Source organism: Ursus arctos, unplaced genomic scaffold (assembly GCF_023065955.2).
Source record: "Ursus arctos isolate Adak ecotype North America unplaced genomic scaffold, UrsArc2.0 scaffold_23, whole genome shotgun sequence".
In the NCBI taxonomy this organism is placed as follows: domain Eukaryota; kingdom Metazoa; phylum Chordata; class Mammalia; order Carnivora; family Ursidae; genus Ursus; species Ursus arctos.
This window is the reverse complement of record NW_026622908.1, coordinates 35,404,962-35,467,830: the sequence shown is the minus strand read 5'-3', so window position 1 is coordinate 35,467,830 and position 62,869 is coordinate 35,404,962. Positions and strand designations below refer to the sequence as shown.

The following is a 62,869-nucleotide window of genomic DNA, read 5'->3' as shown; positions in this document are numbered from 1 at the left end:
TTACCCAGATGAGGGAAGTGAGGCCCAGAGAAGTTAAGTAACATGCCTGAAGTCCTACGGTGAGGAGGGATTTGAGCAGAGTCTGAAGTCAGACAAAGCGGTGACAAGGCCCGCACATTTAGCTACTGCACGTAGTCCAGACATGATCCAATCAATGCCCTAATTTGCTTAGGCCAGTTTGCATTGGGTTTTGGTTCCATGTAATGACTCCTTCTCTCTACTGTTGGTCTCACCCTTTCCTGTGTCTAAGTTCTTACCAACAGACAGCTCAGCCTCAGGACTTCACTCAGACCCGCCCCTTGGGGTCTACAGCAGCTTCTACAATCACTTCTTCCTCCTCCTTCCCCCTCCTTCCTGCCCATCAATACTGTGCGCGTCAGCTGCAAGCTCGCAGCTGGATTAGAAGGAAGCCAAGGGACTGAATCGATACAGAGTGAGGTGTGATTTATAGATTGTAATTTTCCTAGGGGCTTTTAGCTTTTAGATGCAAGTGGTTAACCCGTTGACTATCTGTCTGCAAGTACAGATTTTAAGATAAGGAGATGGAGGGTTCAGGCCAAAGGAGAACTTTAGGGGCGGATGCTATCTTTATTCCTTTAACAATTCCAAACAGACAGCATGTGTGGGAGTTTAGGGTGAGGGTCCTCTTGTTGGGGTATAGTTATTGATCTCTTCTGGACAGTGGGGATCTTAATGTACCTTCAGAGTTTTGTACAGACGAAAATTGTTGCTTTAGTCAATTCAAGATTTTGTCTTTTCTGGGGGCGCCTAGGTGGCTCAGTCGTTAAGCGTCTGCCTTCGGCTCAGGACGTGATCCCGGCGTTCTGGGATCGAGCCCCACATCGGGCTCCTCCGCTGGTAGCCTGCTTCTTCCTCTCCGACGCCCCCTACTTGTCTTCCCTCTCTCGCTGGCTGTCTCTCTCCCTGTCAAATAAATAAATAAAATCTTAAAAAAAAAAGATTTTGTCTTTTCTCAGGTAAAATCTCTTTCTCTTGGAATTCCCTTTGTCTCTTATCAGTCTTTTAAACCTTACTTAAAATTCAAATATAATTCAAATGCCTTATACAATAGAGGATAAATTTTTCCCTAACTAACACCCATGATTACAGTGATCATCATTAAACAAGCAAACAAAAAAAGTCAGATTCAGATGTTTTCCTGTTGAAAATCTCAGCTCCTGGGAACAAGGGGTGAGTCTGAATCTTACCCCCTCTTAACTTGTTAATCTTCTTAACTGGAGCTGGTCTGACACACTGGTTAAGGACACATAGAGTCAGAGGGACTTGGATTGGAATTTCTGCTGTGATGTTTATTTGTCTGGGGCCTTAGCAGATGAGCTCACTCTGCTCCCAGTCATAATGTGGACGTGTTTCAGAGTTGCTATAAGGATTAAAAGATATACTGATTATAAAGCTCTTAAGTCAACACATAATAAGCTTCAAAAATGGTATTATTTTCTTATTTTATCTTTGCACCCATCTCTCAACAGAATAGAGTACCTGGCATATAATTTAGTGCTCAGCAAATGTGGAAATTCTACTGATTTGAATACAAAATTCCCAGGCCAACCAGGACACTGAATTTTTTAGATAATTGTGCCCTGAAGGGGAGGGCTATATCAACTTCAATGTTCATGAATGGGTCTTGATTTCCCAGTGGCCCCGTGAACCGATATAAGGCATGGTCTTCTCTGTGGCTATAACACTTACCTTATGTTAAGAGAGGGAGGAGAAAATGCAAAGAACAATGTTCTTGACTAGGCAAAAACAGATGGGATTTGGTGGGCAAATAGAGGGGTTAGCTTTAAATAGGAGCGTGAGCGTGGAACGGATGGTAGGAGATAAGGACAGAGAATCAGGCAGGCAGGTAAGATTTGCTGGAGGAAAATTGTGGAAGTGCTTCTTAATTTTTTTTGTGCAATAACCAATTCTCCAGCTGTGAGTAAGGATGAGGCAGCAGTGTTAGAGGTTGGAGGAGAGAAGAGATGGGATGAAATAGCTGGCTAAGGGAGTGGATGGACTGCAGAACATAGTGTGGTTGCCAGATATCAACTGGGGCTTTGGGATGGTGAGAGGACAAAGTGAGCCCAGCCAACATGGTAGCCTGTTTTTCTGTTAGTTGAATGGGTAACACTGCAGAGAGGCCAATGGGTTGGATTGAATTAGAGCTACACTTTAACCAAGAGACTATGACAAAGCAAGAGAGGGACAAAGGAGTCAAGGTGTGTGTTCCCAGAGGATTGCTATGATGATTAAGTTAAGCTAAGGAAGGAAGGAAATGAGACATGAGAGGCAGTGAAAAGGTGGTAGTATAAATAGGATAAATAGTTTGACTTAGAATAATTCACAGTTAATATCTATTTTGGCGATTATTCTTTCATTGCCTATGTGCTCCATAAGACTGTATGCTTCATGAGGACAATTACTGTGCTGTTTTTTGCTGAACATTGTACCCTGGGGTTGGATCAGTGATTGACTCAAAAAAGCACTCAGTAATATTATTTGATACATGAATGAATAGCAGTTTCTATTTATCGAAGAGTTACTACGTGATAGGCATTTTTTGTTAAGCACTTTGTAAACATTTATGCTTCATAATAACCCTATGATGCGGATATCATTACATCCCCTTTTGCAAATAAGGAAATAAGATTAGAAGAATGGTTAATGGACTTTCCAAATCCCCTCTAGCTGGCTGGAGTCCAGATCAGTTTGTCTGCAGAGTCTATGACCCTACTACTGATGCCTCATTGCCTGCCATGTCCTCCTACAGTTAAAAATGCTTTCTCCCCTGACAAGGAAATTGGCCATCACCTCCCTACCTTAAGATTTGAACCCTCTCATCCCTCCCCTTGTGATGTCCCTTCATCCTCTTCCAGCACTACTAATGATTTTAATACCAATTCTAAAAGATTATTGTGAAGATCCCATTAACATATGCATATAAATGGATGTAAAATTTTGAATTTTTAATTCTTTTTTTTTAAAGATTTTATTTATTTATTTGACACAGAGAGACAGCCAGCGAGAGAGGGAACACAAGCAGGGGGAGTGGGAGAGGAAGAAGCAGGCTCCCAGCGGAGAAGCCTGATGTGGGGCTCGATCCCAGAACGCTGGGATCACGCCCTGAGCCAAAGGCAGACGCTTAACGACTGAGCCACCCAGGTGCCCCCTGAATTTTTAATTCTTTATACCAAGTAAAGATGTGATTGTGATTTTTTTCTTTACCACTTCAGGTTGCTTGTTCCTTTAATTCCTCCATATCCCATTCTCTATTACTCTCTCTTCTTCCTTTGCCACATGGTAACATCCCGCCATTCATCAAAGTTTGGAACACAGGCATAACTTCTCCATAAAGATCCTAGGCCAGGGAAAGAAAGGCAGTGTTTGGGCTAAATCGTCTTGGCCGGTGGGAAGATAATGTGAAGTTAAAGATTTGTGTGCCGACGTGAGCACTCCTAGAGCAGCACCGTAGACATTCCATTTGAAGATGATGGCATGTCATCTCATTTTGCAAGAGACGGTCTTCCCCAAGCCCAGGAAATGCACTGATGTGGGAGGCTGAGTTTGGCCACTTCCTGCTCTGAGGCTCAGCGCTCCTGGACTTGCCCGGGGAGAGTCCTCGCACCACCTACACCCTTGCATCCTCATTTTGTGCAGGTTGTGCACTTGTATCCTGCACAACGATGCTAAGGGCATTTGTGGTGCCAAAATCCAGCTGGTGCTCTGCTTGCTGGCCCTGTGACTACCAGGTTTGTCCAGGGGAAGGGGTACCTGCTTTCTAACTGCAGAAGAGATGCAGGCAGGCTAGTGCAGGCCTGATTCACCTCTTTCCTGTGGGCTCAGGTGGGTCTGTGTGCCTCTGCATTTAAACTCCTGAGTGTGTCTGCATGCGTACACAGCTTGTAACATTACTTCTGAGAATTTGGATCAATAATCTGATGCCTTCTTTTACCAATAGTGATCTGACCCTTCCGGAATTTCAGATGCAATACATCGCCAGCAAAATTTCCCCATGTTTTGTTTGGTCCTTCTTCCCTCCGTCCCACCCCTGGCTGATGATACATTATCTCCGTTGGGTGTTCATGATCTTGCTTTCTCTCTCTTTACATTTTATTCATGCTTTCAGATTTTGTCTCTCCACTCCCATTCAGTGTATTTCATGAGCACTTTCAATTTTTTTGTATGTCTTTTTGCAAAATGTAGTTTGTCATTTTGTATGTGAGTCTTTATATTACAGAAATTGTGTAGTGTTACAAAGTCTTATTTTTTTTCACTAGGCAGGACGTGTCTAAGATATGGCTGTTTTTAATTCTTCAACTGCTTTGCCCCCTCGACGATTCTCTTTGGCCTTCTTTTTTACATCGCTTATCAAAGTAAGGTACAGTTAACATGTTCTGTTCTTCGGGAAGACGTCCCTCCCTCTTCCAATGTTAGGCGCCCTCTTCTGGGCCCCCATGGTATTTCAATTCCTTTTTGCTGTAATTATGATTTCATTTAGTAATTAAAATCTAGGGGCTCCTGGGTGGCTCAGTCAGTTGAGTGTCTACTTGGGCTCAGGTCATGATCCCAGGGTCCTGTGATGGAGTCCTGCATCGGGCTCCCTGCTCAGCGGGGAGTCAGCTTCTCCCTCTCCCTCTGGCCCTCCTCCCTCCCCCACGCTGCTTGTGCTCTCTCTCTCTCTCTCCCTATCAAATAAGTAAATGAAATCTTTAAAAAGAATCTGTTTATCTGTTTGTGTTGAGATCCTCCATAGAGCAGACTGACATATACATTTACACAATTCTGACGCCTAACATGGCTTTTGGAACCTTTATTGTCAACAAATGTGGGTTGAATGAATGAATAATAATGATAATCACAGGGGTGCATCTACCTTCGGCTCAGGGCGTGATCCTGGCATTCTGGGATTGAGCCCTGCATCAGGCTCCTCTGTTGGGAGACTGCTTCTTCCTCTCCCACTCCCCCTGCTTGTGTTCCCTCTCTCCCTGGCTGTCTCTCTCTCTGTCAAATAAATAAATAAAATCTTTAAAAAAAAATAATGATAATCACTAATGTTTATTGAGTGTGAACTACTTGTCAGACACGGTTCTGGTGTTTCACGTCTCTTGAATATCATTGAATTCTCACAACAACCTTATGAATGAGGGACTACTGTAATCACCATTATCTTACAGAGAGAAACACTAAGATATGGCATGTTCAAGTAACTTTGAAGTTCATGTCACTTATAAAATTCAGGTGCCCCCCACAGTTCGTAAATGATGGAGCTGGGATTCTAACCAAAGCGGTCTGGCTCCAGAGTCCAGGGTCCTAACAGTTGTCCACAGCAGCCCACAGACCACATGGGACTTGCGGCTCCCAGTCCAATGTGCGTTCCATGCCACAGTGCAGGCTCAATCCTTGTTATTTCTGTTCATTATTAGGTGTCTGTAGGATGTTGCCATGAGTGCTGTTGTCCCACTTGTAGGTGGGTGTCATTATCCCTGTTTTCATAGATGGGGAGATCTGGGCTCCAAAGAATCGGGTACCTCATCTGTGATATCACAGTTAGTGGCAGAGCCAGGATTTGAACCCCGGTCTGACTGACTTTCCATGATCTTCCCATGATATCACTTGATTATCAGAGAGATAATCTCAGAGGGTCTGAGATCCCTACTACTCTGATTCCTTAGATTTGTGGAAAACTGATGGGCACTTGGTGGAAAGGTAGGGGGTCTTCCAGCTTTGATGTGGTCTGTGGAATATTCTCCTATGATCTGTGACTTTCTCCATGGTCTTGCCATTGAGGATTTCGACTCTTTTTTCCAGATCCCAAGTCTCTGTTCCACATGAGCCTCTAAAATGTGGGCTCTGTGAGGGCGGGGACTCATCTCTGTTGCAACTTCAGTGCGTAGAACAACATTTCACACAGTAGGGTTCAGTAAGTATTTGCTGAAGAAATACCAGATCTAACAATTCTTTCTTGCCTCCTTAAGCCAATTTATGTGGTATTTTCTGTTGCTTACAGAGACGTCTTAACTGATAAATACCCATGGTAGGTATTATCAATCAATTATGACACTTTTTGTAGCTGAATCTAGATGCAGATTTTGAATACTTTTCTTTTTAAAAAAATATTTATTTATTTATTTTAGCGAGAGAGAGCGAGCGAGTGGGGAGAAGGGCAAAGGAAGAGGAAGAGAGAGAATTTCAAACAGACTCCCCACTTTTTTTTTTTTTTAAAGATTTTATTTATTTGACAGAGAGAGAGAGAGAGAGCACAAGTAGGCAGAGCAGAAGGCAGAGGGAGAGGGAGAAGCAGGCTCTCCACTGAGCAGGGAGCGTGACGCGGGACTCGATCCCAGGATGCTGAGATCATGACCTGAGCTGAAGGCAGCTGCTTAACTGACTGAGCTACCCAGGTGCCCCCAGACTCCCCACAGTTGACTGCAGAGCCCAATGTGGGGCTCAATCCCAGGACCCCGAGATCATGACCTGAGCTGAAACTAAGAGTCCGCCGCCTAACCGACTAAGCCACTCAGGTGCCCCAGAACACTTTTCAATATGGTGCTTCAGGCAGACATTATGAATTATTAGAATTAGCAGGTGAGATGAAACTCATTTAGAATCTGTACTTGTTTTCCATTTACTGTGCAACAAATTACTGCAAAGTTGGCAGCTTATAACCACATATATTTATTATCTCACAGTTTCTGTGAGTCAGAAGTCTGGGCTTGGCTTATCTGGGCCCTCTGTTCAGGGTCCCACAAAGTTGCAATCCAAGTGTTGGCTGGGCTAAGTTCTTTCCTGGAGCTCAGAGGCTCTTTTGTGCTCATTTAGTTGTTGGCCAAATTCATTTCTTTGCAGTGTTGCCACTGAAGTCCCTGTTTGGTTTTCTTTTCTTGTTTTGTTTTGCCATCTGTCAGCTCTAACGGATTCACTGAGATCCTTGTTACATGGCAGTGTCCCAGGCTTTATCACTTCTGGGTGTGCAGGAAAATCTTTTCAAGAAAGACTCAGTCCCCCTTTCTAAGGACTTTAATCTGGATTAAGTCAGATAATCTCCCTTTCGATAAACTGAAAAATCAACTAATTTGAGACCTTAATAACATCTTTAAAAATTCCTTCACTTTTCCCTTGGAACTTAACTTACTAATGGGAGTGAGATCCCTCACATACATAGATCCCACCTGCACTTGTGGGGGGGGGTGTGGGATTACAGGGCATGTATGCGGGGGGTTGGGAATCTTGAGAGGCCATCCTAGAATTCCACCTACTTCACCATCCCTGATCCAGCTCAAATTCTTTCCTGTACAGATGAAAAAACTGAGGCTGAAAGAGGAAGTAATTTGTCCATGAACATGGGATGTCTGGAGGCCCAGCTGAAATTAAGACTCCAGGTCTTCAGCTCCCTACTCCAGTGCCCTTTGAGGTCATTGTTGAACTATTGATGAACTTCTCTTTTCAGGACTGTATAGTCTCTGACCTTGAGGCAACAACCTCTGTGTTTTAGTCATTTTTGTGTCTCTCCCTTCACCCCAACATCCTCTGTCCCTAACAAACAGATACTTATAAAATGTTTTAGGGTTGATTTGACTAAAAATCCACTGAAATTTGAAGCCCGAAGTGAGTTGTCTAATGTCTAATACCAAACCAATGAGGGAGTCAGACACAGAGAGAAGCCTTAGAAGACTTTGATGGAATATTAATAGAGTCCCTGCCAGTGACAATGGTGTCTCTTCTTCCAGCAGTGGCTGTGACCTTTCAGAGTTAAGAGTCACCACGGGGACCCTTCCTAAGGGCTGGACCCCCTGCTTTTCAGCAACTGAAGGCACTTACTGGTGATGGGCATGCTGGGGCTTGTGGAAGAACATGATGAATAGGTGAAAAGTTTGTTAAAAATGTCAGCTAATGACCCCAAGTGATCCCTTGGAAGGCAGTAGGGTTCATAAGCTCTCACACACCAGCTGTTTTAGGGCATTTGAATGGACTTTGTTCTTCTTATAGTTTAGGCTTCTTAATATGAAATGTGTGTTTGTCTGAAATGAGGTGCCAGCAAACAGAATCCTATGGAACTATAATATATAAAACATATATATGTCAAAAATATAAATGTTAATTATCATATGATTTCTCTCATCTATGGATCATAAGAACTAGGAAGATTGGTAGGAGAAGAAAGGAATAAAGAAAGGGGGGGTAATCAGAAGGGGGAATGAAACATGAGAGACTATGGACTATGAGAAACAAACTGAGGGCCTCAGAGGGGAGGGGGGGTGGGGAAATGGGACAGACTGGTGATGGGTAGTAAGGAGGGCAGGTATTGCGTGGTGCACTGGGTGTTATACACAACTAATGAATCATCGAACTTTACATCAGAAACCGGGGATGTACTGTATGGTGACTAACATAATATAATAAAAAAATATTAAAAAAATAAAATAAAAAAATAATATTTTTAAAAATTAAAAAAAATATAAATGTTAAAAATATAGAAGTATTTTATCACAACTTCCCAGGGACTACATTTTTAATGGGAAAAAAACCTTTCTGCGATTTGGATACCTATACAATTTCTTGGAAAGAGCGCATTTCATGGAAGTAATAAAATTCTGAGTTTAATTCTCTAGACCAGCATATTGCCTGAAAAATAGTAGACTTTTAAAGAATAACAAAGGCCTGGAAGTGATTTGTAGAGTGAAGGACAGATCTAGGGCGAGAAGGAAAAGATTTTTTTAAAAAATGTAAGATTCTGAAAGGCATCTTTAATTGGCTATTATATGAGTTTTCTCTTATTGTATAACAAATTACCCCAAAACATAGTGGCCTAAAGTAAAAGACAGTTATTATCCTATTGTTTCTTCCGGTCAAGAATCTAGATGTGGCTTAGCTGACTCAGGGTCTTACGGGTGTTAGCCAGATCCATGGTCTTCTGTCAAGGCTCTGCTGGAGGCAGATCCTCTTCTGAGCTCACTCAGATGGCTATTGGCAGATGAGACATCAGTTCTTGAGGGCTGCTGACCAGAGACGTCAGTTCTTTCCGAAGGGCCGCTGCTTCATGTTCTCTCTGAGCCACACGAGACAACGTGCCACTGTGGCAGCCCAACCTCATAATTCACAACATCTCACGTTTGCTTCAGGGAAGTGACTTCAGAAGTAACTCAGAGCTCTTATGTCAGAGAGGAATTACAAATGCTTGTGCACAAAATCTTTAATTTGTTTGTTGTCCTCTATGCTATAGAAGTATTAAAATCTGAAAGGTTGGCTTTTCCAAGTCTGGTTTTCCTTAATTCTTCTACTGCTGACTGTAAGTGAAGGCATTCAAGTTCACGGTGGTTTCAGAAAGGCCCTGGCCCGCTTGATTAAGAGCAAAATACTCAAATTTCCATGACGCTAATAGAGCTGTTGTGTTACGGCACAAGTTCTAGATGGCTTCTGTCAAAATGCAAATAACAATCCCATACCAGAAATTCTTTCATTACTCACCAAAGCAGTGAATGTCAGGCTGGTAGATGACAGGAGATAGAGCAGAACCCAGAGAGGACAGGACCAGCTGAACCATCCCAGTGTAAGAGACACGTGGGTATCTGGGCACCTGAAGGAAGAGGGAGTAGGATGCCAACAGTGGAGGACAGAGCAAAAATCCTAAGGTTAGAACTGGAGAGGAGTAAGAGTTTAGGGTTTTTTTTTTCTTTTTTTGGAGGCGAGGAACTTCTATGGAGAACTGTGTTGGTGTATATGACATTGACAAGCCAGTGGAGGAGTGGCAGCTGGAAACCAAGGTTTCCTGAAGATGAAATGAGACCCGCTCCCTTTGTGCCGGTAGCAGAATCAAGACTAGTGCTGAGGACCTTCCTGGATCCTTCCCAGAATCAACCTGTCTCTGCTCCCTGACCTTTTCCCTCTTGCCCTCTTGCCCTTTGCCCACATTTCTACCTGGCCTATCTTAATCTACCTTGTATTAAAATGATGTGTGTAGGAATCTCTCTTTCCTCAAATAAGTGGACATCTATCACTTGTGGTTTAGTGTTTAATCTCTCTTCTCTTGGTAAATTTCCCCCTGGGAAGCCATCCTTCCCACTCAGTTTTGTGGTTGGGAATGGTTGGCTCCATCTCCAGAGTCAGGGGCATGAGCTGATGATCCCTCCCCGCTGCAGTTGTTTCAGAGAAGGGTGCACAATCGAAGCTGAGTCATGAGCTCTGACCAGATGTTTTCTGGAATTCCTGGAAAGCAATGCTTTCTGTCTACCACTGGGTTTGGTCATGTGAGGCTTGGAGCTGCAGCAGACAGTTTTCTATCAGGAGGGAGACCAGCTAGGGGCTGAGGGCAACCCTGGAAGGAAGCAGAGCTAAATAATGCAAAGAAACCAAGTCTGGATGTTATTACTTGAGCCTCTGGATCAAACTGCAACTGAAGCCAGTTAAATCCTTGGACAATCACCAGAGTGATCTTACTCAGATCTTCCTCTTAAAAACAAACAAAGAATGAATGCTCACCTAACATCTGCAAAACTAAAGGTGCTAAAGAGCTCCCCCCAAGAATGATAGACTCTTGCAAAGGCAAATTTCATTCTTCAAACCAGATGGCAGAAACTTCCTTATTACTCTAAAAATGGTAGCCTTTCAAGCTTAAGAAAATCTTAAGACAGAGCCTCCAAGATGAATTATATAAAAAGAATTTTTACAGTGTATTTGACTACATTTTTCTCAAAGATTTTTCCTAACAATAATTTTTGACAGGTTATTACAGTCCCTATGTTACAAGTGAGAACATGGAAACCCTGTGAAATTTAGAGATCTGGGCTATAGACAAAGACTCCAGACACTAATGGCCTGGGGCCTGTGCCCCAGTGTAGACAGTGATTTAGCTGCATTAGTCAGACTGACTCTGGCTTGCACGGTTGTTATGAATAGTTGTTATGAAAACATAGACTCCAGAAGCTCTTATGTCTGGCTGAGTCTGAGAATTTCACCTGGTAAAAAGGTCAGATAAAAGTGTTCTTCTAATGAGCTTTCTCAACTCTTGCAGACAGAAGGCTAGCCAGATGTTCCCTTTACAGATAGTTCACTTTAGTCTCTTGAATCATTTCTCCAAGCACTCAGGACTCTTCCTAGTGGATACTTTCAGGAATTAAGCTCCGACTTCCCTCTATGAAAGGCCCTATGTTTGAATATGGTTGAACCGTATCCTCTTTGGTGGGTACTCTTGGCATCTTCCGCTGAGTTCTACACTGGTCGTGCCAGTAATGCTAGACTGTAAGCTGCGCAAAGGCCGATGCCATGTCTGTCTTCCGCATTTTTATGCCCTCACTCAGCTCAACATATGACACCAAGCACGCATCCCAAAAGCATTTGTGGAAGAAATGTATTTCCGCATATTGATTAGGGAATGTCAAGCAAGATTGAAAATTGAGTTGAGTTGATCAAGTAAGATTTATGTAAAGCAGAGACACCAGAGTTGAAAGGGAGTATTGAGAATCAGAGATGCAATGGGTTGTAATGGAAAGAAAACAGAATAAAAACAAAGGGAACACCTGGGTGTCTCAGATGGTTAAGCATTTGCCTTCAGCTCAGGTCATGATCCCAGGGTCTTGGGATCGAGTCCCTCATCAGGCTCCTTGCTCAGCGGGGAGTCTGCTTCTCCCTCGGCCTGCTGCTCCCCCTGCTTGTGCTCTCTCTCTCTGACAAATAAATAAATAAAATATAAAAAAAGAGTAAAAAACAACAAAAATCCCTCAACTCGTAAATGCCCATCTTGGTTTGTGATTCCCTACCTGAAGGATTTGGCAAGCCATGGGACCATTCTGAATATCATGTTCTTTGTCTGTGAAAGGGGCCAATGACAGAGTGGATTCATGGAGTTGTTATATCATATAAGGTGGCATGTGCAAAAGCACTTTGCATATTTTTCGACACTCTATATAGTTCTGGTGCAGAAATTAAGGAAAGGAAATGGTAATTCTAATGTAAGTTGAAAGAGAACAGTTGATTTAGAAACTAAGCAAAAAGAGGGCTCTTCCTCAATCAATTGACTTTCATTTATTGGGCTATCTGGTACATTCACTAGTTGATGTGAAGTTAAAGAGCACGCGTCTCTGAAAACTTTCCCTGTTCTGCTGGGCCGGGCCACAGTATCCCCTCCACCGACAACAAGAGTGGCAGGAGACAATGGTGGTGGTGGCAAGGTTACACTATACTCTGATCTTCCTGAGTGAGGAAGCTCTGCTGAGACAGTTCTCTTAACCGGAAGAAACCCCAAACAGACTGACTTTGAAGACCCCAGGACCATGCTGGCTCTGAGTTCTTGAGCTCAGGTAAATAAGCATGTGGGTCTAGCACAGAGATGGGGTCTATAGCCCCCAGGACTGCTGGATGCTGGAAAATGTGAAATAGGTTCTGTTGAAATAGCTGCTTGGGCTTCTCTGAGCCAGGGAATGGCTTCCTTTCACCAGCCGGCCACTTAGGTCTGGGAAGCAGGAAGCCATTGGCCATCTGAGTCTGTGAAACACAACTGGGACCATTCCTGGTGCTCATAGAGAGTTTCTGGGACTTCCTGGGTGTGTGTATGAGGAAGGAGTCCTGGGAAAAGAGGAAGCTCACAAATCACATTTCTGAAGTCCTTGTTGAATCTGAAATTAGTATTTTTCAAGCTCTGAAGACTACATAGGGGCATCCATAAAAGGCTTCAATGACTCAGGATGTGATGGATGTCTTGGGTTTTATATAATCTTGGACTTCTGTGACACAAGGTAGGAATGGGCTGTAGCATAATTTAGTAGATAAGATCTCAGGTTGTGGAGAGAGACATGCCTGGATGCAAATATAGGCTGCACCTTTCACTGTTAGTGCAATTCTGGGTCTCTCTGAAGCTCAGTTTTCTCATTTATTAATGTATGTAAGCTTTGGTTATTAAACACATACTAGGTGCCAGGGTCTGTGGTAATTGTAAGTATCAACCTCATACAGTGGAACTGAGGATGAAATAAAATCATGTGTATATAGTATCTATTCCAGGCACATAGTAACTATTCAATAAATAAATCGTTGCTATAGTTATCAAGAAGTTGTAGTTAAGCTTGAAATTGAGTTTTTTGTAATAGTCTTTCACCTTCTTATAATCTTCCTCATGCTGAAGTCATACCCCTGAGAATTTATTGGTGCTCAGTTAGTTCTTTGTGGGTGTCTGGTCCTGATTTGTGAACCAGAGCACACTTTTTTTTTTTTTTGAAGATTTTATTTATTTAAGAGAGAGAGAGAGAGCACAAGCAGAGAAAGCAACAGAGGGCGCAACAGGCTCCCCACTGAGCAAGGAGCCCGATGCGGGCCTCGATTCCAGGACCCTGGGATCAAGACCTGAGCCGAGGGCAGATGCTTAACTGACTGAGCCACCCAGGTGCCCCCAGAGCACGCTTCTTTTTAAAGGGTGTAAGAGGCATCCTGGCCAGGAGTTAATGGAATTCCAGTAACTCTGGAATGCCACGGCAGGTCAAAATTGCCACCCAGAGAACTCATCTATCAAGAAGAGAAGAGGGAGGGGCGCCTGGGTGGCACAGCGGTTAAGCGTCTGCCTTCGGCTCAGGGAGTGATCCCGGCGTTCTGGGATCGAGCCCCACATCAGGCTCCTCCGCTATGAGCCTGCTTCTTCCTCTCCCACTCCCCCTGCTTGTGTTCCCTCTCTCGTTGGCTGTCTCTATCTCTGTCAAATAAATAAATAAAATCTTAAAAAAAAAAAAAGAAGAGAAGAGAAGAGGGAATAAAGGATTGATCTGGTTTTGTTTTGGGTCTAGTGTTTAGGTCTAGATTCTTAGTGTCCTGAACAGTTGAGTGACCTTTACTGTAAATGGCGTTATGGGTTGAATAGTGCCTGTTCAAAATTCATGTGTTGAAGTCCTAAACCTCGCTACCTCAGAATGAGACCTTATTTGGAGAGAAAGTCTTTACAGAGATATTTTAATTGAATTAAAATGATGTCATATAATCGGTGTCCTTACACAACAGGGGAAATTTGAAGACAGACACATAGATACAGAGAACACTATGTGAACACTAAGACGTCCATCTACAAGCCAAAGAGAGAGGCCTGGAACAGATCCTTTGTCTTACAGCCCTCAGAAGGAACCAATCTTGCCAACATCTTGATTTCAGACTTTTAGCCTCCAGAAATGTGAGTCAATAAATTCCAGTTTGGTAGTATTCTGTTACAGAAGCCCTACCAAGGCGTTCAGATAGTAACATTTTGGCTATTCTAAGGCCATAGTGGCATCCTGCTAGGGGAGGTATGGTCACGGAGAGCTGATGGGTAGGAATGACCAGCCGTTCTTGGAACTGAAGTAGACTCCATCTGGAATTGACTTCTGTTCTTTGAGTCAGCCTGAGCTGGGATTCCAGAAAGTGTTTACAAGCTTTACTTCCCTTAGGTGAGGAAGGGAGCTGACTCATATTAAAGTTAGTAAATAGTGACAATAATGTGTTTTCAAGGACTAGGAACTCACCAAAATAGGTAGATTGTGTGAAATGGCCAGCCTGAATCATCAGATACTTTTTTAAAGAAATAAAGACATTTAAAGCCCTCAGTTTGTTTCTTAGGGGAGGGGGTTGGGGGAATGGGATAGGCTGGTGATGGGTAGTAAGGAGGACACGTATTGCATGGTGCACTGGGTGTTATACGCAACTAATGAATTATCGAACTTTACATCAAAAACCAGGGATGTACTGTATGGTGACTAACATATAATAAAAAATATTATTATAAAAAATAAATAAACAGATTTAAAAAAAGAAATAAAGACATTTAACATCTACAATAACTAGAACAGAGTAAACAGCATTCTCTCTATTGGAAATCTTTAAGGCATTTGTGTTAATGACTGAATAGAATATTGATTATTCATATATGAATGTGGTATTCTGTTTAGAGCTGAAGATATTCTTCAAATGGTGTTTTCTGGGAAGTACTTCAATAGCCTACCCACTTTAGTTACTTTTTATAAATACATTTAGCCAGCTCTTCTTAAGACAGGTATTTTTCAAACTGTTCTACAGGAAACATGAGTTCCAAGCTGTTAAAGTATATTTCCTTTATTATATGATAGTAGACAGATTGACAGTCATCACCAATTTTATAATAATTTTATTGCCCTGTCAGATACACATTGGATTTTGAGATAATCCCAACATCAGGAGTATTAAAACATGAAAGAAATGTACATTTTAAAATTGAGACAATACACCAAATGGCCCATAGATTACAAAGGGTCCTGTGGCCCAACACACTTGGGAAATACTCCATACTCTTTCTTAGAGATTTAAAATGCACACTTCTATGTACTGTACTTCCGGAAAGTCCAGTGGTAAGCAAATATGATATTAACTTAACATTTTTAGTACTTCTTGGCCTTGGAATCCTTTTCATGTTGAGCTTCTTGTGAGAGTAAGTTCTCTGTATTCCATTTTGGGAAATGCTGGCCTAGGACAAATTTTGTCCGCATTGACACAGTGCTTGCTTGCATCGACACAGCCATCAAATTTTGTGATGCTGGGGCGAGAGAAGTTTTCTATTGTGTTGCCAGCCCACTCCACTGACTGGGCAGGATGCTGCCAGGCCTGTGGTTAGAAGACTTTGGTATGGCAGCTTGCTGTCATACATGGCTGTCAGCACACGGGCCAGCCGGAGGTGTCCTCTGTCTCTGGAGTCATTAATGGCTTCAGATCTTGGCGGAGGGCATTTGGGCACTGTCGGGTGATGGGGTAAGAAGAGAGCTCTATACTTCCAGGATCTGGGGAAAGTTTTCTCCTGTTGACTACCCCTGGAAGTTCTACTCTGTAATGGACCTTTATGGGTGTTTGCTTAATATTTTCTTTTGCATCCCAGTCTACCTCAAATGTCTTTATGGACTCTTACCTGCTTTCCCAGTGCACAAAAATTTCCCTTTTCAACCCTTAACTTTTCTTGGAAGTTGATGTTGCTTTTCTCGGATTAATATTGCATTGGCTGGTTTTCAAATACTCTTTGAATGATGTTGCTGTAGCATATTAATTGCTGATTTTTCCTACTTTTTGTAAAGATCAGTCATTAGCAAGAGAGACTTGTTCATCAGGCAGAAGGGCTATGTTGCCTCTCCAGATAAATCCGTCTCTGTGAAAATTTGATAACCTTTCATGTAATTTAGGGATTTAAGAATCTCAATATGTTTCTGAGGCTGTTGGAGAAATTGCTTTGAGCAAAACGCTTCTTCTTCTTCTTCTTTTTTTTAATGGAACATAAGAAATAGCAGGGAGATCGGTAGGAGAAGGAAGGGAAGAATGAAGGGGGGGCGGTAAACAGAAGGGAGAATGAACCATGAGAGACTGTGGACTCTGGGAAACACACTGAAGGCTTCGGGGAGGGGGGTAGGGGATTGGGCTAGGCCGGTGATGGGTAGTAAGGAGGGCACGTATTGCATGGTGCACTGGGTGTTATACACAAACAATGAATCATGGAACACTACATCAAAAACTAAGGATGTACTGTATGGTGACTAACATAACATAATAAAAAATAAAAGATTTTATTTATTTATTTGTCAAAGAGAGAGAGCGAGTTCACAAGCAGGGGAAATGGCAGGCAGAGGGAGAAGCAAGCTCTCTGTTGAGCAGGAAGCCAGATTCAGACCCAATCTCAGGACTCTGAGATCATGACCTGAGCCGAAGGCAGACACTTAGCCAACTAAGTCACCCAGGTGCCCCATGAGCAAATAGCTTCTTGTAAAAAACTTCTGCGTGGATGTTTCCTTGTGCCTAATATTAGGAAATCGCTTGCTCTCTGTCTCTCTCTCAAATTGATAAATAAAATCTTAAAAAAAAAAGAACATTCGTGGCATTTGTCCACGGAATGATGCTGTTGTAAAAATCAGTTCTTCCATGAAATGATTTTGCAGGAGATCTACTCCCAGTGTTTGATTTTCCCCAGCTTCCCCTTTACAATTCTTGGGGCAAAGGTCTCATTTTGCCTACCAATTTCTCTGCTTGCCTTTATGCTCACATCTGCCGGAAAATGTGAAAATGTGCAAGAAACAAGGAAGCATATTCCTTACCTTTTATTCTTTTATAAATCATTGGATTATGGTGCTAGTGTGGACTGAGGCTACCTCAATGAAGTTTTTGAAGTTTATTAAGTTTAATAATGATTTGCCTCAAATAGAAAGCTTATGTTCACTTATTAAATGGGTATTTCAACTTTAAAATCATCTTTACAGATTGGCATCTGACAAAATGGCTTTGTGTTATAGCAGGTTAAAATTTCTTGAATAAAAATTCTAAAATGTGTGTTTAGACAGTCCATAATATGCTTTAAACTTTTCCTGGGAACAAGGCAGGGAATAGATGAGATAAAGGAATGGAGTCCTTTTATTTATTTATTTTGATCTCTGTGTCACCTACTAGAAAAGAGAATTGAAAAAAGAGGTCATTGTATATTTCTACAGTTATAGGCAGATATTACGTATTTTTACTGAATAAAAAAAGAGAGTCTGCATAGAGGAAGAAAGCGAACTCTGTGACAGGTGAAAAGGAATAATGAGAAAATTCTGAAGGAAAGTGGTTGAAATCACATTAGCAGCATTTTTTGTAGTTCTAGGAGCTGGTAAAGTCCAAAGCTGGGGTTGTTTGGAAATCTTTATTATTTGTAGGGTGATTTAAATCGTCACATGCTGTTATAGGAATTGCTAAGCTTCTGAAACCTCATAAACTCTTACCTGTCTGGCTCTGAGCACCAGCTTTAGAGCAGCGGCTTGCGAAGTTGCTAGGACATAAGAAAACAATATGTTCTTTTGGTTAATTGTTACGGGTCTTATCTTTTAATATCAGTAACCTTAGAACTGATTCTCTATCATTAAGATAAAGTCAGAATATGGTTTTGGTATATGAGCGTAATGCAAACGAGCTAATCTGTTATTATTGATATCTCTCATTCCCTCAAATTCCTTGATATATAGGCACTCACAGCTAAATAACCTTTTTGCAGCAAAATAAATGACAGTTCAACTTCAGGTCAAACTTTATGCAGAATGCTTCTTTGAGGAGAGTTTGTAATATTAGTGACTGTTTGGTTTCTTCCTATAAGCAGTTTTGAATCTAGCGGGGAGAGAGCCAGATGGCATGCAGGGATAACGAAACTTGCTTTAGGTATGGTGGAACAATGACAGAACTCTGTAAGCTACCTTAATTTATCTCTAATAATTTTGAACTTAAGATACCTGAACAGCAACTTATACAAAAGGTGAAAAGTGATTTAACATTTTATGGGTACTTTTTGACTGCATCACAAAGTCAGAAGGATTCACTGTGTGTAGGGAAAGGGTGGCTATGAAATTATTTGGTCTATTATAAAAGCATTTTTTTCTTTAAGTTCTTTAAGATGTTGCTCCACTGTCTTCCTACTTGCATTGTTTCTCACAAATCTGTTGTATGCTTACTTATGCTCTGCTATTCACAATGTGTCTTTTTTTTTTTGCCTTGAATGCTTTTAAGATTTTCCCTTTATTCCTGGTTTTGAGCCATTTGATTTTGGTATGTCTTCGTGTTGTTTTTGCCTGGAGTTTTTGTGGCTCTTGAATTTGTGGGTTTCCAGTTTTCATCAAATTTACAAAATTCTCAACATTGTCTTTCAAAAATTTTTTTTGTATCAGCCTTACTTTTCCTGTCTCAGGGATTCCAGTTACACAGATGTAAACTTTCTTGAAGTTGTTCCACAGTTCACTGATGGGCTGGGCATTTTTCTTTTGATTCACTTTTCTCTCAGTTTGGATGGTTTCTATTGCTATGTCGTCAGGATCACTAATCATGTCCTTTGGAATGTCTAATCTGTGTTAATTTCATCCCATTTTATGATCAGACACTGTAGTCTTTATCTGATCTTTCAAACTCCAACTTAACTTTTTTGAACATATGGAGTACAGTGACAGTAATTGTTTTAATGTTCTTGATGGCTAATTCCAGCATTTTGGGCAGTGCTGTTTTGACCATTGTATTTTTCTGCTTTTTGCATGAATGGTAATTTTTGATTAGATGTTAGGCATTGTGAATTTTACCATGGTTAGTGACAGATATTTTTGTATTCTTATAAATATTCTTGAGATTTGTCTGGAACACAGTTAAGTGACTTGGAAAGAGTAGGATACTTTTTTTCTCCCCAAGTTTTTGTTTAAATTTAAGTTAGTTAACATATAGTGTCGTGTTGGTCTTAGGAGTAGAATTTAATGATTTGTCACTTACGTATAACACCCAGTGCTCATTATAACAAATGCCCTCGTTAGTGCCCATCACCCATTAATCTCTGCCCCCCCCCCAAACAGTACAATACTTTTGAGTCTTGCTTTGTATTTTTGTTAGTGGGAACAGGAACACTGTTCAGTTTAGGGCTAATTATTTCCATTACCGAGGCAAGTTCTTTCTGTGTGGTCTATGCAATGCATCATGACTCCCGAAAGTTCTCCAGTCTGGCTGGTGAGAATGCCACTATTCCCAGCCTCATGGGAGCATCAAACGTTGTTATCTATAACCTTTTTGGTATTTCCTTCTCTAACCTTGAATTCTTTCCTCATGTATGTGTACTGACCAGTACTCAGCTAAATAATTGAGGGGGGTTCTCTGCATATCTAGGGTTTTCTCTCTGTACAACTCCTTTTTTTTTTTTTTTTTTTTTTTTTTGTATCCTGTCCTGCAAATTCTAGTTGCCTTGGTCTCTCCAGATTTTTAGCTCCATTTCCTTTAGGAAGTCCACTAACCTCTCTTCACTGTGGTCTGGAAACTTTCTTAAGGCAGAAACCTGGAGAAAATTTAGAGCTCATTTGTTTCTTCCTTCTCAAGAATCATTGTCCTTTATTGCCTGGTGTGTCTTAAGACTACTATTTTATAGATTTTGTCCACTTTTTCATGTTACATTAGGAGGATAAATCCAATCCCCTTTACTCCATCTTGGCCAGAAGTGGAAGTTTTGGAAGGGGCTTTCAACTGGATGCATAATGCAAGTATTTTGAAGTTGCCCAAACTATATTATGTCCAAGCCACCTTGACGTTTTATTTTATACTACCTGCAATGAAAAGTAGGTAGACGTTGCAGTGGGAAAGATCTAGATTTGAATCTTGAAACTACTATTCAATAGGGATGTGATCTTGGGCAACAGCTTTGACTTCCCTCAACCTCAGTTTAATCTTTGATAAAATGAGATGGAAGAAATTTGCTTTAAACCCAGGGGATTCTATTAAGTACTGTTTTCATTATCAAAATATAAACAGTAGGTAGGGTAATGCTAAAATAAATGAGAGTTAACCTGTAGGTTGTTCTTCCATGAAACACCTAAAAATAATGAGATCGATGTATATATATTCTTAGGAAAAATGTTAATATACTCTTAGGGAGTAAAGCATTTTGCAGAAAAACGTGTGGGATGTGAACTGATTTTTAATTAAAAATCTGTATGTGTGTGAGCTTCTGTAGAAAACACCATCTGGAAGAATATATGACAAACTTAAGTAAGTTGAGGAGTAGAAATAAGAGTAACAGAGGATCCCTCTTTTCAACTTCAAAACTAACTATATTTTAAAAAAATGGACTCAATTTCTTTTGAGATAAGAAAATTAATAACAAAAGAAGCCAGATTCAAAGAGATAAGAGATGCACGTGGCACAGTTCATACCATCAATGCACAATAGCCAACAAGCACCAGGAGCACTTATGTGTCAGGTGAAGTTAGGCTTCTTTCATGTGCTGCTGTGAGAAGACCACCTCACACCCACAGAGGGACCAGAGTGTTGAATAAGAGGAAACTGATAAGGACTTTTGTAGGATTTAGGCCTGCGCTGGGTGATTCTAAGAAGGATTTAGGAAGTGGAAGCAAATTCTCTTTTGAGTGTTATCAGGAATTTGGTGATTAGATATTTTCATAATTTATACCTAAAAAGAGAGAAATTAAAGTGGTTAGGGAGGGAGTGTTTACTCATTTTAGTTGGAATGCAGAATGTTTAGTTACTTTTTTAGTTGTCAAAAGTTCTTGTTCCTGTCTTGTTTCAGACATCGTCACAGAGCGGCCTTTTCTCTGTTTTGATCTGTCTCAGTCATGGAGTGGCCTTGTTTTAATATTGCTTGTATTCTATAAAAGTTGTTTAAGTTCAGTTGGGAACGTTATGGCTAATATGTCAGCTGTCAACTCCCTGGCCATTGTATAACTTCTCAATACAATTGATAATTCCTCTCTCCATTTATATATATATTTTAAAGATTTTATTTATTTGAGAGAGAGTGAGCAAGAGAGAGAGAGAGAGAGAGAGAAGGAGCCGGGGGAGGGAGAAGTAGACTCACCACTAAGCAGGGAGCCTAATATGGGGCTCAATCCCAGGACTCTGGGATTGTGACCTGAGCCGAAGGCAAACGCTTAAAAGACTGAGCCACCCAGGTACCCCTCTCTGTTTATATTTTTTACTTTGCTGAAGATAAGATGACTCTACCCAACCTTGGAGTTAATTATACTGGCATATTGGCTCTAATCCTGTAGATTTGACTATGGTTCACATCTGTTGAAATAATGCACAGCAGAATAGGAAAAATGCAATTTGATTTATTTGCAGGGGATTTGTCTTTAGACTTTTCCCCCCAGGCTAGTGCAGGCTGATTTTTCACCAAGTGATTTCTCCACAGAGAGAGTTTATGTTGAGGTCCATGGGGATAGTATCTGTTCCCTTGAGCAGTTGTGACTCTAGATGCTGAGATAGGATCAAAGAAAACAACCTTCATTAGTTAGCTTTCTGCTGAAGGGGAGAGGAGTTTCCCAAAGGGGAAAGTTTTCGTGTTGAAAACCTTGGGAGACTTTTTAATGCCGTGTGTGTGTGTGTGTGTGTGTGTAATGAGGGCATTCTTATAATGTAACATCCATGTTGAAATAATCCTTGTTAATACTCATTTACTATTCACATTTATTGAGAGTGTATTGGTGCCTGGTACTATGATTTCTGTTCATCAGCTTACCTATCTATTACTAACAAACAGGCAAACAAAAAAATCTCATGAGATATGTACTATTATGGGAAGCAAGGTTTGAAAGCCCAACTAACTTGTAAAGGGACATGGATGGTGAGTGGCAGGGTTGGGATATCAATGACATGCAAAACCATTCAAAATCCTGTGCTCTTAAATACTACTTTCCGGTGGACCATGCAACTAAAGAAACACTCTGCATATATAGATAATTATAGATACCTGGCTCTGACTAATGTTACTGAATCAATACCTCCAGGGCCAGGCTATAATCATTTGTACTTTAAAAACTTTTCCTGGTCATTTGAATGCTGCTGTCCACAGACTGGTATTTAAAGACCACTGGTGTAGGCTACATACTCACATAACTTCCAGTTAGAAAGCAGTCCATATTATTGTATTTTATCACCATTTCTTCATTCAATATTTATAGAATACCTACTGTGTCTCTATACCAGATGTTAAAGGGTCATAGACAATGTGTTTCAACTACCTTATAAATGATAGTGAGGGTCTTATAGGTAAGTAAATAATGTAGAGAGGAAATGATAAATAATACATAATATTTATTGCTGCAAATAAAGTGCTATGGGTATTCAGTGGAAGAAGGGATTACTTCCAGGGATAGAAAGTTGATAAGAAAATAAGTGCTAAGCTGGAAAAACTTCAGGGAAAGACTGACTCTTGAAGCAGCAGCACAATTTCAGCATACAAAGGTGCGTTGTTTTACATGGTATATACACTGATTAACTGTATATGGCTTCCTGGCTTTGAAGAAGTAAGTTGCCATGTTATGAAAGAGGTTATGGAGAGGGCCACATGGAAAAGAACTGTGGATAGACTCTAAGAGCTGGGAGCAACCTCTGGCTGATGGCCAACAGGAAGGCAGGAAACTGTCTTACAACTGCAAGGAGATAAATTGTACCAATAACATGAGGGAGCTTGGAAGTGGATCCATCCCTACTTGAGCCTCCAGATGAGTTCCCCGTCCTGGTTGACACCTTGATTGTAGCATCTCAGAGGATGCGGTTAAGCAGTGTCCACATTCTTGACCCATAAAACTATAATATAATCATCATGTTTTTAAGCCCTTAAATTTGTAGATATTTGTTATGCAGCAAAAGATACAGATTTTGGAATTACAACAATACAGGTTAATTTCCTTATTGAGGAATACTCACTTTCCTGGTCTTGTCTTCACAAACAATGCTGCAATAAATATCTTTAAATATGTGGCCTTATAGACTGGAACTCTTATATCCATAGATCAATTTGCAAGTCTGAAATTTTGAATTTTTTATTTTAAAAAAGTATTACCAGATTCCTTCTTGGGTGAAGTAACACTTCAATTTCCCATTACCAATAGCACCATTTTCCTTATATCACAGAAATTAATAGGTATTATCATTCATTTTCAGTTTTTTCCAGTCACATTGGTGTAAACTGGTTATCTTGTTGCTACTTTAATTTGCAGCTCAGTATTAGAAAAACAGCAACTTTTCCTATATTGCTTGGCTTTTTGGTTTTGATTTCTTAAAAATTGGCACTGTTAGTCTGGTTGTTTACAAGTGTAGAGAATTAGAGACTGATGATCAAACTAGAAGAACTTCTTTCCAATCCCCTTTAGGGCTTCCTTTACATCTTGGTTTCTCAGGCTGTAGATGAGGGGGTTTAACACGGGGATCACAATTCCATAAAACACAGAAGCCATTTTTTCTTGCTCTTGAGACTCCTTGGTCCCATGGTGTAGGTACATGTAGGAGAGAGTCCCATAGAAAATGATGATGGCTGTCAGGTGGGAGGCACATGTGGAGAAGGCTTTTTTCCTCCCTGCAGCAGAAGATATCTTCAGGATGGCAGCCAGGATATATATGTAGGAAAAGATGACAACCAGCACAGTGAACATCAAGTTAAACCCCACAAAGACAGTGAGTAGCATGACGTTGAAGTCAATGTTGGAGCATGAGAGGGCTAGAAGTGGGGGCTCATCACAGAAGAAGTGGTTAATTTTATTGGACTTGCAAAAGTCCAAGGAGAAAGTAAAACTTGTGTTTACAGAGGCATTCAGGAAGCCCATGAAGTATGAAGCAACCAAGAGTTGAATGCAGACTGTCTGGGATATGACTGTTGGATAGCGGAGTGGGTTGCAGATGGCCACATACCGGTCCACTGCCATTGCTGCCAGGATGTAGCAGTCAATTGTTGCAAAAGCACCATAGACTAGGAATTGCACCATACAGCCTACGAATGAGATGGATTGCTCTGCTTCTACAAAGTTTTGCAGCATCTTGGGAGTGATAGCGGAGGTGTAGCAGAGATCAACAAATGCCAAGTGTTGGAGGAAAAAGTACATTGGGGTGTGAAGGCAAGAATCCATCTTGATGAGTAGGATCATCCCCATGTTACCCACCAGGGTGGCCACATAGATCACTAGAAATACAATGAAGAGGATATGCCAAGCCTTGCGTTGACCAGCAAATCCCAGGAGAATGAATTCAGTTATTTCAGTGCCATTGTTTTGTTCCATGGCTAGCAAAGATTAGGTATCAGCTGAAAAGGTGCCAAGGAAGAGGAGCAGAGAAAGCTAAGACCATGTGATCCTTTAATTTTGGAATTGGCAATGATATAATGATATAATATTTGGTTTCACGGTGGAGTCAGAGGATATTTTCTGTGACCTAATGGACTCAGATTTTAAAGGGTAACATGCAGATGGCTGAACCTTGCCACCCAACTTAGAGAACTTCATCTACAGTTTGGGGAAATCTCCTTGGACCAGAAGTTATATTCTTAGGGTGCAAACTGATTGGAGTTTTAAAAATCAGTCAATTAAAGAACATACAAAATGTTTTTATTTATTTTTGTTTTCTTTTATGCACCATATTTTTTTATTAAAATACCACAATACATCTAAATACAAATTATTTTATCTGAAAATCTTGTCTCATCCATAGACTTCTACATGGTCTCACTCCTAGTTTACTTCCTATCCTCATGTTATGTCTCTTCTTTCCTTGCTAACAATGCCGCAGTTATCATGGACTCCTCATGTCTTTGCTCTCCTCCACTTCTGGCCCTTCCTGCATTTTCCTCTCTTTGCCTTAACTACTCTATAGTCCATTTTCATTCCAATAAGCATTTCCATTGTTAACTCTTACTCTTTATTCTGGTCTCAGTTTGAATAACCCTTCTTCAGGTAGTGTTCTGACTGCTCAGATGAGCCATGCGTGCCAAACCGTAAGCTTGGTCCTTTTGACTTACATCAGTTTAACACTGATAATTATTTGTAAAATTATTTATACATCTTTGTTTAATTTCAATTTTTCTCATGGATTGTAGGTTCCATGAATACAGCAGCTGGGGCAAGTATCTGTCTCTGAAAATCGTGGGTAATTGAATACATCAACAAATTAATTAATGAAAGAGGGAATGAATGAAAAGATTTATGAAATGTAAAAAAACAAAGTTACAGAAAGATTTTTTTCACAATTGATGCACAGTATTTTGTTTTCTTTTGAGAAAGTATATTCATTTTTTTTTTAATGTGCCTCTGATTCAAGGAGTCGTGACAGGTTAACTCTAAGAACAGAAAACTAAGCGGTGTCTGACTCTTGGTTTTGGGTCAGGTCATGATCTCATGGTCATGAGATGGAGCCCTGCATAGGGGTCATACTGGGCCTGGAGCCTGCTTGGGCTTCTCTCTCTCCCTCTCCCTCTTCCTCCCCCTAGCTCATGCTCTCTATCTCTCTAAATAAGTAAATAAAATCTTAAAAAAAAAAACCCTAAAACACAGAGCAAAGATCAAAGAGAAGTTAAGCATGCATGCCTTCTTTGGTTTATTTATTTGAAAGTAGTCAGTGTGTGTCTACTGTGAGCAAGGCAGGATGTAGATGCTGACGAATCATTGCCTGGTGCCTATGCATTTAGGATTACTATTTCTTCTTGGAAGTTTAATCCTTTTATCATTATGCAGTGTCCCTCTCTGGGCCTGGTAGGTGTTTTTTTTTCCCCCCTGTGGAAAAATATCGGATACTAATATAGCTACTCTTTCATTCTTTTGATTAGTGTTTACATGGTATATCTTTATCCTCCTCTTACTTTAAACCTATAAATATCACTACATTTGAAGTGAGTTTCTTGTACACAGCACATAATTGCAGAATGATCTTCTATGCACTCTGCCAAACTCTTTCTTTTCATTGATTTTAAATGAAGGAATCTTAGAACACTGGGAAAAGAAGGATGGCATGGGAAGAGCAAACATATGAATAGTACGAAAGATTTGCCTTCTCTTAAGTTTTCAGAGTTATATTTGGCAGTTGAAGCAAAAATTTTGACCCTGTGTACTGTGGTTCTCAATGTGTGGAGGCAATATTTCCGGCAAGTATATTATAAATGGGGAGAGGAAAGCAATGCAAAGGGAAGTAAGGTTTCCACATTTACATTCCACAGATGCATAAAATGTATCTGACAAAGGACTGGAGTCCTTTATATACCTAGAGTATACACTTGCAACCTCAGTATTAAAGAAAACAATCAAATTAGGAAATGGGTAAAAGGTATGAACAGACAATTCACCAAAGAGGGCCTATATCACATAGGCGGTAAATAAGCATAGGACCAGATGTCCTACGTCACTGGGCATTAGGTACATGCAAAGTAGGAAGACAATGAAGTATCACTGCATGTCCATCAGAATGGCTAAAATAAAAAGCAGTGACAATACCAAATACTAGGGAGCATGCAGAGTAGCTGGATTTCTCATGCACTGCTCAGGGGAGAGTAACATGGTACAGTCACTGTGGAAAATAGTTTGGCTGTTTCTTAAAGAACTAAACACACACTTGGCACACCACCTAGTACTTATCCAGTACTTACGTTCCTGGGCAGTTATGTTTGCCCAAAATTTTCACCCACATAAAAGCCCATACATAATTTTTGGTAACTGTTTCATTTGTAATAGTTGAAAACTGCAAATAACCAAAACGTTCTCCAATAGGTGACTGGTTACAGAAACAATGATACATCTATACTGTGGAATATCACTCAGCAATAAAGAGGAGCAAAGTTCTGATACTTGCAACAATTTGGATAGATCGCAATGGCATTATGCTGAGCGATAAGAACCAACTCAAAAGGTCACATAGTGAAGGATTCCTTTTACCTAATATTCTCCAAATGACAACGTTATAGAAATGGAGAACAGACTATTGATTGCCAGGGATCAGGTGGGGGAGGAGGGGTGCGGCTGTAAGGGGTTGCACGAGGGAGGTTTGTATGGAATCAGGCATCTGTGGTAGCATAGGTCTGCATCTTGATTGTGCTGATGGTTGCACAAATCTACACATGGGACAAAATGACACAGAGCTGCATACATGCATTGTCACACACACCTCGTTTGGTATCAGAGTATAACTATGTGAGATGTAACCACAGAAGGAAAATGGGTGAAGGACACATGGTTCCTCTGTGTACTGTCTTTGTACCTCTTTGACCTATCTTCCTGTGACTGTTAAGGACTTGAAAATAAAAAGTTAAAAAAAACCCCCAAAAACTAAGAAGAGGAAAAAGCAAAGCCTGCTTTGCAGTTATGTGGGGATCAAGTGAGCCAATCTATGTCAACTTCCCAGCAAAGGGCCAGGTATGCAATGGAGTGCTCATCAAATGGCCGTAGTAAAATATGCAAAGAATACATTAAAGACATACAATATTGATCAATTGATCTATCAACTGATTCATTCAATTATTTGTTCATTCATGTCTTCTCCCAGGCAACACTCAGCCCAACTGAGTTCCCTCACTCCATTTCCATGACCTCACCAGTGATGAAGTGATTCCTCCCGGTCTTGGGGTGAAATGGAAGAACTCGGCTCAGACCCTTTCCCTCTACCACTTCCTGCATAAGGTGTGAGGAAAACAGCTTATGTTGAAAACTGGGAATTATTTTCTTTACTTACCCTGGAGTTGCCTCCAGAGTCCTTTCTGTATTCTGCAACGTGTGCAAACTGATTTCACACTGAGCTTTCTTCGTGTGCTTCCTTCAGTCAGGAATTTTATAGCTGGGGCCTAGGGATCAACACTGGCTCTCTTGGGAATCTGAGGTTCTGGGACTGAGATGCAATTGGAAAAAACCAATATTCAGTAGTTATTTTCTGCTGAAGAAAAGTTTGGATTTCCAGAGGGGACAAATCTGTTTTTGTATTACAGTCATTAGAGACTTTCTTGCTTTTGTTTTTGAGAGTTGTCCTGCTTCTGACAAATTGCTTTTTGTCCTGCTTCCCTCTCTCCCTCCCTGCTTCCTTGCCTCCTCTTCTTCCCTCCTTCTCTTCCTTCTTTTCCTGCTTCTTCCCTTCCTGCCTCCCATCCTCGGATCCTGCCTCTCATCCCTCCAGCCCCTCTGCCTTCCATTTTTGGGGGTTTGTATAACAACGCATGCCCGTGGTGAAAATTTCAGAAGCACAAAAGCACGTGCTTAGAGTAAACACCCCAGACTCCGTCTACCCCTCCATTCCAACAGCCGGTTTCCCTTCCTGGAGGTCAACACTGTTAGAATCTTCGGTTATTTTTCCAGATATAAGCCTTGCATTGTATTTGGTAAACATTAATGTTTATATGCTTTCTTTCTTCTCCAAAGAAATGCCAGCATATTCTGCATGTGGTTCTTTAGCTTGTCTTTCACTTAATATTTCTGGGTGATCTATATCGACAGAGAAATTTCACCTGTTTTAACCGTTGAATTATATTTGTCCAGCAGCTGCGTTCCTTAATCTGTATATCAGACTCCTCCCCGCCACCAACTGGTGAACAATATGGTTTCCAGTCTTTACTAATAAAGACAATGTGATAATAAATATATTAACGTGCATAAGTTTGAATATATCTTTAGGATTAGAAGATATCTAGTAGAGGAATCTCTGATCAAGGGCATGATCTGGTCAAGTTGGGCAGGTAGTCCCACCTGCCTCCAGAGGGAGGCTTTATTTACTTAAATCAGTTGTAGCAAATCTCGAGTGAGTACGTCCCCAAATCCTCTCTGCTACTGTGCTGAGAAAATTTTATCATACTTTATCATTATGGTTAAATGAAAAACAGCATAATTTAGTTTTGTTTACCTTTTTCCCCCATTCACATTTTTACCAAAAAATTAGTATTTATTTCTTTGTGAATGATGTGTTCATATATGTTGCCCTCTTAACGTTTTTTCTTGCTTTTGTATTGCTGTTCTTAAAAAGGATTTTCTTTATTTATTTGAGAGAGAGAGAGAGGGAATGAGCAGGGGGAGGAACAGAGGGAGAGGAATAAGCAGACACCCTGTTGATGCTTGGGGCTTGATCCGAAGACCCTGAGATCATGACCTGAATCGAAGTCAGATGCTTCACTGAATGAGCCACCCAGGCACCCCTTATATTGCTATTTTGAGTCAAATACCTTCTCTATAACAGCTACAAACATTTCTTTCTCAATATTAATTATTTTACTTTGCGGTATATTTTGCTCTGCAGAAAACTTTGATTTTTTTTGCAGAAAATTTATTATGTGTTTTGTTTTGTATTTACACAGGGTTTCCTCATTCTAAAGGCTTAAAAAATTTAGTGTTTTCTTTAGAGTTTAATTTTTACATTTAAATCATTGAGCCATTTAAAATTTATCTTTTTGTAGATAAGTTTCCAGCTTTACTCCGTACCAAAATCTAGTCATTATTTCCATACTATTTGTTACATAATCCATATATGCCCTATGACTGCAGTATCACAATCATCACATGATCAATTATCTTAGGGGTTTGGACCTATTCCTGGACTTTCATGTCTGTTGTATTGCTCTTCCTATCTCTTCATGTTTAGGAGAAGCCAAAATATTATTTTGTCCCAGTGATTTCCTTCTCCTGTCATTGATAGAGATACTTATGTAATATTGATTATGCATTTCTGCTTAATAAACTTTTCTCTTTTTAATATTGAGTATTTGAAAAGAGGGGTTCTCAAAATATACAAAAACAATATCAAAGACATTCTTTTCAGATTCTTTCTCTGTAAGAAACACGTGAGTTAGAAGGTTATCTATTGTTCATTTGACATGTTTTTCCATTCTCTTTCAGATGCTGTTGATATAACTAAGGAATGACTTTGTGTCTCACAAACATTTGTCACACCTGTTGCTGAAAAATAAGAGAGAACTGTTGGTTTGCTTATTGAATCATGTTGAGTTAGAAATCAAAGTTCAAACTGGAAGAACTTCTTTCCAATCCCCTTTAGGGCTTCCTTTACATCTTGGTTTCTCAGGCTGTAGATGAGGGGGTTTAACATGGGGATCACAATGCCATAAAACACAGAAGCTACTTTTTCTTGCTGTTGAGACTCCTTGGTCCCATGGTGCAGGTACATGTAGGAGAACGTCCCGTAGAACACTGTGATGGCTGTCAGGTGGGAGGCGCATGTGGAGAAGGCTTTTTTCCTCCCTGCAGCAGAAGATACCTTCAGGATGGCAGCCAGGATATATATGTAGGAAAAGATGACAACCAGCACAGTGAACATCAAGTTAAACCCCACAAAGACAGTGAGCAGCATGACGTTGAAGTCAATGTTGGAGCACGAGAGGGCTAGAAGTGGGGGCTCATCACAGAAGAAGTGGTTAATTTTTTTGGACTTGCAAAAGTCCAAGGAGAAAGTAAAACTTGTGTTTACAGAGGCATTCAGGAAGCCCATGAAGTATGAAGCAACCAAGAGTTGAATGCAGACTGTCTGGGACATGACTGTTGGATAGCGGAGTGGGTTGCAGATGGCCACATACCGGTCCACTGCCATTGCCACCAGGATGTAGCAGTCAATTGTTGCAAAAGCACCATAGACTAGGAATTGCACCATACAGCCTACGAATGAGATGGATTGCTCTGCTTCTACGAAGTTTTGCAGCATCTTGGGAGTGATAGCGGAGGTGTAGCAGAGATCAACAAATGCCAAGTGTTGGAGGAAAAAGTACATTGGGGTGTGAAGGCAAGAATCCATCTTGATGAGTAGGATCATCCCCATGTTACCCACCAGGGTGGCCACATAGATCACTAGAAATACAACGAAGAGGATATGCCAAGCCTTGCGTTGACCAGCAAATCCCAGGAGAATGAATTCAGTTATTTCAGTGCCATTGTTTTGTTCCATGGCTAGCAAGGATTAGATATCAGCTGAAAAGGTGCCAAGGAAGAGGAGCAGAGAAAGCTAAGACCATGTGATCCTTTAATTTTGGAATTGGCAATGATATAATGATATAATATTTGGTTGCACGGTGGAGTCAGAGGATATTTTCTGTGACCTAATGGACTCAGATTTTAGAGGGTAACATGCAGATGGCTGAACCTTGCCACCCAACTTAGAGAACTTCATCTACAGTTTGGGGAAATCTCCTTGGACCAGAAGTTATATTCTCAGGGTGCAAACTGATTGGAGTTTTAAAAATCAATCAGTTAAGGAACATACAAAATATTTTTATTTATTTTTGTTTTCTTTTATGTACCATATATATATATATATATTTTAGATTTTATTTATTCATTTGACAGACAGAGAGACATCCAGTGAGAGACTGAACACAAGCAGGGAGAGTGGGAGAGAAAGAAGCAGGCCTCCAGTGGAAGAGCCTGATGTGGGGCTCGATCCAAGAACTCCAGGATCACGCCCTGAGCTGAAGGCAGACACTTAACGACTGAGCCACCCAGGCGCCCCAATGCACCATATTTTTTTTAATTAAAATACCACAATACATCTAAATACAAATTATTTTATCTGAAAATCTTGACTCATCCATAGACTTCTACATGGTCTCACTCCTAGTTTACTTCCTATCCTCATGTTATGTCTCTTCTTTCCTTGCTAACAATGCTGCAGCTATCATGGACTCCTCATGTCTTTGCTCTCCTCCACTTCTGGCCCTTCCTGCATTTTCCTCTCTTTGCCTTAACTACTCTATAGTCCATTTTCATTCCAATAAGCATTTCCATTGTTAACTCTTACTCTTTATTCTGGTCTCAGTTTGAATAACCCTTCTTCAGGTAGTGTTCTGACTGCTCAGATGAGCCATGCGTGCCAAACCATAAGCTTGGTCCTTTTGACTTACATCAGTTTAACACTGATAATTATTTGTAAAATTATTTATACATCTTTGTTTAATTTCAATTTTTCTCATGGATTGTAGGTTCCATGAATACAGCAGCTGGGGCAAGTATCTGTCTCTGAAAATCGTGGGTAATCGAATACATCAACAAATTAATTAATGAAAGAGGGAATGAATGAAAAGATTTATGAAATGTAAAAAAACAAAGTTACAGAAAGATTTTTTTCACAATTGATGCACAGTATTTTGTTTTCTTTTGAGAAGGTGTATTCATTTTTTTTTAATGTGCCTCTGATTCAAGGAGTCAGGACAGGTTAACTCTAAGAACAGAAAACTAAGCGGTGTCTGACTCTTGGTTTTGGGTCAGGTCATGATCTCATGGTCATGAGATGGAGCCCTGCATAGGGGTCATACTGGGCGTGGAGCCTGCTTGGGCTTTTCTCTCTCCCTGTCCCTCTTCCTCCCCCTAGCTCATGCTCTCTCTCTCTCTAAATAAATAAATAAAATCTTAAAAAGAACCCTAAAACACAGAGCAAAGATCAAAAAGAAGTGAAGCATGCATGCCTTCTTTGGTTTATTTATTTGAAAGTAGTCAGTGTGTGTCTACTGTGAGCAAGGCAGGATGTAGATGCTGACGAATCATTGCCTGGTGCCTATGCATTTAGGATTACTATTTCTTCTTGGAAGTTTAATCCTTTTATCATTATGCAGTGCCCCTCTCTGGGCCTGGTAGGTGTTTTTTTCCCCCCTGTGGAAAAATATCGGATACTAATATAGCTACTCTTTCATTCTTTTGATTAGTGTTTGCATGGTATATTTTTATCCTCCTCTTACTTTAAACCTATAAATATCACTACATTTGAAGTGAATTTCTTGTACACAGCACATAATTGCAGAATGATCTTCTATGCACTCTGCCAAACTCTTTCTTTTAATTGATTTTAAACGAAGGAATCTTAGAACACTGGGAAAAGAAGGATGGCATGGGAAGAGCAAACATACGAATAGTACGAAAGATTTGCCTTCTCTTAAGTTTTCAGAGTTACATTTGGCAGTTGAAGCAAAAATTTTGACCCTGTGTACTGTGGTTCTCAATGTGTGGAGGCGATATTTCAGGCAAGTATATTATAAATGGGGAGAGGAAAGGAATACAAAGGGAAGTAAGGTTTCCACATTTACATTCCACAGATGCATAAAATGTATCTGACAAAGGACTGGAGTCCTTTATATACCTAGAGTATACACTTGCAACCTCAGTATTAAAGAAAACAATCAAATTAGGAAATGGGTAAAAGATATGAACAGACAATTCACCAAAGAGGGCCTATATCACATAGGCGGTAAATAAGCATAGGACAAGATGTCCTACGTCACTGGGCATTAGGTACATGCAAAGTAGGAAGACAATGAAGTATCACTGCATGTCCATCAGAATGGCTAAAATAAAAAGCAGTGACAATACCAAATACTGGGGAGTATGCAGAGTAGCTGGATTTCTCATGCACTGCTCAGGGGAGAGTAACATGGTACAGTCACTGTGGAAAATAGTTTGGCTGTTTCTTAAAGAACTAAACACACACTTGGCATACCACCTAGTACTTATCCAGTACTACGTTCCTGGGCAGTTATGTTTGCCCAAAATTTTCACCCACATAAAAGCCCATACATAATTTTTGGTAACTGTTTCATTTGTAATAGTTGAAAACTGCAAATAACCAAAACGTTCTCCAATAGGTGACTGGTTACAGAAACAATGATACATCTATACTGTGGAATATCACTCAGCAATAAAGAGGAGCAAAGTTCTGATACTTGCAACAATTTGGATGGATCGCAATGGCATTATGCTGAGCGATAAGAACCAACTCAAAAGGTCACATAGTGCAGGATTCCTTTTACCTAATATTCTCCAAATGACAACATTATAGAAATGGAGAACAGACTATTGATTGCCAGGGATCAGGTGGGGGAGGAGGGGTGCGGCTGTAAGGGGTTGCACGAGGGAGGTTTGTATGGATTCAGGCATCTGTGGTAGCATAGGTCTGCATCTTGATTGTGGTGATGGTTGCACAAATCTACACATGGGACAAAATGACACAGAGCTGCATACATGCATTGTCACACACACCTCGTTTGGTATCAGAGTATAACTATGTGAGATGTAACCACAGAAGGAAAATGGCTGAAGGACACATGGTTCCTCTGTGTACTGTCTTTGTACCTCTTTGACCTATCTTCCTGTGACTGTTAAGGACTTGAAAATAAAAAGTTAAAAAAAAAACCCCAAAAACTAAGAAGAGGAAAAAGCATAGCCTGCTTTGCAGTTATGTGTGGATCAAGTGAGCCAATCTATGTCAACTTCCCAGCAAAGGGCCAGGTATGCAATGGAGTGCTCATCAAATGGCCGTAGTAAAATATGCAAAGAATACATTAAAGACATACAATATTGCTCAATTGATCTATCAATTGATTCATTCAATTATTTGTTCATTCATGTCTTCTCCCAGGCAACACTCAGCCCAACTGAGTTCCCTCACTCCATTTCCATGACCTCACCAGTGGTGAAGTGATTCCTCCCGGTCTTGGGGTGAAATGGAAGAACTCGGCTCAGACCCTTTCCCTCTACCACTTCCTGCATAAGGTGTGAGGAAAACAGCTTATGTTGAAAACTGGGAATTATTTTCTTTACTTACCCTGGAGTTGCCTCCAGAGTCCTTTCTGTATTCTGCAACGTGTGCAAACTGATTTCACACTGAGCTTTCTTCGTGTGCTTCCTTCAGTCAGGAATTTTATAGCTGGGGCCCAGGGATCAACACTGGCTCTCTTGGGAATCTGAGGTTCTGGGACTGAGATGCAATTGGAAAAAACCAATATTCAGTAGTTATTTTCTGCTGAAGAAAAGTTTGGATTTCCAGAGGGGACAAATCTGTTTTTGTATTACAGTCATTAGAGACTTTCTTGCTTTTGTTTTTGAGAGTTGTCCTGCTTCTGACAAATTGCTTTTTGTCCTGCTTCCCTCTCTCCCTCCCTGCTTCCTTGCCTCCTCTTCTTCCCTCCTTCTCTTCCTTCTTTTCCTGCTTCTTCCCTTCCTGCCTCCCATCCTCGGTTCCTGCCTCTCATCCCTCCAGCCCCTCTGCCTTCCCTTTTTGGGGGTTTGTATAACAACGCATCCCCGTGGTGAAAATTTCAGAAGCACAAAAGCACGTGCTTAGAGTAAACACCCCAGACTCCGTCTGCCCCTCCATTCCAACCGCCGGTTTCCCTTCCTGGAGGTCAACACTGTTAGAATCTTCGGTTATTTTTCCAGATATAAGCCTTGCATTGTATTTGGTAAACATTAATGTTTATATGCTTTCTTTCTTCCCCAAAGAAATGCCAGCATATTCTGCATGTGGTTCTTTAGCTTGTCTTTCACTTAATATTTCTGGGTGATCTATATCGACAGAGAAATTTCACCTGTTTTAACCGCTGAATTATATTTGTCGAGCAGCTGCGTTCCTTAATCTGTATATCAGACTCCTCCCCGCCACCAACTGGTGAACAATATGGTTTCCAGTCTTTACTAATAAAGACAGTGTGATAATAAATATATTAACGTGCATAAGTTTGAATATATCTTTAGGATTAGAAGATATCTAGTAGAGGAATCTCTGATCAAAGGGCATGATCTGGTCAAGTTGGGCAGGTAGTCCCACCTGCCTCCAGAGGGAGGCTTTATTTACTTAAATCAGTTGTAGCAAATCTTGAGTGAGTACGTCCCCAAATCCTCTCTGCTACTGTGCTGAGAAACTTTTATCATACTTTTTCATTATGGTAAATGAAAAACAGCATAATTTAGTTTTGTTTACCTTTTTTCCCCATTCACATTTTTACCAAAAAATTAGTATTTATTTCTTTGTGAATGATGTGTTCATATATGTTGCCCTCTTAACGTTTTTTGCTTGCTTTTGTATTGCTGTCCTTAAAAAGGATTTTCTTTATTTATTTGAGAGAGAGAGAGAGGGAATGAGCAGGGGGAGGAACAGAGGGAGAGGAATAAGCAGACACCCTGTTGATGCTTGGGGCTTGATCCGAAGACCCTGAGATCATGACCTGAATCGAAGTCAGATGCTTCACTGAATGAGCCACCCAGGCACCCCTTATATTGCTATTTTGAGTCAAATACCTTCTCTATAACAGCTACAAACATTTCTTTCTCAATATTAATTATTTTACTTTGCGGTATATTTTGCTCTGCAGAAAACTTTGATTTTTTTTGCAGAAAATTTATTAGGTGTTTTGTTTTGTATTTACACAGGGTTTCCTCACTCTAAAGGCTTAAAAAATTTAGTGTTTTCTTTCGAGTTTAATTTTTACATTTAAATCATTGAGCCATTTAAAATTTATCTTTTTGTAGATAAGTTTCCAGCTTTACTCCGTACCAAAATCTAGTCATTATTTCCATACTATTTGTTACATAATCCATATATGCCCTATGACTGCAGTATCACAATCATCACATGATCAATTATCTTAGGGGTTTGGACCTATTCCTGGACTTTCATGTCTGTTGTATTGCTCTTCCTATCTCTTCATGTTTAGGAGAAGCCAAAACATTATTTTATCCCAGTGATTTCCTTCTCCTGTCATTGATAGAGATACTTACGTAATATTGATTATGCATTTCTGCTTAATAAACTTTTCTCTTTTTAATATTGAGTATTTGAAAAGAGGGGTTCTCAAAATATACAAAAACAATATCAAAGACATTCTTTTCAGATTCTTTCTCTGTAAGAAACACGTGAGTTAGAAGGTTATCTATTGTTCATTTGACATGTTTTTCCATTCTCTTTCAGATGCTGTTGATATAACTAAGGAATGACTTTGTGTCTCACAAACATTTGTCACACCTGTTGCTGAAAAATAAGAGAGAACGGTTGGTTTGCTTATTGAATCATGTTGAGTTAGAAATCAAAGTTCAAACTAGAAGAACTTCTTTCCAATCCCCTTTAGGGCTTCCTTTACATCTTGGTTTCTCAGGCTGTAGATGAGGGGGTTTAACATGGGGATCACAATGCCATAAAACACAGAAGCTACTTTTTCTTGCTCTTGAGACTCCTTGGTCCCATGGTGCAGGTACATGTAGGAGAACGTCCCGTAGAACACAGTGAAGGCTGTCAGGTGGGAGGCGCATGTGGAGAAGGCTTTTTTCCTCCCTGCAGCAGAAGATACCTTCAGGATGGCAGCCAGGATATATATGTAGGAAAAGATGACAACCAGCACAGTGAACATCAAGTTAAACCCCACAAAGACAGTGAGTAGCATGACGTTGAAGTCAATGTTGGAGCACGAGAGGGCTAGAAGTGGGGGCTCATCACAGAAGAAGTGGTTAATTTTTTTGGACTTGCAAAAGTCCAAGGAGAAAGTAAAACTTGTGTTTACAGAGGCATTCAGGAAGCCCATGAAGTATGAAGCAACCAAGAGTTGAATGCAGACTGTCTGGGACATGACTGTTGGATAGCGGAGTGGGTTGCAGATGGCCACATACCGGTCCACTGCCATTGCCGCCAGGATGTAGCAGTCAATTGTTGCAAAAGCACCATAGACTAGGAATTGCACCATACAGCCTACGAATGAGATGGATTGCTCTGCTTCTACGAAGTTTTGCAGCATCTTGGGAGTGATAGCGGAGGTGTAGCAGAGATCAACAAATGCCAAGTGTTGGAGGAAAAAGTACATTGGGGTGTGAAGGCAAGAATCCATCTTGATGAGTAGGATCATCCCCATGTTACCCACCAGGGTGGCCACATAGATCACTAGAAATACAACGAAGAGGATATGCCAAGCCTTGCGTTGACCAGCAAATCCCAGGAGAATGAATTCAGTTATTTCAGTGCCATTGTTTTGTTCCATGGCTAGCAAAGATTAGATATCAGCTGAAAAGGTGCCAAGGAAGAGGAGCAGAGAAAGCTAAGACCATGTGATCCTTTAATTTTGGAATTGGCAATGATATAATGATATAATATTTGGTTTCACGGTGGAGTCAGAGGATATTTTCTGTGACCTAATGGACTCAGATTTTAAAGGGTAACATGCAGATGGCTGAACCTTGCCACCCAACTTAGAGAACTTCATCTACAGTTTGGGGAAATCTCTTTGGACCAGAAGTTATATTCTTAGGGTGCAAACTGATTGGAGTTTTAAAAATCAGTCAATTAAAGAACATACAAAATATTTTTATTTATTTTTGTTTTCTTTTATGCACCATATTTTTTTATTAAAATACCACAATACATCTAAATACAAATTATTTTATCTGAAAATCTTGTCTCATCCATAGACTTCTACATGGTCTCACTCCTAGTTTACTTCCTCTCCTCATGTTATGTCTCTTCTTTCCTTGCTAACAATGCCGCAGCTATCATGGACTCCTCATGTCTTTGCTCTCCTCCACTTCTGGCCCTTCCTGCATTTTCCTCTCTTTGCCTTAACTACTCTATAGTCCATTTTCATTCCAATAAGCATTTCCATTGTTAACTCTTACTCTTTATTCTGGTCTCAGTTTGAATAACCCTTCTTCAGGTAGTGTTCTGACTGCTCAGATGAGCCATGTGTGCCAAACCGTAAGCTTGGTCCTTTTGACTTACATCAGTTTAACACTGATAATTATTTGTAAGATTATTTATACATCTTTGCTTAATTTCAATTTTTCTCATGGATTGTAGGTTCCATGAATACAGCAGCTGGGGCAAGTATCTGCCTCTGAAAATCGTGGGTAATTGAATACATCAACAAATTAATTAATGAGAGAGGGAATGAATGAAAAGATTTATGAAATGTAGAAAAACAAAGTTACAGAAAGATTTTTTTCACAATTGATGCACAGTATTTTGTTTTCTTTTGAGAAAGTATATTCATTTTTTTTTTAATGTGCCTCTGATTCAAGGAGTCATGACAGGTTAACTCTAAGAACAGAAAACTAAGCGGTGTCTGACTCTTGGTTTTGGGTCAGGTCATGATCTCATGGTCATTATCTCATGGTCATGAGATGGAGCCCTGCATAGGGGTCATACTGGGCGTGGAGCCTGCTTGGGCTTCTCTCTCTCCCTCTCCCTCTTCCTCCCCCCAGCTCATGCTCTCTCTCTCTAAATAAGTAAATAAAATCTTAAAAAGAACCCTAAAACACAGAGCAAAGATCAAAAAGAAGTTAAGCATGCATGCCTTCTTTGGTTTATTTATTTGAAAGTAGTTAGTGTGTGTGTACTCTGAGCAAGGCAGGATGTAGATGCTGACGAATCATTGCCTGGTGCCTATGCATTTAGGATTACTATTTCTTCTTGGAAGTTTAATCCTTTTATCATTATGCAGTGCCCCTCTCTGGGCCTGGTAGGTGTTTTTTTTTCCCCCCTGTGGAAAAATATCGGATACTAATATAGCTACTCTTTCATTCTTTTGATTAGTGTTTGCATGGTATATCTTTATCCTCCTCTTACTTTAAACCTATAAATATCACTACATTTGAAGTGAGTTTCTTGTACACAGCACATAATTGCAGAATGATTTTCTATGCACTCTGCCAAACTCTTTCTTTTAATTGATTTTAAACGAAGGAATCTTAGAACACTGGGAAAAGAAGGATGGCATGGGAAGAGCAAACATACGAATAGTACGAAAGATTTGCCTTCTCTTAAGTTTTCAGAGTTACATTTGGCAGTTGAAGCAAAAAATTTTGACCCTGTGTACTGTGGTTCTCAATGTGTGGAGGCGATATTTCAGGCAAGTATATTATAAGTGGGGAGAGGAAAGGAATACAAAGGGAAGTAAGGTTTCCACATTTACATTCCACAGATGCATAAAATGTATCTGACGAAGGACTGGAGTCCTTTATATACCTAGAGTATACACTTGCAACCTCAGTATTAAAGAAAACAATCAAATTAGGAAATGGGTAAAAGATATGAACAGACAATTCACCAAAGAGGGCCTATATCACATAGGCGGTAAATAAGCATAGGACAAGATGTCCTACGTCACTGGGCATTAGGTACATGCAAAGTAGGAAGACAATGAAGTATCACTGCATGTCCATCAGAATGGCTAAAATAAAAAGCAGTGACAATACCAAATACTGGGGAGCATGCAGAGTAGCTGGATTTCTCATGCACTGCTCAGGGGAGAGTAACATGGTACAGTCACTGTGGAAAATAGTTTGGCTGTTTCTTAAAGAACTAAACACACACTTGGCACACCACCTAGTACTTATCCAGTACTTACGTTCCTGGGCAATTATGTTTGCCCAAAATTTTCACCCACATAAAAGCCCATACATAATTTTTGGTAACTGTTTCATTTGTAATAGTTGAAAACTGCAAATAACCAAAACGTTCTCCAATAGGTGACTGGTTACAGAAACAATGATACATCTATACTGTGGAATATCACTCAGCAATAAAGGGGAGCAAAGTTCTGATACTTGCAACAATTTGGATGGATCGCAATGGCATTATGCTGAGCGATAAGAACCAACTCAAAAGGTCACATAGTGCAGGATTCCTTTTACCTAATATTCTCCAAATGACAACATTATAGAAATGGAGAACAGACTATTGATTGCCAGGGATCAGGTGGGGGAGGAGGGGTGCGGCTGTAAGGGGTTGCACGAGGGAGGTTTGTATGGATTCAGGCATCTGTGGTAGCATAGGTCTGCATCTTGATTGTGCTGATGGTTGCACAAATCTACACATGGGACAAAATGACACAGAGCTGCATACATGCATTGTCACACACACCTCGTTTGGTATCAGAGTATAACTATGTGAGATGTAACCACAGAAGGAAAATGGCTGAAGGACACATGGTTCCTCTGTGTACTGTCTTTGTACCTCTTTGACCTATCTTCCTGTGACTGTTAAGGACTTGAAAATAAAAAGTTAAAAAAAAAAACCCAAAAACTAAGAAGAGGAAAAAGCATAGCCTGCTTTGCAGTTATGTGGGGATCAAGTGAGCCAATCTATGTCAACTTCCCAGCAAAGGGTCAGGTATGCAATGGAGTGCTCATCAAATGGCCGTAGTAAAATATGCAAAGAATACATTAAAGACATACAATATTGATCAATTGATCTATCAATTGATTCATTCAATTATTTGTTCATTCATGTCTTCTCCCAGGCAACACTCAGCCCAACTGAGTTCCCTCACTCCATTTCCATGACCTCACCAGTGATGAAGTGATTCCTCCCGGTCTTGGGGTGAAATGGAAGAACTCGGCTCAGACCCTTTCCCTCTACCACTTCCTGCATAAGGTGTGAGGAAAACAGCTTATGTTGAAAACTGGGAATTATTTTCTTTACTTACCCTGGAGTTGCCTCCAGAGTCCTTTCTGTATTCTGCAACGTGTGCAAACTGATTTCACACTGAGCTTTCTTCGTGTGCTTCCTTCAGTCAGGAATTTTATAGCTGGGGCCTAGGGATCAACACTGGCTCTCTTGGGAATCTGAGGTTCTGGGACTGAGATGCAATTGGAAAAAACCAATATTCAGTAGTTATTTTCTGCTGAAGAAAAGTTTGGATTTCCAGAGGGGACAAATCTGTTTTTGTATTACAGTCATTAGAGACTTTCTTGCTTTTGTTTTTGAGAGTTGTCCTGCTTCTGACAAATTGCTTTTTGTCCTGCTTCCCTCTCTCCCTCCCTGCTTCCTTGCCTCCTCTTCTTCCCTCCTTCTCTTCCTTCTTTTCCTGCTTCTTCCCTTCCTGCCTCCCATCCTCGGATCCTGCCTCTCATCCCTCCAGCCCCTCTTTGGGGGTTTGTATAACAACGCATCCCCGTGGTGAAAATTTCAGAAGCACAAAAGCACGTGCTTAGAGTAAACACCCCAGACTCCGTCTGCCCCTCCATTCCAACCGCCGGTTTCCCTTCCTGGAGGTCAACACTGTTAGAATCTTCGGTTATTTTTCCAGATATAAGCCTTGCATTGTATTTGGTAAACATTAATGTTTATATGCTTTCTTTCTTCCCCAAAGAAATGCCAGCACATTCTGCATGTGGTTCTTTAGCTTGTCTTTCACTTAATATTTCTGGGTGATCTATATCGACAGAGAAATTTCACCTGTTTTAACCGTTGAATTATATTTGTCGAGCAGCTGCGTTCCTTAATCTGTATATCAGACTCCTCCCCGCCACCAACTGGTAAACAATATGGTTTCCAGTCTTTACTAATAAAGACAGTGTGATAATAAATATATTAACGTGCATAAGTTTGAATATATCTTTAGGATTAGAAGATATCTAGTAGAGGAATCTCTGATCAAAGGGCGTGATGTGGTCAAGTTGGGCAGGTAGTCCCACCTGCCTCCAGAGGGAGGCTTTATTTACTTAAATCAGTTGTAGCAAATCTCGAGTGAGTACGTCCCCAAATCCTCTCTACTACTGTGCTGAGAAAATTTTATCATACTTTATCATTATGGTTAAATGAAAAACAGCATAATTTAGTTTTGTTTACCTTTTTCCCCCATTCACATTTTTACCAAAAAATTAGTATTTATTTCTTTGTGAATGATGTGTTCATATATGTTGCCCTCTTAACGTTTTTTCTTGCTTTTGTATTGCTGTTCTTAAAAAGGATTTTCTTTATTTATTTGAGAGAGAGAGAGAGGGAATGAGCAGGGGGAGGAACAGAGGGAGAGGAATAAGCAGACACCCTGTTGATGCTTGGGGCTTGATCCGAAGACCCTGAGATCATGACCTGAATCGAAGTCAGATGCTTCACTGAATGAGCCACCCAGGCACCCCTTATATTGCTATTTTGAGTCAAATACCTTCTCTATAACAGCTACAAACATTTCTTTCTCAATATTAATTATTTTACTTTGCAGTATATTTTGCTCTGCAGAAAACTTTGATTTTTTTTGCAGAAAATTTATTAGGTGTTTTGTTTTGTATTTACACAGGGTTTCCTCATTCTAAAGGCTTAAAAAATTTAGTGTTTTCTTTAGAGTTTAATTTTTACATTTAAATCATTGAGCCATTTAAAATTTATCTTTTTGTAGATAAGTTTCCAGCTTTACTCCATACCAAAATCTAGTCATTATTTCCATACTATTTGTTACATAATCCATATATGCCCTATGACTGCAGTATCACAATCATCACATGATCAATTATCTTAGGGGTTTGGACCTATTCCTGGACTTTCATGTCTGTTGTATTGCTCTTCCTATCTCTTCATGTTTAGGAGAAGCCAAAACATTATTTTATCCCAGTGATTTCCTTCTCCTGTCATTGATAGAGATACTTACGTAATATTGATTATGCATTTCTGCTTAATAAACTTTTCTCTTTTTAATATTGAGTATTTGAAAAGAGGGGTTCTCAAAATATACAAAAACAATATCAAAGACATTCTTTTCAGATTCTTTCTCTGTAAGAAACACGTGAGTTAGAAGGTTATCTATTGTTCATTTGACATGTTTTTCCATTCTCTTTCAGATGCTGTTGATATAACTAAGGAATGACTTTGTGTCTCACAAACATTTGTCACACCTGTTGCTGAAAAATAAGAGAGAACGGTTGGTTTGCTTATTGAATCATGTTGAGTTAGAAATCAAAGTTCAAACTAGAAGAACTTCTTTCCAATCCCCTTTAGGGCTTCCTTGACATCTTGGTTTCTCAGGCTGTAGATGAGGGGGTTTAACATGGGGATCACAATGCCATAAAACACAGAAGCTACTTTTTCTTGCTGTTGAGACTCCTTGGTCCCATGGTGCAGGTACATGTAGGAGACAGTCCCGTAGAACACAGTGAAGGCTGTGAGGTGGGAGGCGCATGTGGAGAAGGCTTTTTTCCTCCCTGCAGCAGAAGATACCTTCAGGATGGCAGCCAGGATATATATGTAGGAAAAGATGACAACCAGCACAGTGAACATCAAGTTAAACCCCACAAAGACAGTGAGTAGCATGACGTTGAAGTCAATGTTGGAGCACGAGAGGGCTAGAAGTGGGGGCTCATCACAGAAGAAGTGGTTAATTTTTTTGGACTTGCAAAAGTCCAAGGAGAAAGTAAAACTTGTGTTTACAGAGGCATTCAGGAAGCCCATGAAGTATGAAGCAACCAAGAGTTGAATGCAGACTGTCTGGGACATGACTGTTGGATAGCGGAGTGGGTTGCAGATGGCCACATACCGGTCCACTGCCATTGCCGCCAGGATGTAGCAGTCAATTGTTGCAAAAGCACCATAGACTAGGAATTGCACCATACAGCCTACGAATGAGATGGATTGCTCTGCTTCTACGAAGTTTTGCAGCATCTTGGGAGTGATAGCGGAGGTGTAGCAGAGATCAACAAATGCCAAGTGTTGGAGGAAAAAGTACATTGGGGTGTGAAGGCAAGAATCCATCTTGATGAGTAGGATCATCCCCATGTTACCCACCAGGGTGGCCACATAGATCACTAGAAATACAACGAAGAGGATATGCCAAGCCTTGCGTTGACCAGCAAATCCCAGGAGAATGAATTCAGTTATTTCAGTGCCATTGTTTTGTTCCATGGCTAGCAAAGATTAGATATCAGCTGAAAAGGTGCCAAGGAAGAGGAGCAGAGAAAGCTAAGACCATGTGATCCTTTAATTTTGGAATTGGCAATGATATAATGATATAATATTTGGTTTCACGGTGGAGTCAGAGGATATTTTCTGTGACCTAATGGACTCAGATTTTAAAGGGTAACATGCAGATGGCTGAACCTTGCCACCCAACTTAGAGAACTTCATCTACAGTTTGGGGAAATTGCCTTGGACCAGAAGTTATATTCTTAGGGTGCAAACTGATTGGAGTTTTAAAAATCAGTCAATTAAAGAACATACAAAATATTTTTATTTATTTTTGTTTTCTTTTATGCACCATATTTTTTTATTAAAATACCACAATACATCTAAATACAAATTATTTTATCTGAAAATCTTGTCTCATCCATAGACTTCTACATGGTCTCACTCCTAGTTTACTTCCTATCCTCATGTTATGTCTCTTCTTTCCTTGCTAACAATGCCGCAGTTATCATGGACTCCTCATGTCTTTGCTCTCCTCCACTTCTGGCCCTTCCTGCATTTTCCTCTCTTTGCCTTAACTACTCTATAGTCCATTTTCATTCCAATAAGCATTTCCATTGTTAACTCTTACTCTTTATTCTGGTCTCAGTTTGAATAACCCTTCTTCAGGTAGTGTTCTGACTGCTCAGATGAGCCATGCGTGCCAAACCGTAAGCTTGGTCCTTTTGACTTACATCAGTTTAACACTGATAATTATTTGTAAAATTATTTATACATCTTTGTTTAATTTCAATTTTTCTCATGGATTGTAGGTTCCATGAATACAGCAGCTGGGGCAAGTATCTGTCTCTGAAAATCGTGGGTAATTGAATACATCAACAAATTAATTAATGAAAGAGGGAATGAATGAAAAGATTTATGAAATGTAAAAAAACAAAGTTACAGAAAGATTTTTTTCACAATTGATGCACAGTATTTTGTTTTCTTTTGAGAAAGTATATTCATTTTTTTTTAATGTGCCTCTGATTCAAGGAGTCGTGACAGGTTAACTCTAAGAACAGAAAACTAAGCGGTGTCTGACTCTTGGTTTTGGGTCAGGTCATGATCTCATGGTCATGAGATGGAGCCCTGCATAGGGGTCATACTGGGCGTGGAGCCTGCTTGGACTTCTCTCTCTCCCTCTCCCTCTTCCTCCCCCTAGCTCATGCTCTCTATCTCTCTAAATAAGTAAATAAAATCTTAAAAAAAAAAAACCCTAAAACACAGAGCAAAGATCAAAGAGAAGTTAAGCATGCATGCCTTCTTTGGTTTATTTATTTGAAAGTAGTCAGTGTGTGTCTACTGTGAGCAAGGCAGGATGTAGATGCTGACGAATCATTGCCTGGTGCCTATGCATTTAGGATTACTATTTCTTCTTGGAAGTTTAATCCTTTTATCATTATGCAGTGTCCCTCTCTGGGCCTGGTAGGTGTTTTTTTTTTCCCCCTGTGGAAAAATATCGGATACTAATATAGCTACTCTTTCATTCTTTTGATTAGTGTTTACATGGTATATCTTTATCCTCCTCTTACTTTAAACCTATAAATATCACTACATTTAAGTGAGTTTCTTGTACACAGCACATAATTGCAGAATGATCTTCTATGCACTCTGCCAAACTCTTTCTTTTCATTGATTTTAAACGAAGGAATCTTAGAACACTGAGAAAAGAAGGATGGCATGGGAAGAGCAAACATATGAATAGTACGAAAGATTTGCCTTCTCTTAAGTTTTCAGAGTTACATTTGGCAGTTGAAGCAAAAATTTTGACCCTGTGTACTGTGGTTCTCAATGTGTGGAGGCGATATTTCAGGCAAGTATATTATAAGTGGGGAGAGGAAAGGAATGCAAAGGGAAGTAAGGTTTCCACACTTACATTCCACAGATGCATAAAATGTATCTGACAAAGGACTGGAGTCCTTTATATACCTAGAGTATACACTTGCAACCTCAGTATTAAAGAAAACAATCAAATTAGGAAATGGGTAAAAGGTATGAACAGACAATTCACCAAAGAGGGCCTATATCACATAGGCGGTAAATAAGCATAGGACCAGATGTCCTACGTCACTGGGCATTAGGTACATGCAAAGTAGGAAGACAATGAAGTATCACTGCATGTCCATCAGAATGGCTAAAATAAAAAGCAGTGACAATACCAAATACTGGGGAGCATGCAGAGTAGCTGGATTTCTCATGCACTGCTCAGGGGAGAGTAACATGGTACAGTCACTGTGGAAAATAGTTTGGCTGTTTCTTAAAGAACTAAACACACACTTGGCACACCACCTAGTACTTATCCAGTACTTACGTTCCTGGGCAATTATGTTTGCCCAAAATTTTCACCCACATAAAAGCCCATACATAATTTTTGGTAACTGTTTCATTTGTAATAGTTGAAAACTGCAAATAACCAAAACGTTCTCCAATAGGTGACTGGTTACAGAAACAATGATACATCTATACTGTGGAATATCACTCAGCAATAAAGGGGAGCAAAGTTCTGATACTTGCAACAATTTGGATGGATCGCAATGGCATTATGCTGAGCGATAAGAACCAACTCAAAAGGTCACATAGTGCAGGATTCCTTTTACCTAATATTCTCCAAATGACAACATTATAGAAATGGAGAACAGACTATTGATTGCCAGGGATCAGGTGGGGGAGGAGGGGTGCGGCTGTAAGGGGTTGCACGAGGGAGGTTTGTATGGATTCAGGCATCTGTGGTAGCATAGGTCTGCATCTTGATTGTGCTGATGGTTGCACAAATCTACACATGGGACAAAATGACACAGAGCTGCATACATGCATTGTCACACACACCTCGTTTGGTATCAGAGTATAACTATGTGAGATGTAACCACAGAAGGAAAATGGCTGAAGGACACATGGTTCCTCTGTGTACTGTCTTTGTACCTCTTTGACCTATCTTCCTGTGACTGTTAAGGACTTGAAAATAAAAAGTTAAAAAAAAAAACCCAAAAACTAAGAAGAGGAAAAAGCATAGCCTGCTTTGCAGTTATGTGGGGATCAAGTGAGCCAATCTATGTCAACTTCCCAGCAAAGGGTCAGGTATGCAATGGAGTGCTCATCAAATGGCCGTAGTAAAATATGCAAAGAATACATTAAAGACATACAATATTGATCAATTGATCTATCAACTGATTCATTCAATTATTTGTTCATTCATGTCTTCTCCCAGGCAACACTCAGCCCAACTGAGTTCCCTCACTCCATTTCCATGACCTCACCAGTGATGAAGTGATTCCTCCCGGTCTTGGGGTGAAATGGAAGAACTCGGCTCAGACCCTTTCCCTCTACCACTTCCTGCATAAGGTGTGAGGAAAACAGCTTATGTTGAAAACTGGGAATTATTTTCTTTACTTACCCTGGAGTTGCCTCCAGAGTCCTTTCTGTATTCTGCAACGTGTGCAAACTGATTTCACACTGAGCTTTCTTCGTGTGCTTCCTTCAGTCAGGAATTTTATAGCTGGGGCCTAGGGATCAACACTGGCTCTCTTGGGAATCTGAGGTTCTGGGACTGAGATGCAATTGGAAAAAACCAATATTCAGTAGTTATTTTCTGCTGAAGAAAAGTTTGGATTTCCAGAGGGGACAAATCTGTTTTTGTATTACAGTCATTAGAGACTTTCTTGCTTTTGTTTTTGAGAGTTGTCCTGCTTCTGACAAATTGCTTTTTGTCCTGCTTCCCTCTCTCCCTCCCTGCTTCCTTGCCTCCTCTTCTTCCCTCCTTCTCTTCCTTCTTTTCCTGCTTCTTCCCTTCCTGCCTCCCATCCTCGGATCCTGCCTCTCATCCCTCCAGCCCCTCTGCCTTCCATTTTTGGGGGTTTGTATAACAACGCATGCCCGTGGTGAAAATTTCAGAAGCACAAAAGCACGTGCTTAGAGTAAACACCCCAGACTCCGTCTACCCCTCCATTCCAACAGCCGGTTTCCCTTCCTGGAGGTCAACACTGTTAGAATCTTCGGTTATTTTTCCAGATATAAGCCTTGCATTGTATTTGGTAAACATTAATGTTTATATGCTTTCTTTCTTCTCCAAAGAAATGCCAGCATATTCTGCATGTGGTTCTTTAGCTTGTCTTTCACTTAATATTTCTGGGTGATCTATATCGACAGAGAAATTTCACCTGTTTTAACCGTTGAATTATATTTGTCCAGCAGCTGCGTTCCTTAATCTGTATATCAGACTCCTCCCCGCCACCAACTGGTGAACAATATGGTTTCCAGTCTTTACTAATAAAGACAATGTGATAATAAATATATTAACGTGCATAAGTTTGAATATATCTTTAGGATTAGAAGATATCTAGTAGAGGAATCTCTGATCAAGGGCATGATCTGGTCAAGTTGGGCAGGTAGTCCCACCTGCCTCCAGAGGGAGGCTTTATTTACTTAAATCAGTTGTAGCAAATCTCGAGTGAGTACGTCCCCAAATCCTCTCTGCTACTGTGCTGAGAAAATTTTATCATACTTTATCATTATGGTTAAATGAAAAACAGCATAATTTAGTTTTGTTTACCTTTTTCCCCCATTCACATTTTTACCAAAAAATTAGTATTTATTTCTTTGTGAATGATGTGTTCATATATGTTGCCCTCTTAACGTTTTTTCTTGCTTTTGTATTGCTGTTCTTAAAAAGGATTTTCTTTATTTATTTGAGAGAGAGAGAGAGGGAATGAGCAGGGGGAGGAACAGAGGGAGAGGAATAAGCAGACACCCTGTTGATGCTTGGGGCTTGATCCGAAGACCCTGAGATCATGACCTGAATCGAAGTCAGATGCTTCACTGAATGAGCCACCCAGGCACCCCTTATATTGCTATTTTGAGTCAAATACCTTCTCTATAACAGCTACAAACATTTCTTTCTCAATATTAATTATTTTACTTTGCGGTATATTTTGCTCTGCAGAAAACTTTGATTTTTTTTGCAGAAAATTTATTATGTGTTTTGTTTTGTATTTACACAGGGTTTCCTCATTCTAAAGGCTTAAAAAATTTAGTGTTTTCTTTAGAGTTTAATTTTTACATTTAAATCATTGAGCCATTTAAAATTTATCTTTTTGTAGATAAGTTTCCAGCTTTACTCCGTACCAAAATCTAGTCATTATTTCCATACTATTTGTTACATAATCCATATATGCCCTATGACTGCAGTATCACAATCATCACATGATCAATTATCTTAGGGGTTTGGACCTATTCCTGGACTTTCATGTCTGTTGTATTGCTCTTCCTATCTCTTCATGTTTAGGAGAAGCCAAAATATTATTTTGTCCCAGTGATTTCCTTCTCCTGTCATTGATAGAGATACTTATGTAATATTGATTATGTATTTCTGCTTAATAAACTTTTCTCTTTTTAATATTGAGTATTTGAAAAGAGGGGTTCTCAAAATATACAAAAACAATATCAAAGACATTCTTTTCAGATTCTTTCTCTGTAAGAAACACGTGAGTTAGAAGGTTATCTATTGTTCATTTGACATGTTTTTCCATTCTCTTTCAGATGCTGTTGATATAACTAAGGAATGACTTTGTGTCTCACAAACATTTGTCACACCTGTTGCTGAAAAATAAGAGAGAACTGTTGGTTTGCTTATTGAATCATGTTGAGTTAGAAATCAAAGTTCAAACTGGAAGAACTTCTTTCCAATCCCCTTTAGGGCTTCCTTGACATCTTGGTTTCTCAGGCTGTAGATGAGGGGGTTTAACATGGGGATCACAATGCCATAAAACACAGAAGCTACTTTTTCTTGCTGTTGAGACTCCTTGGTCCCATGGTGCAGGTACATGTAGGAGAACGTCCCGTAGAACACTGTGATGGCTGTCAGGTGGGAGGCGCATGTGGAGAAGGCTTTTTTCCTCCCTGCAGCAGAAGATACCTTCAGGATGGCAGCCAGGATATATATGTAGGAAAAGATGACAACCAGCACAGTGAACATCAAGTTAAACCCCACAAAGACAGTGAGCAGCATGACGTTGAAGTCAATGTTGGAGCACGAGAGGGCTAGAAGTGGGGGCTCATCACAGAAGAAGTGGTTAATTTTTTTGGACTTGCAAAAGTCCAAGGAGAAAGTAAAACTTGTGTTTACAGAGGCATTCAGGAAGCCCATGAAGTATGAAGCAACCAAGAGTTGAATGCAGACTGTCTGGGACATGACTGTTGGATAGCGGAGTGGGTTGCAGATGGCCACATACCGGTCCACTGCCATTGCCACCAGGATGTAGCAGTCAATTGTTGCAAAAGCACCATAGACTAGGAATTGCACCATACAGCCTACGAATGAGATGGATTGCTCTGCTTCTACGAAGTTTTGCAGCATCTTGGGAGTGATAGCGGAGGTGTAGCAGAGATCAACAAATGCCAAGTGTTGGAGGAAAAAGTACATTGGGGTGTGAAGGCAAGAATCCATCTTGATGAGTAGGATCATCCCCATGTTACCCACCAGGGTGGCCACATAGATCACTAGAAATACAACGAAGAGGATATGCCAAGCCTTGCGTTGACCAGCAAATCCCAGGAGAATGAATTCAGTTATTTCAGTGCCATTGTTTTGTTCCATGGCTAGCAAGGATTAGATATCAGCTGAAAAGGTGCCAAGGAAGAGGAGCAGAGAAAGCTAAGACCATGTGATCCTTTAATTTTGGAATTGGCAATGATATAATGATATAATATTTGGTTGCACGGTGGAGTCAGAGGATATTTTCTGTGACCTAATGGACTCAGATTTTAGAGGGTAACATGCAGATGGCTGAACCTTGCCACCCAACTTAGAGAACTTCATCTACAGTTTGGGGAAATCTCCTTGGACCAGAAGTTATATTCTCAGGGTGCAAACTGATTGGAGTTTTAAAAATCAATCAGTTAAGGAACATACAAAATATTTTTATTTATTTTTGTTTTCTTTTATGTACCATATATATATATATATATTTTAGATTTTATTTATTCATTTGACAGACAGAGAGACATCCAGTGAGAGACTGAACACAAGCAGGGAGAGTGGGAGAGAAAGAAGCAGGCCTCCAGTGGAAGAGCCTGATGTGGGGCTCGATCCAAGAACTCCAGGATCACGCCCTGAGCTGAAGGCAGACACTTAACGACTGAGCCACCCAGGCGCCCCAATGCACCATATTTTTTTTAATTAAAATACCACAATACATCTAAATACAAATTATTTTATCTGAAAATCTTGACTCATCCATAGACTTCTACATGGTCTCACTCCTAGTTTACTTCCTATCCTCATGTTATGTCTCTTCTTTCCTTGCTAACAATGCTGCAGCTATCATGGACTCCTCATGTCTTTGCTCTCCTCCACTTCTGGCCCTTCCTGCATTTTCCTCTCTTTGCCTTAACTACTCTATAGTCCATTTTCATTCCAATAAGCATTTCCATTGTTAACTCTTACTCTTTATTCTGGTCTCAGTTTGAATAACCCTTCTTCAGGTAGTGTTCTGACTGCTCAGATGAGCCATGCGTGCCAAACCATAAGCTTGGTCCTTTTGACTTACATCAGTTTAACACTGATAATTATTTGTAAAATTATTTATACATCTTTGTTTAATTTCAATTTTTCTCATGGATTGTAGGTTCCATGAATACAGCAGCTGGGGCAAGTATCTGTCTCTGAAAATCGTGGGTAATCGAATACATCAACAAATTAATTAATGAAAGAGGGAATGAATGAAAAGATTTATGAAATGTAAAAAAACAAAGTTACAGAAAGATTTTTTTCACAATTGATGCACAGTATTTTGTTTTCTTTTGAGAAGGTGTATTCATTTTTTTTTAATGTGCCTCTGATTCAAGGAGTCAGGACAGGTTAACTCTAAGAACAGAAAACTAAGCGGTGTCTGACTCTTGGTTTTGGGTCAGGTCATGATCTCATGGTCATGAGATGGAGCCCTGCATAGGGGTCATACTGGGCGTGGAGCCTGCTTGGGCTTTTCTCTCTCCCTGTCCCTCTTCCTCCCCCTAGCTCATGCTCTCTCTCTCTCTAAATAAATAAATAAAATCTTAAAAAGAACCCTAAAACACAGAGCAAAGATCAAAAAGAAGTGAAGCATGCATGCCTTCTTTGGTTTATTTATTTGAAAGTAGTCAGTGTGTGTCTACTGTGAGCAAGGCAGGATGTAGATGCTGACGAATCATTGCCTGGTGCCTATGCATTTAGGATTACTATTTCTTCTTGGAAGTTTAATCCTTTTATCATTATGCAGTGTCCCTCTCTGGGCCTGGTAGGTGTTTTTTTTTTCCCCCCTGTGGAAAAATATCGGATACTAATATAGCTACTCTTTCATTCTTTTGATTAGTGTTTGCATGGTATATCTTTATCCTCCTCTTACTTTAAACCTATAAATATCACTACATTTGAAGTGAGTTTCTTGTACACAGCACATAATTGCCGAATGATCTTCTATGCACTCTGCCAAACTCTTTCTTTTCATTGATTTTAAACGAAGGAATCTTAGAACACTGAGAAAAGAAGGATGGCATGGGAAGAGCAAACATATGAATAGTACTAAAGATTTGCCTTCTCTTAAGTTTTCAGAGTTACATTTGGCAGTTGAAGCAAAAATTTTGACCCTGTGTACTGTGGTTCTCAATGTGTGGAGGCGATATTTCAGGCAAGTATATTATAAGTGGGGAGAGGAAAGGAATACAAAGGGAAGTAAGGTTTCCACACTTACATTCCACAGATGCATAAAATGTATCTGACAAAGGACTGGAGTCCTTTATATACCTAGAGTATACACTTGCAACCTCAGTATTAAAGAAAACAATCAAATTAGGAAATGGGTAAAAGGTATGAACAGACAATTCACCAAAGAGGGCCTATATCACATAGGCGGTAAATAAGCATAGGACCAGATGTCCTACGTCACTGGGCATTAGGTACATGCAAAGTAGGAAGACAATGAAGTATCACTGCATGTCCATCAGAATGGCTAAAATAAAAAGCAGTGACAATACCAAATACTGGGGAGCATGCAGAGTAGCTGGATTTCTCATGCACTGCTCAGGGGAGAGTAACATGGTACAGTCACTGTGGAAAATAGTTTGGCTGTTTCTTAAAGAACTAAACACACACTTGGCACACCACCTAGTACTTATCCAGTACTTACGTTCCTGGGCAATTATGTTTGCCCAAAATTTTCACCCACATAAAAGCCCATACATAATTTTTGGTAACTGTTTCATTTGTAATAGTTGAAAACTGCAAATAACCAAAACGTTCTCCAATAGGTGACTGGTTACAGAAACAATGATACATCTATACTGTGGAATATCACTCAGCAATAAAGGGGAGCAAAGTTCTGATACTTGCAACAATTTGGATGGATCGCAATGGCATTATGCTGAGCGATAAGAACCAACTCAAAAGGTCACATAGTGCAGGATTCCTTTTACCTAATATTCTCCAAATGACAACATTATAGAAATGGAGAACAGACTATTGATTGCCAGGGATCAGGTGGGGGAGGAGGGGTGCGGCTGTAAGGGGTTGCACGAGGGAGGTTTGTATGGAATCAGGCATCTGTGGTAGCATAGGTCTGCATCTTGATTGTGCTGATGGTTGCACAAATCTACACATGGGACAAAATGACACAGAGCTGCATACATGCATTGTCACACACACCTCGTTTGGTATCAGAGTATAACTATGTGAGATGTAACCACAGAAGGAAAATGGGTGAAGGACACATGGTTCCTCTGTGTACTGTCTTTGTACCTCTTTGACCTATCTTCCTGTGACTGTTAAGGACTTGAAAATAAAAAGTTAAAAAAAAAAACCCAAAAACTAAGAAGAGGAAAAAGCATAGCCTGCTTTGCAGTTATGTGGGGATCAAGTGAGCCAATCTATGTCAACTTCCCAGCAAAGGGCCAGGTATGCAATGGAGTGCTCATCAAATGGCCGTAGTAAAATATGCAAAGAATACATTAAAGACATACAATATTGATCAATTGATCTATCAATTGATTCATTCAATTATTTGTTCATTCATGTCTTCTCCCAGGCAACACTCAGCCCAACTGAGTTCCCTCACTCCATTTCCATGACCTCACCAGTGATGAAGTGATTCCTCCCGGTCTTGGGGTGAAATGGAAGAACTCGGCTCAGACCCTTTCCCTCTACCACTTCCTGCATAAGCTGTGATGGAAACAGCTTATGTTGAAAACTGGGAATTATTTTCTTTACTTACCCTGGAGTTGCCTCCAGAGTCCTTTCTGTATTCTGCAACGTGTGCAAACTGATTTCACACTGAGCTTTCTTCGTGTGCTTCCTTCAGTCAGGAATTTTATAGCTGGGGCCTAGGGATCAACACTGGCTCTCTTGGGAATCTGAGGTTCTGGGACTGAGATGCAATTGGAAAAAACCAATATTCAGTAGTTATTTTCTGCTGAAGAAAAGTTTGGATTTCCAGAGGGGACAAATCTGTTTTTGCATTACAGTCATTAGAGACTTTCTTGCTTTTGTTTTTGAGAGTTGTCCTGCTTCTGACAAATTGCTTTTTGTCCTGCTTCCCTCTCTCCCTCCCTGCTTCCTTGCCTCCTCTTCTTCCCTCCTTCTCTTCCTTCTTTTCCTGCTTCTTCCCTTCCTGCCTCCCATCCTCGGATCCTGCCTCTCATCCCTCCAGCCCCTCTGCCTTCCCTTTTTGGGGGTTTGTATAACAACGCATGCCCGTGGTGAAAATTTCAGAAGCACAAAAGCACATGCGTAGAGTAAACACCCCAGACTCCGTCTGCCCCTCCATTCCAATCGCCGGTTTCCCTTCCTGGAGGTCAACACTGTTAGTATCTTTGGTTATTTTTCCAGATATAAGCCTTGCATTGTATTTGGTAAACATTAATGTTTATATGCTTTCTTTCTTCCCCAAAGAAATGCCAGCATATTCTGCATGTGGTTCTTTAGCTTGTCTTTCACTTAATATTTCTGGGTGATCTATATCGACAGAGAAATTTCACCTGTTTTAACCGCTGAATTATATTTGTCTAGCAGCTGCGTTCCTTAATCTGTATATCAGACTCCTCCCCGCCACCAACTGGTGAACAATATGGTTTCCAGTCTTTACTAATAAAGACAGTGTGATAATAAATATATTAACGTGCATAAGTTTGAATATATCTTTAGGATTAGAAGATATCTAGTAGAGGAATCTCTGATCAAAGGGCATGATCTGGTCAAGTTGGGCAGGTAGTCCCACCTGCCTCCAGAGGGAGGCTTTATTTACTTAAATCAGTTGTAGCAAATCTCGAGTGAGTACGTCCCCAAATCCTCTCTGCTACTGTGCTGAGAAAATTTTATCATACTTTATCATTATGGTAAATGAAAAACAGCATAATTTAGTTTTGTTTACCTTTTTCCCCCATTCACATTTTTACCAAAAAATTAGTATTTATTTCTTTGTGAATGATGTGTTCATATATGTTGCCCTCTTAACGTTTTTTGCTTGCTTTTGAATTGCTATTCTTAAAAAAGATTTTATTTATTTGAGAGAGAGAGAGAGAGAGAGGGAATGAGCAGGGGGAGGAACAGAGGGAGAGGAACAAGCAGACACCCTGTTGATGCTTGGGGCTTGATCCCAAGACCCTGAGATCATGACCTGAATCGAAGTCAGATGCTTAACTGAATGAGCCACCCAGGCACCCCTTAGATTGCTATTTTGAGTCAACTACCTTCTTTGTAACAGCTACAAACATTTCTTTCTCAATATTAATTATTTTACTTTGCGGTATATTTTGCTCTGCAGAAAACTTTGATTTTTTATGCAGAAAATTTACTGGGTGTTTTTTTTTGTATTTATACAGGGTTTCCTCACTCTAAAGGCTTAAAAAATTTTGTGTTTTCTTTAAAGGCTTAAAAAATTTGGTGTTTTCTTTAGAGTTTAATTTTTACATTTAAGTCATTGAGCCATTTAAAATTTATCTTTTTGTAGAGACCTTTCAAGCTTTACTCCGTACCAAAATCTAGTCATTATTTCCATACTATTTGTTACATAATCCATATATGCCCTATGACTGCAGTATCACAATCATCACATGATCAATTATCTTAGGGGTTTGGACCTATTCCTGGACTTTCATGTCTGTTGTATTGCTCTTCCTATCTCTTCATGTTTAGGAGAAGCCAAAATATTATTTTATCCCAGTGATTTCCTTCTCCTGTCTTTGATAGAGATACTTATGTAATATTGATTATGCATTTCTGCTTAACAAACTTTTCTCTTTTTAATATTGGGTATTTGAAAAGAGGGGTTCTCAAAATATACAAAAACAATATCAAAGACATTCTTTTCAGATTCTTTCTCTGTAAGAAACACGTGAGTTAGAAGGTTATCTATTGTTCATTTGACATGTTTTTCCATTCTCTTTCAGATGCTGTTGATATAACTAAGGAATGACTTTGTATCTCACAAACATTTGTCACACCTGTTGCTGAAAAATAAGAGAGAACGGTTGGTTGGCTTATTGAACCATGTTGAGTTAGAAATCAAAGTTCAAACTAGAAGAACCTCTTTCCAATCCCCTTTAGGGCTTCCTTGACATCTTGGTTTCTCAGGCTGTAGATGAGGGGGTTTAACATGGGGATCACAATGCCATAAAACACAGAAGCTACTTTTTCTTGCTGTTGAGACTCCTTGGTCCCATGGTGCAGGTACATGTAGGAGACAGTCCCGTAGAACACAGTGAAGGCTGTGAGGTGGGAGGCGCATGTGGAGAAGGCTTTTTTCCTCCCTGCAGCAGAAGATACCTTCAGGATGGCAGCCAGGATATATATGTAGGAAAAGATGACAACCAGCACAGTGAACATCAAGTTAAACCCCACAAAGACAGTGAGTAGCATGACGTTGAAGTCAATGTTGGAGCACGAGAGGGCTAGAAGTGGGGGCTCATCACAGAAGAAGTGGTTAATTTTTTTGGACTTGCAAAAGTCCAAGGAGAAAGTAAAACTTGTGTTTACAGAGGCATTCAGGAAGCCCATGAAGTATGAAGCAACCAAGAGTTGAATGCAGACTGTCTGGGACATGACTGTTGGATAGCGGAGTGGGTTGCAGATGGCCACATACCGGTCCACTGCCATTGCCGCCAGGATGTAGCAGTCAATTGTTGCAAAAGCACCATAGACTAGGAATTGCACCATACAGCCTACGAATGAGATGGATTGCTCTGCTTCTACGAAGTTTTGCAGCATCTTGGGAGTGATAGCGGAGGTGTAGCAGAGATCAACAAATGCCAAGTGTTGGAGGAAAAAGTACATTGGGGTGTGAAGGCAAGAATCCATCTTGATGAGTAGGATCATCCCCATGTTACCCACCAGGGTGGCCACATAGATCACTAGAAATACAACGAAGAGGATATGCCAAGCCTTGCGTTGACCAGCAAATCCCAGGAGAATGAATTCAGTTATTTCAGTGCCATTGTTTTGTTCCATGGCTAGCAAAGATTAGATATCAGCTGAAAAGGTGCCAAGGAAGAGGAGCAGAGAAAGCTAAGACCATGTGATCCTTTAATTTTGGAATTGGCAATGATATAATGATATAATATTTGGTTTCACGGTGGAGTCAGAGGATATTTTCTGTGACCTAATGGACTCAGATTTTAAAGGGTAACATGCAGATGGCTGAACCTTGCCACCCAACTTAGAGAACTTCATCTACAGTTTGGGGAAATTGCCTTGGACCAGAAGTTATATTCTTAGGGTGCAAACTGATTGGAGTTTTAAAAATCAGTCAATTAAAGAACATACAAAATATTTTTATTTATTTTTGTTTTCTTTTATGCACCATATTTTTTTATTAAAATACCACAATACATCTAAATACAAATTATTTTATCTGAAAATCTTGTCTCATCCATAGACTTCTACATGGTCTCACTCCTAGTTTACTTCCTCTCCTCATGTTATGTCTCTTCTTTCCTTGCTAACAATGCCGCAGCTATCATGGACTCCTCATGTCTTTGCTCTCCTCCACTTCTGGCCCTTCCTGCATTTTCCTCTCTTTGCCTTAACTACTCTATAGTCCATTTTCATTCCAATAAGCATTTCCATTGTTAACTCTTACTCTTTATTCTGGTCTCAGTTTGAATAACCCTTCTTCAGGTAGTGTTCTGACTGCTCAGATGAGCCATGTGTGCCAAACCGTAAGCTTGGTCCTTTTGACTTACATCAGTTTAACACTGATAATTATTTGTAAGATTATTTATACATCTTTGCTTAATTTCAATTTTTCTCATGGATTGTAGGTTCCATGAATACAGCAGCTGGGGCAAGTATCTGCCTCTGAAAATCGTGGGTAATTGAATACATCAACAAATTAATTAATGAGAGAGGGAATGAATGAAAAGATTTATGAAATGTAGAAAAACAAAGTTACAGAAAGATTTTTTTCACAATTGATGCACAGTATTTTGTTTTCTTTTGAGAAAGTATATTCATTTTTTTTTTAATGTGCCTCTGATTCAAGGAGTCATGACAGGTTAACTCTAAGAACAGAAAACTAAGCGGTGTCTGACTCTTGGTTTTGGGTCAGGTCATGATCTCATGGTCATTATCTCATGGTCATGAGATGGAGCCCTGCATAGGGGTCATACTGGGCGTGGAGCCTGCTTGGGCTTCTCTCTCTCCCTCTCCCTCTTCCTCCCCCCAGCTCATGCTCTCTCTCTCTAAATAAGTAAATAAAATCTTAAAAAGAACCCTAAAACACAGAGCAAAGATCAAAAAGAAGTTAAGCATGCATGCCTTCTTTGGTTTATTTATTTGAAAGTAGTTAGTGTGTGTGTACTCTGAGCAAGGCAGGATGTAGATGCTGACGAATCATTGCCTGGTGCCTATGCATTTAGGATTACTATTTCTTCTTGGAAGTTTAATCCTTTTATCATTATGCAGTGCCCCTCTCTGGGCCTGGTAGGTGTTTTTTTTTCCCCCCTGTGGAAAAATATCGGATACTAATATAGCTACTCTTTCATTCTTTTGATTAGTGTTTGCATGGTATATCTTTATCCTCCTCTTACTTTAAACCTATAAATATCACTACATTTGAAGTGAGTTTCTTGTACACAGCACATAATTGCAGAATGATCTTCTATGCACTCTGCCAAACTCTTTCTTTTCATTGATTTTAAACGAAGGAATCTTAGAACACTGGGAAAAGAAGGATGGCATGGGAAGAGCAAACATACGAATAGTACGAAAGATTTGCCTTCTCTTAAGTTTTCAGAGTTACATTTGGCAGTTGAAGCAAAAATTTTGACCCTGTGTACTGTGGTTCTCAATGTGTGGAGGCGATATTTCAGGCAAGTATATTATAAGTGGGGAGAGGAAAGGAATGCAAAGGGAAGTAAGGTTTCCACACTTACATTCCACAGATGCATAAAATGTATCTGACAAAGGACTGGAGTCCTTTATATACCTAGAGTATACACTTGCAACCTCAGTATTAAAGAAAACAATCAAATTAGGAAATGGGTAAAAGGTATGAACAGACAATTCACCAAAGAGGGCCTATATCACATAGGCGGTAAATAAGCATAGGACCAGATGTCCTACGTCACTGGGCATTAGGTACATGCAAAGTAGGAAGACAATGAAGTATCACTGCATGTCCATCAGAATGGCTAAAATAAAAAGCAGTGACAATACCAAATACTGGGGAGCATGCAGAGTAGCTGGATTTCTCATGCACTGCTCAGGGGAGAGTAACATGGTACAGTCACTGTGGAAAATAGTTTGGCTGTTTCTTAAAGAACTAAACACACACTTGGCACACCACCTAGTACTTATCCAGTACTTACGTTCCTGGGCAATTATGTTTGCCCAAAATTTTCACCCACATAAAAGCCCATACATAATTTTTGGTAACTGTTTCATTTGTAATAGTTGAAAACTGCAAATAACCAAAACGTTCTCCAATAGGTGACTGGTTACAGAAACAATGATACATCTATACTGTGGAATATCACTCAGCAATAAAGGGGAGCAAAGTTCTGATACTTGCAACAATTTGGATGGATCGCAATGGCATTATGCTGAGCGATAAGAACCAACTCAAAAGGTCACATAGTGCAGGATTCCTTTTACCTAATATTCTCCAAATGACAACATTATAGAAATGGAGAACAGACTATTGATTGCCAGGGATCAGGTGGGGGAGGAGGGGTGCGGCTGTAAGGGGTTGCACGAGGGAGGTTTGTATGGATTCAGGCATCTGTGGTAGCATAGGTCTGCATCTTGATTGTGCTGATGGTTGCACAAATCTACACATGGGACAAAATGACACAGAGCTGCATACATGCATTGTCACACACACCTCGTTTGGTATCAGAGTATAACTATGTGAGATGTAACCACAGAAGGAAAATGGCTGAAGGACACATGGTTCCTCTGTGTACTGTCTTTGTACCTCTTTGACCTATCTTCCTGTGACTGTTAAGGACTTGAAAATAAAAAGTTAAAAAAAAAAACCCAAAAACTAAGAAGAGGAAAAAGCATAGCCTGCTTTGCAGTTATGTGGGGATCAAGTGAGCCAATCTATGTCAACTTCCCAGCAAAGGGTCAGGTATGCAATGGAGTGCTCATCAAATGGCCGTAGTAAAATATGCAAAGAATACATTAAAGACATACAATATTGATCAATTGATCTATCAATTGATTCATTCAATTATTTGTTCATTCATGTCTTCTCCCAGGCAACACTCAGCCCAACTGAGTTCCCTCACTCCATTTCCATGACCTCACCAGTGATGAAGTGATTCCTCCCGGTCTTGGGGTGAAATGGAAGAACTCGGCTCAGACCCTTTCCCTCTACCACTTCCTGCATAAGGTGTGAGGAAAACAGCTTATGTTGAAAACTGGGAATTATTTTCTTTACTTACCCTGGAGTTGCCTCCAGAGTCCTTTCTGTATTCTGCAACGTGTGCAAACTGATTTCACACTGAGCTTTCTTCGTGTGCTTCCTTCAGTCAGGAATTTTATAGCTGGGGCCTAGGGATCAACACTGGCTCTCTTGGGAATCTGAGGTTCTGGGACTGAGATGCAATTGGAAAAAACCAATATTCAGTAGTTATTTTCTGCTGAAGAAAAGTTTGGATTTCCAGAGGGGACAAATCTGTTTTTGTATTACAGTCATTAGAGACTTTCTTGCTTTTGTTTTTGAGAGTTGTCCTGCTTCTGACAAATTGCTTTTTGTCCTGCTTCCCTCTCTCCCTCCCTGCTTCCTTGCCTCCTCTTCTTCCCTCCTTCTCTTCCTTCTTTTCCTGCTTCTTCCCTTCCTGCCTCCCATCCTCGGATCCTGCCTCTCATCCCTCCAGCCCCTCTGCCTTCCCTTTTTGGGGGTTTGTATAACAACGCATCCCCGTGGTGAAAATTTCAGAAGCACAAAAGCACGTGCTTAGAGTAAACACCCCAGACTCCGTCTGCCCCTCCATTCCAACCGCCGGTTTCCCTTCCTGGAGGTCAACACTGTTAGAATCTTCGGTTATTTTTCCAGATATAAGCCTTGCATTGTATTTGGTAAACATTAATGTTTATATGCTTTCTTTCTTCCCCAAAGAAATGCCAGCACATTCTGCATGTGGTTCTTTAGCTTGTCTTTCACTTAATATTTCTGGGTGATCTATATCGACAGAGAAATTTCACCTGTTTTAACCGTTGAATTATATTTGTCGAGCAGCTGCGTTCCTTAATCTGTATATCAGACTCCTCCCCGCCACCAACTGGTAAACAATATGGTTTCCAGTCTTTACTAATAAAGACAGTGTGATAATAAATATATTAACGTGCATAAGTTTGAATATATCTTTAGGATTAGAAGATATCTAGTAGAGGAATCTCTGATCAAAGGGCGTGATGTGGTCAAGTTGGGCAGGTAGTCCCACCTGCCTCCAGAGGGAGGCTTTATTTACTTAAATCAGTTGTAGCAAATCTCGAGTGAGTACGTCCCCAAATCCTCTCTACTACTGTGCTGAGAAAATTTTATCATACTTTATCATTATGGTTAAATGAAAAACAGCATAATTTAGTTTTGTTTACCTTTTTCCCCCATTCACATTTTTACCAAAAAATTAGTATTTATTTCTTTGTGAATGATGTGTTCATATATGTTGCCCTCTTAACGTTTTTTCTTGCTTTTGTATTGCTGTTCTTAAAAAGGATTTTCTTTATTTATTTGAGAGAGAGAGAGAG

The 62,869-nt window shown here is 40.1% G+C and overlaps 6 protein-coding genes across 6 annotated transcripts; all 6 read right to left on the bottom strand.

Annotated features, from left to right (window-relative positions):
- Positions 1–23,588: 23,588 nt before the first annotated feature.
- LOC125281325 (putative olfactory receptor 5AK3) lies at positions 23,589–24,518 on the bottom strand. Its single transcript, XM_048214356.1, has one exon. The coding sequence runs from the start codon at positions 24,516–24,518 to the stop codon at positions 23,589–23,591; it is 930 nt and encodes a 309-aa protein (XP_048070313.1).
- A 5,686-nt stretch (positions 24,519–30,204) lies between these two features.
- LOC125282577 (putative olfactory receptor 5AK3) lies at positions 30,205–31,146 on the bottom strand. Its single transcript, XM_048217661.1, has one exon. It carries the CDS (start codon positions 31,144–31,146, stop codon positions 30,205–30,207), a length of 942 nt encoding a protein of 313 aa, XP_048073618.1.
- Positions 31,147–37,057: 5,911 nt separating this feature from the next.
- LOC125281327 (putative olfactory receptor 5AK3) lies at positions 37,058–37,987 on the bottom strand. Its single transcript, XM_048214357.1, has one exon. It carries the CDS (start codon positions 37,985–37,987, stop codon positions 37,058–37,060), a length of 930 nt encoding a protein of 309 aa, XP_048070314.1.
- Positions 37,988–43,686: 5,699 nt separating this feature from the next.
- LOC125281329 (putative olfactory receptor 5AK3) lies at positions 43,687–44,616 on the bottom strand. Its single transcript, XM_048214359.1, has one exon. It carries the CDS (start codon positions 44,614–44,616, stop codon positions 43,687–43,689), a length of 930 nt encoding a protein of 309 aa, XP_048070316.1.
- Positions 44,617–50,302: 5,686 nt separating this feature from the next.
- On the bottom strand, positions 50,303–51,244 carry LOC125282578 (putative olfactory receptor 5AK3). The gene has a single exon (XM_048217662.1). It carries the CDS (start codon positions 51,242–51,244, stop codon positions 50,303–50,305), a length of 942 nt encoding a protein of 313 aa, XP_048073619.1.
- Positions 51,245–57,190: 5,946 nt separating this feature from the next.
- Positions 57,191–58,120, bottom strand: LOC125281330 (putative olfactory receptor 5AK3). Its single transcript, XM_048214360.1, has one exon. The coding sequence runs from the start codon at positions 58,118–58,120 to the stop codon at positions 57,191–57,193; it is 930 nt and encodes a 309-aa protein (XP_048070317.1).
- Between the last annotated feature and the right edge of the window lie 4,749 nt (positions 58,121–62,869).

What these genes read in the sequence shown, in the direction of transcription:
- LOC125281325 (XM_048214356.1), bottom strand. Translation starts at nt 24,518, where the DNA reads ATGGAACAAAACAATGGCACTGAAATAACTGAATTCATTCTCCTGGGA.
- LOC125282577 (XM_048217661.1), bottom strand. Translation starts at nt 31,146, where the DNA reads ATGGAACAAAACAATGGCACTGAAATAACTGAATTCATTCTCCTGGGA.
- LOC125281327 (XM_048214357.1), bottom strand. Translation starts at nt 37,987, where the DNA reads ATGGAACAAAACAATGGCACTGAAATAACTGAATTCATTCTCCTGGGA.
- LOC125281329 (XM_048214359.1), bottom strand. Translation starts at nt 44,616, where the DNA reads ATGGAACAAAACAATGGCACTGAAATAACTGAATTCATTCTCCTGGGA.
- LOC125282578 (XM_048217662.1), bottom strand. Translation starts at nt 51,244, where the DNA reads ATGGAACAAAACAATGGCACTGAAATAACTGAATTCATTCTCCTGGGA.
- LOC125281330 (XM_048214360.1), bottom strand. Translation starts at nt 58,120, where the DNA reads ATGGAACAAAACAATGGCACTGAAATAACTGAATTCATTCTCCTGGGA.